General features: G+C 38.7%; 1 protein-coding gene across 6 annotated transcripts; it reads right to left on the reverse strand.

The window, feature by feature from the left end:
• Positions 1-6,842: 6,842 nt before the first annotated feature.
• TAF1B (TATA-box binding protein associated factor, RNA polymerase I subunit B) lies at positions 6,843-56,297 on the reverse strand. Of its 6 annotated transcripts, XM_074861574.1 has the most exons (16): positions 56,190-56,297; positions 55,284-55,382; positions 54,709-54,796; positions 52,754-52,851; positions 52,435-52,530; positions 51,707-51,836; positions 48,147-48,309; positions 41,562-41,661; positions 20,081-20,228; positions 17,791-17,968; positions 17,440-17,486; positions 14,604-14,694; positions 14,086-14,156; positions 11,697-11,922; positions 9,560-9,636; positions 7,425-7,519 (listed from the first exon to the last, which is right to left on the reverse strand). In XM_074861574.1, exons 1-15 carry the CDS (start codon positions 56,208-56,210, stop codon positions 9,594-9,596), a joined length of 1,599 nt encoding a protein of 532 aa, XP_074717675.1. In that variant the 5' UTR covers positions 56,211-56,297; the 3' UTR covers positions 7,425-7,519; positions 9,560-9,593. The 6 variants fall into 6 exon arrangements, with proteins under 6 accessions (XP_074717674.1, XP_074717676.1, XP_074717677.1 ...); XM_074861573.1 differs by lacking the exon at positions 9,560-9,636 and having other exon boundaries at positions 6,843-7,519; XM_074861575.1 differs by lacking the exons at positions 9,560-9,636; positions 41,562-41,661; positions 48,147-48,309; positions 51,707-51,836 and having other exon boundaries at positions 6,843-7,519.
• Positions 56,298-72,089: the final 15,792 nt, after the last annotated feature.

Consider the following 72,089-nt stretch of genomic DNA (forward strand, 5'->3'; position numbering starts at 1 on the left):
CTCTTCCCTATTTGTATATGATAGACTCCAATGCAAAATTATAGAAGGACAATTCAAGCAGCCAACCGAAGGAAATACGAAACTAAAGGGAACAAACTTCCACTGAGGGTCTAATCCTGGAAGTTGCTTAATATCCTCTCACTGGATCACAACTAGTGTTCTAGAAACAAAATGCTTTGTTTGGTTCTGCAAACATTGCCACTAGGATGGCAAAAGATAAATATCATTACTGAAGTAGGATCTTACTCTACAAAGTGAAGTTGTTCTCTATGACATGCACTAAAAGGTATTCTATGTTTTTAACCCATTTTAAGAATCCAATTTGAGATTACATCAAAGAAAATTTCTTATCTGCTCTCACATATGAAAAGACTACTGTCATCCAAGTAAGATGTCAGAAAGTTACATTTTTCCAAACAAGTATAACTCGCTTTGTTTCCGATACAAATTACAAAACAAGCTCAAAATTGCAAGTACTGGGAAGGACTTCCAACTTTCTCAGGTGTTATTCACTCCTCATGCTCCCTGCTTCTGTTCATGCATACTTTTCATGAACAATAAAATATAATGCTACCCTGTAGCTGCAAGTGACCCAGATGCAGTATGTGCTGAAGTTCAGTCACATGTTTACATTGCGCCTGAATTGCTAAAATCTTAGTGATGTGCCGCGCTTGGTACTTCTACTTAACTAGAATTCACCATGATTTTATTCCAAATAAATCAAAGCTGTTGCCTCTGCAAAAGGGACAGCTTTTCTCAACAGCCTGCTCCACCGATGAAAACTTAGTTATCGACACAGCAATCACTTCCACATTCAGGAGACAATGATATAAACACCGGATTGTGACACCGCTGACTAATCTGCCGGTCACAATCTGGACTCTGTAACACCACTTGTAGGTGTATTTCTGTGATGTCACTGAGTGGGTTGCATCATCGCTGAATAAAATCAGGCAAGAAGCACAAAGGGATTTAGCAGAGTTTTGGCTTGGGCATAAGGCCATGATGCGGCAGCGCTCTGGCAGGACTTCCCCTGCCCTGCACTGACTGGCGTTCTCTCCAACTTCTTCCCTCGTTTAGCCCTTTTACCTCGATCTCACTGCTCTCCTTCACCTCTCATGCCCTTCCCTTTACTTTTCCCTCTGCCTTGGTCCTGCCTTCAGTGTTCTCCTTCCCTTCTTCACATACTCGTTTCCTTCTAAATGAATCCCACCGAGCTCACGCGCCATTTACAACCATGAGGCTGAGCACTGTCTCAACGTGCTTGCACCTCTTCCTCGTCTGTCTTTTGACATCACTGTCTAGAGAAACTGGGAATTATTCTGGACAAGGACTAACTACTGTTATGACTTACCTAACAAATAAGGTTTTAAAACCTCACACCTGGTAATTATCATCTACACGCACTGGCCATTCACACCTGTGCAATAAACAAACAAGTTGCATCAAGTTTGTAACAGTACTTTTGATTTCACAAAACACGGCAGGGAGTCAAAACAAGATACTTTCTACTTAATCTGAACCCCTAAAATGCGAGGGCCGTAAAGAGCAGTGAATCTTCTCTACTCTCCATCACACAGCACACCAGGCAAGCTTTTCTTTTCTGCAACAGGCCTGTGGTCACTAACGAGAGAGCTGGAAAAGTAAGTCCGAAGCCAATCACTGACCCCCACAAAATAAGCCCAAAGGCACCAAAGGGCTGGGGGTGGGGGGGGGTGGGGGGGGTGGGGGCAGACAGAGAGAGAAAAGCCCAGGCAGATGTTTGTGAACTCACTAGGAAGAAAAGTGACAGTTTCACTAGGTGAAAGCAGGCACAGTGGAAAGAAACAGAAAGACAAGTGACAGTGGAAGTTGGAAATGCCTTATAGGAAAGAGAAGATAGAAAAAGCTGGGGGGGAAATGGGTGAAGAAATAAATGAAAGCACAGTGTGTGAAATACAGAATAGGGAAATCAAAGAAACAGTTTGCTTTTCACCTCAACCATATCCCTATATGCAATCTTGCAGGCATTCCTTAAAAATTTCCCTTTTCTATATTTAGCCCTAAAGATAATGTAGACACCATGGAGAGCATCAGACTTTTCAGGGGCAGCAGATGCAGCTCCATCAGCCTGACTGAGGACACTCTGAAAGTACTACAACGTAAATTAATCAATTTTGCAGTAGCCTATATATTGAAGTCAGCCTGAAGCTTAGAATTTTATCGACGATAAAATCTTTAGCGTGTTATCCAGTCTCACTGAACATTTATTGTCTCTGCTCAACACTGCATTTCACTTCTGTGTACAGAGGTCCTGCCGCACAGGCCGACAGTGGTGTAGCAAGAGAACAGCGTGTGCAGCTCTGTCACTGCATACTGTTCTCTGCCTAATCCGCTTTGCTCCGCGGCACGGAAACCACCCAGCTGCCCAGTTAGGAGTTACAAACGCCATGGATCTCAGCTCAGTAAACAAAACTGTTTTGTTGCAATTTTACATCAACGCAGCACGACTTACTGTGCAGATGAGATCCAGGGCCAAGTGGATTGCTCCACATCCTAACATCAGAGCAAGCCACAAGTGGCGGTCATGGGGAGCCCGGCTGCACCGTGTCGCGGGACTGTGGTCGGAGCCCTGCTCAGAAGGGCAGGAACCAGCCTGCCTGCAGACGGGGAGCCTGCCTAGCTTGTGAGGAGCTGACAGTGCACCAGGAGCTCCCTACCTCTGCAGTCCGATATCCTGACCTTGAGAGCTGGGCACTTGGATATAGTTTTAGAACACCCTTCTCTTCCCTGGGCCTGTAAAGAGGTGGTGTCTTCACTGTTCTCTCTTGCAACAGCCTCTACTCTGCATCCCTGTCAGAGGCATGCAATGCTCCATCAGCCAGCCATTGCAGGTGTCCTCCACGAAAAGGCAGCACAGAAGCATCCCAGGATCCAGACCAAGCTATCAAATCACAACATAGACACTAAATACACTTGACGGTGTTCTCAGGAGGCAACGGCAGGGTCTGCAGCTGATGTGCAAAGCCACTACCAGGGCAACAGGGTGGTCTATGAGCAGACACAAAATACTTCTCAATACAGAGCCGCCATGTGAGATTATCAGAGGAATGTGCTTGTATTTTCTTTTAAAACTACCTGACGTACTGCCGGAGGCAGAGTGTAGATGCTGAGGATTGGGGAGGAGTGTTCTGGCTCTGGAAATGCTGCCATTAGCAGTTGTACAAGGGCAACTATAACCTCACATAAGGACACAAACATTCATCATCTCCTGTTCTCTTACTCTCTTGTTCACCATTTCAGCACCATCCTAGCACAAGCAGCAGTGAGGAAAGCTCTTTCCTGTTTCCACATCTCGGCATCCCTTTTACACTCTCCCTCACCTAATCTGGCCAGGAACAAAGGAGCTTCACATGTGAGGAGCAACAAGACCAGTAACTGCGGGGGAGATACTGGAAAGCAAGGATTCTGCATTTAGAGAGACACTGCTTTGACCAATCCATATACTAACAATGCTCAGCCAGGAAATACGTATGACCACACATACTGGGAAGCCCATTTAATTTTGGATCAAAAATAGGAGATTCATTAAAGAGAGTTATCCTGACTCTTCTCTGCCTGTGAAGCAGCATAAAACTTACTCAACCTGACATGGAGAAAGGACAGATGAACCAGGAAGCAGACACCTTATTCAGGGTCTTAACATTTTCAGACTTTACCTCTCCCAAAAGCCCTGTGGGTCCTGGCTCTTTTGCTCCCGGCCCTGCAAAAGCAACCTCTTGACAACTTACCATAAATACCCTGAAATCACTTTTCAGGACCATCAGCAAATGTCTTGTTTGTCCATAAAGGGAGAAAAGTAATTCTGAAGAAGGGACTTTTGAGCTTTCCAAGAAGTTATGAGAAAGCGAGTTATTCACTGCATTGCCTGCAGCATTGCACGAAGCTTTCTCAAATCTTCCAAACCCAATTGTTTCAGGGGTCATGCTAAAAATGGGTTAGAAAAGATGTAATTGCAGTGAAGCCCATATAGCACACTATGGCCAATAAATTAGACTAGCACTGCTTGCAGGCATTGGGCTTTGCTGATTCTCATTCTCTGGTTAAATCAGGTTCAGGGCCCTCACTCTGCGTAAGAGGTTAAGGAGAAAGTCAAACATTTCTTCATGTCTGGAAAATGGTAAAAGACTTTAAAAAAAAAAAAAAGTATTTGACTAAGTTGATATTGAGAATGCAGACACACTGAGGTAGTGAAAAACTAGGAAGGTAAAATACCAATTCTGCTGAAGGTTGTACCTTTCAAAAGAAAGTAAGACATCTGTCATATTTCTCCACTGAAACAACAGAAAGGTTGCATTATTTAGGAGAATTCATAAAGCAAGGTTACTTTTGCACTCTTAAAGATAGAAAAAAGTAGTGTGTTAAAATACGACACACAAATTAGGAAAAATAAATTCACTTTGGAAGGCAATCAAGGTCTCAGAATAACTGATCTGCTATTGTCTAAGTTAATAATTATTTAGCTATTCTAAGTCTTCTCAATATACACTGTTTTAAAAGTTTAATCTAAAAAAAACCCACTTGCCTTTATCTATATACTTAAGAACTCTCATTCAACTTTTAGAGTAAGAAACAAACCAAACTGAGTCTCTTTACTTAAAATTTCACACAAAAAAGTAGCTATCAGAAAGCTGAGCTTTACCTGGACATTTTCAGCAAATAGTTACATAGAAAGGAGCTGTAGCTTAAAAGCAGATAGAAGAGGTGGTTGGAACTGCTGGGTTGCGGCAGACACCCTACCCTTCAGCTATCCGCCGGTAGCTGTCTGTTCAACCAGCACAGCTCCACCTCAGGGTTATATTAACTGGACTCAAAGCAGTTGTCCCAAGAGAGCTCAACTACACTTCACTGAAGATAAGGCACTCTTGTGGCTCGTCAGCTTCTTAAACATCATTACTCCAACAGAAGTGTTGATTGATTAAACTGGATAGAACTAACATTAAGTATTTTAGGGGCACACCCTTTACTTTTAAATCTGACTCTTAACCTATGTGTCCAGAAGGCACATGGCTCTTGATGATTAACTGCAAGCTTTATTCCAGTTTATTAAAGTACAGCCTTAATTTATTCTAAGGGAGCTTTGTTATGTTTGTAACAATGTAACAATGAGCACAGTATTTTTAATTTATGAAGCTCAGATTTTACTACTACAGTAGTTTTAAAAGAAAGGTGTACCTATAATTAAGTGCGTAAGTCTTTCAAATAAAGACTTCTGAATTAAATGAATCCTTTATGTGTAACAAGGTATCTTTTAGATAGTTAATTCAAAACTTTAACAGATATAGTAAAAAGAATGAGACATTTTCAGTCACTTGGGCAAGCGCTACTGAAAACAGTGACAATGTGTATTACACTTCTGTAGATTTTTAACTGATACACTCATCTAGAACAAGGAAAATGAATAATTTTACCAAATATTTATAAACTTTAGTAACTCACTCAGGTGAGGTCAAACGTAATAGATTATGGCTTATTTTAAAACACAAACACCAGATGCAAAATGAGATTCAAACTGGCATATTCTGAGTCCATTAATGTAAACATCAGTTCAACACACATCTCATCACAAGTCTGAGGTATCTAGCACAACATGGCAATGGATTTAGACATACTAAACTGTATCCACTTATGAAATCTCTAACACATACAACAAGTAACAGTCTGCTCTTTCCTCTTCCCCATCAAGCGCAGTTTAGCTCTGTATACTAAGCCTTCTCATCTGCATATTACAAGCACTTTATAAGATCATTACTCTAAATCCTTGTTTTACAATAGCTACTTAAATATCTGAAAAAGTAGAAACTTTCACCCAAATTGTCTTTTCTGTCATCTTAAATCAGGACACCATGCTTAATTACCTCCTGCCTCTACCGAGCCAGCCAAGCCTCCTGGTTTGCCAGTATTTCCAAGTAACTATTACAACTTATCTTTAATAGTCCTGTCTGCTCTACCTGTGCTTGAAATACTACTTTATCACTGTGCTCCAGACAGGTAAAGGCAGCACATCTCCTCTCCTATCATTCACCTGTTCCCAGTTTTTAGACAACAGCTTCATGGATTGAACTGTAACAGATTTTACACTCTTCCATCATACTCAGAGTCTACTTGCTAAACTGATTACCTTCCCAGATTACATCTTACTGAAGCCCTTCCTCAGGAAGAAAGCTATTACTTTTTGCAAAGTCTGCACGCACCATTTTTCTTGCCTATAATAAACCTTAGAAACAGCTGTTGATTTTGGTTTTGATCAAATACATTGGGCAACTTCTGTACTCCGTACTGATGGTCGGAGTTGCTGCATTTTATTCATTCAGCTGAAAGCAGCATTATTCACCTGGGTATCTACTCAACATGTATGTATATGTTATGGTGTCTTTAATGTAGTGGCAGCACCCAACTTCATTTACACGTTGTCTGGGACAGTTTGAAAACACAGTGCATAAATAAGACTGAGCATGAGAAACTGGTAGAATGGCTGAGGCACAAAGCTGCTGAAGATGCTGGATTATAAAGCCGTCAGAAGAAATTCAAACGACAGTAGTCTTGCAAAAGAAGAATGACAGGAGGACCTGGCAGTTACCGTTGCACAAGAAATAGGATGGGCAGTTCCAGCTATAAAAGTAACTGCAAAATCTATGAAGCCTGGCGTGGAACATGGACCTGAAAGGTGTTAACTTGACTGACAGGCTCAGGCATAACAAGAGACTGGGACTGGGAGATACACAGAATGCAAGGAAATGTAGAAAACGGTGTCAGAGTTGCTCCAGAACGGCCTGTTTAAAAATAATGACCAAAGAACTCACTGCAGTGAAAACATCAACCAACTGCTCCTTTTATTTGTTAACACACTGTTTCAAAACAAAGTAAACATTACTTTCTAGAAATATATTTGCTGTCATACAACAGTAGGTAAAAAAAAGATAATATTTTTATTGCAAAATCTCACAATGTAATTAGATGGTAACATGCTGTCCAGTACACTCAAAGTATGTACAATTATGCCCCCAAAATGGTGATTTCATAGCTTCCTGTTGGCTCTGATACAAACTGAAGAAATAAATCGTGATAAACAGTTTCCTTGGTAACTTTCCCAGCTGGAAACCAGTGACTTAAATTGTAGATAAAATAACACTACAACTAAAGTACAGTAGTAGATCTCAGCAATATTATCTTAGCAAAAATTTTCCATGCAAGCAAAAGGATCAGTGTAAGTTTAGATGCAATACCATGGTTTAGGATCCAACCAACTAATTTACATGGTTTTAATACTGTTATTTTTAGGCCTTTTTACTTCCTTGGGCCTGTCTTGTATTTTGTTTTTTTACGGAGTTTTTTATTAAAAAGTTTGTGTTCTATCATACACACCTCATCATGGATATAAGAGGGCTCTATCCTCAGAAGAAAGGAGAATAATCTTAGTACAAAATGGTAACTCTGGGGAAAGTCTGCTTCTCCATAATGAGCCAGGTGACCACACAATCTGAAAAGAAAGTTTTTTAAAAAAAAAAGCCCTAAATTACAAATGTATTTAGTTAGTATTTAGTAGCATTTATATATTTAACTGTAATTAGAGGAAAACTCTACATTTTATCTACAGCTTAAATCACAGTTCTGGTCTACAATGTTGATTCTGTGAAGGGATCCACTCCTGCAAAACCCTGAAGTAGAGGACTGGACCAAGACACACACAGTAAAAAGGCAAAGATGTATAGCTTCCTGCACTTTGAATCAGGATCATACTCAGCCAGGCAAAGAATACATTCTTTGCCTTTTGGGACTAAATTGAATGAGCGTCTGTTCTGCCAGCTTTTAGCAAATGCAGCAAAGTGTGAAAATGGCTACCTTACCCTATTTTTAAAATTTCTAAGACTATCCAATGCAGACACCTCAGGCTATTTTCTCTATGTGCCCACACTCTCCATAGGGTCCACTCTCCTCTTTCTGACACTATGCCATGGGATTATAACCCATTCATTTCTTGTCCATTGCCTTTGTGTGCTAAATATAAATTACCTGTCTAGAAACAAGAGAGAAAAGTGAAGTTAAAGTCCATGGAGTAACATAGGAAACACTGGGGCAAACACTGACCAGGTCGACAGAAAGTAGTTAGTCCTATAGCAGCCTTCTGCTTAATTATTTTGTAGCTTGCACAGTGAAAATATTAATGAAAATTACTAGGTGATTTTACTGATGAAATATATAATGAAAATAGCAGACTGGACTTGCTGGTAACAAGTGTCAGACTGAACCAAAGATGACACAGAGGACAGACTGCAGAGATAGCTCTGTAAACATGAAGTTCAGCAACTTGTTGGTTGGAAAAATACCCTGTTCTGGGTTAGACTCAAATCGTTTTTATTAAAAGTGCTAAATTTAAAATAGTATAAAATCCGTCTGTTTCAATTTTTAACAAAATCTTTTACATTGATATGGGGATTCAGGTGCTATTTACCATGTAAATCCTATGCATCTTCTAGCTTACTAGGTATTGCCCTGGGATGCAGAGAAGCAGAGTTTAAATTTTCCCCTCTGTCTGATTCAGAGCAGCGGTCTTAAATATTCACCAGAACAAGGACTGGAATCTGTCTGTCCCAATTTATGGGCAAGCGTGCTAATTACTAGACTATAGAGTCATTTGCTCACTCCCTCTGGCCCAACAAACATTTACATTTTACCTTGAACTGGAGGAACAGACGGACCCGTCCTGGAGTGCCATGCAAGCTGCACTTCAGGGAGCGGAGTTTTTGTTCAAAGCCTCCCGAAGTCTGGCAGATTGGAAACCTGAAACTAGGTCTCTCGCGCCATCCATCCCATCCTCTGCCCTACCTCATGTTCCCCAAAAGCTGCCAGTGATTTCTTACAAAAACTAAACTAAATCAGACATTTCAGCAGCATCAGAACGAACTAGCTGACCCCACCACCCAATGCATTGGCTAAATTCAAGCTTCACTGAGGAATGTTGGTTGAACCAAATCTGCATTTTTTGGCTAATATGAATTAAGACATTTTTCTATGTCCTAGTCAACCCTGAGATCCAGCAATTACAGCTCTTATAACAATTTACATGTCAAATCTCATTTTTCACTGGGGGGGCAAGGGAGTGATATTGTATATTCTGAGGCAAATGCATAATTACATCAATACTGTAAAGCACCTATTTGATTAGTTGGAGTTAACACTTTTCACAAGAGTACCTAAACACATGCACATTTTTGCCCCATTTTGTGCTATTTTTGTGCTATTTATCCTAAGAGCATCTCTGAAGAGCTACAAAAAAAATCCAGGCGATTTTAAATTTAGATGTAATAAGAGAAATCCATTTTTCTCAACATTTTCACACACTGTATACCTCATCGTATATAGAAACATAGAATCATTTAGGTTGAAAAAGACCTTTAAGATCATAGAGTCCAACCGTAAAACTCCTATCACCTGAAGACTTCCACACCAAATCAATTTAGAATCCAGTTTAAAACGGAAAGTTTTAAAAGAAAAGAAAATGTAAAAGCATTTCACCAACCATTTGACTGATCTCAGCTTTGCCCACACTGAAATCATACTTTAGTCCGAGGATTAAAGCATTTCAGTAGTCCCATGCTGATTTTTAGAGAAAGAAAATTTGTAAGTTTGTTTTTAGTTCTATTATACATACACACACTTGCATAGGATAAACCCTCATATCTGAGGGAGTACATGTTGTTTTCCAAAGTTAAGTAAGTGTCAGATGTATAATTAACTACTTGCATTGCAAATGATATAATGGGAAATTTAACCGGTAAGAATTTAAATTCAAATCTTGTTTCATGAAGGCTATGACAGTTTGCCATTAACATTTTAATATATTACATATGAAAATGTAGGCTTAAAAACAGATTTTGCATGGAAGATTATTCACACAAACATACACTGAAATATCTACTCATTCAGTGTGTACATAAGATTTACGCAAATTTGTGGTAAAGGGATTATTACCTCTCCTCCCTTCAAAAAAAAGGTTCTTATTCATACAAAAGAATGAATCCATACAACCAAAGCTCTTGTAATATAACACTGTGTTTACATTATTCCAACCCATTTCTGTCACGGTGGATATGTGAAAGGCAATGTGAAAAGGAAAATAAAGATAAGCAAATAAATCCACTGAAAGACAGAAAAGACTGCACACATGTAAAAGCCAGTTATTTTCAAGGGGAATATTTAATGTTTTTAAAATCAGGAGTGTATTGCCAAGACTCTGCAGGGGCTATTGCTCTCTTAAGCATGCCGTTTAGAACTATATACCAGGTAAAGATTTACGATGTTATTCAATGCACTAATGAAATCTCATTTCACATTAATGTAACCCAACCTCCTTTCCAGAAAACACCCTCCAATTGCACACATGAGAAATTCAGGAGAATCCAAGCCATCTGCAAAGTTCATCTTTTTCACTGATACTCACTGGTACATTCCTCTTCTGGATTAGGGTTTCATGATACCACCAATGGCAGAACCAATATCTGGCGTATGATCCAGAAGCTGTATCTATACTACCCAGGGAGTTTACAAGAAACACTACTTTAGATATTTCCTATTCCTTGGAGTAAATGCTACTGAACTCCTACACTCCCTCAGCAGGGCTTTTGGTCTCTGTCTCTGGCCATGGTCCTCTGCCAGCACTCACCAAGTAGAAAATTCACCAATTTTTGCAGAATTTAATGCAAGAGGAGAAGGTATTAAAGGAAGAGGGAGAAGTTTGACACAAACCAGGCAGATACTTAAATATCCATATAACTTTGTACTAGGCTGGATTAGTTGGGCTATCGTTCTCCTTGCTACTTAGGTCCTTTAAAGAAAATAAGTATACTAATAAATAGCATGACTGTTTTGATATACCCTTAACTGGAAAAAAAAGTTCCTTTTCACTTGTGAAGGCAGGATTCAGGAACAGTTCTCTAGTAAAGACAGACATTAAACTTCCTTGATAGCACAAAATATTTTTTTCCCATATTTCTTCTTTTACTTTTCCAGTAAAAGAAATTTATTTAAAAGAATAGTAAAAGAAAAGTAAAAGCTTTTCTGCTGGCAAAAAATACAACTGTTGATTGCTGACATGCGTAGATGAAATAGTGATAAAGTCCTTCTCACTTGTAATTATTTTTTTAAAAAGTATGTTCTAGAGGCATTAATTACCTGCTTATTTGAACTCCAACTGATAATTTAAACTTTAATTTTGCTTACAGCCACCACAAAAGCAGTATAGTGATTTAGAAAATTAATTTCCCATACTTTTTGGGGGGGCTGAGGGAGAGAAATAGAACTGTTTTACCACTCTTTGGAGAGCTGTGGTGCAAGTCTTTTCTAAAATACTATGAAGAAGGATGTAAAGTGAGTATTTGTATCTAGCTGCTACTCTTGCCATGTGACTCTAGTTGTTGATTTTGTCTCATCTCCTCTCTTCTCAAAAGCTCACTTTGATCACTCTTCATATTACAATTTGTCTACTCCCAATCCAAGACTAACCATTGCGCACACACCCCTTTCTACAAATGATTTTAACTATATGTGAATACATAGCTATGTACACACCCCATATTTGTCATTTGTAAAAATATATATATGGCACTTTACTTTCAGGAGAACTTTCCAAAATGTATTTAACAAATTTGAATACTTACTTCTCATTACATAGTTTAAGTGTACACAGCCAATAGCGAGGGTTCATGGCTGTAAGTAAACCACGTTTTTCTTGCAAAATTCCCTTCAGGCTATGCCCGTGAAAACAACTCCCATCTGTGTTTTCTTCAGACCAACTTAACTGAAAACTTGAAGGATTTGGCTTTTCAGCAGGTTGCACTGAACCAGACAGCCTGCCAAACTGATTTTGTAAGTTCACAACGATTTCTGTACAAATAGAAACAAAAAAAAACCAAGGCAAAAGTGTTAAGTATTAGAATACTGTTTAGAGCTGATTAATACAGGAAGAAATAGGGTATTTGTGCCTTTCTTTCTTTCTCTTCCTTTCTTTCTTTTTCTCTCTTTCTCTCTTTCTTTCTCTTAATTTCTTTCTCTTAATTTCTTTTTTTTTATTTAAACCTCTGTGTGGAATACGGAAAAACCTTGAAGGTCTGCCTGTATGTTCTCTCCACCACTCTATTTAAAATTCAACTGTCATATGTTTTAGGGAAAGATTTTGAAAGATAATTCAAAGTACCATGTCTTTCATACCTAATGATGTTAATAGTGGGGCACTCCAAAAGCATTCCTCCAAGTAAAACCTGTAAAATCCATTTGATACTGCTGGTATTTTTATGTTGTTAGAAAACACATGCGAGGACACCTTTTGCTATATTTACCTGGTCATATGCTACCTCTCAGACTGGCTAAGATTTTTTGGGTAGTTTCCTGTGCATCAGAATTAAGGAAGCCTGGTTTCATACACATATGGATTTAAGGTTAAGCTTTCCATAGTGCAAATTTCAACTGGGAAAAAAGCCAACAGAAAAACCACTCCTCCTTTCCCCACTGCTAGTAAAGGAAGGACAAACTTTCATAAGTAACCGAGGCTGAGAAGGAAAAGAAGGTGTGATGATAGATCAGGGCATACAGTATGACCACCTGGGCGTTGTTTCCATAGGATAAAAAGCAGTTTGAAAACCACTGTTGTTGGAGCTTCAACTTTGCTTTATGACCTGTATCTAAATAAACTCTTTCATAAACTGGAAAAAAAGCAGGAAAAACATCCTAAAGTAATGCAAGGACTGGGAAGCTTACCTTTCAAGAGGACACTAAAATCTACCATCAAAAACAAAGGCTGAGGAATGTTTCTAAAAACCTGTTTCTAGCACATCAATTTTCTAGAGCACTCTTTGTCTCTACTATTTTAAATTTGTTTTAAGATGAATCTTGCTCAGTTACAATGGCATTACATGATATTTCTGCTTGCAAAGGCACTGGTAAAGCTCCATAATCTAAGCAGTCCTCTTCTAGCTCAAAGAGAAGCAGAGCCAAAAGAGGAATCTAGAGCACCACAGAAATTATGAACAATGAATCATTAATCACTTTTTCTTATAAATGCAGGAATTAAAGGGCATCTGAGCAAATAATCAGCTTGAAATAAACCTAAACATGTTTTTCCATGGAACATAACTTGACTGCAGGATCACCCCTAATGAATTCTGAAGAGAATAAGAACATTCAAAAACCCCAATTACATTCCTGAAAGAGAAATCCAACATGAGTTATTAAAACCAAATAGGATTATACAACTTTAGAAGTCCCTGAACCAGCCACTTCCAGAAACTGGAAGAGTATATAAAGGGAAGAATATCACTCACCACACTTAACATCTCTCTCCAAGTATCTGCTGCTTACAAGACACTATAAAATGTAGAATGAAGAACTTCAGATCTAATTTGGTTGAATAAAATTCTGGTTTTCCATAATTCCCCAGATAAGTGGGGGTTTTGTTGTTTTGTCTGTTTGCTTTTATGTCAACATAAAATCCAGTAAATAAGTACTCCTAGAGCTACTAAAATAAAGTAGATGTACCTACATTTTGACCATGTATAGCTAGCTATTCAAGTAAAGTCACCTTCAGGCAAGCCTTCCTCACTTTCTATAGAAGACTGAAAGAAGGAGTGGGAGAGAAGAGGGACACACAAAGTCTACCAAAGGATACCCATACCAAAGGATATGAGAAAGTAAAGGACAAAGAGGGACAGGAAAGCTATGGAAGACCAACAACAATTCACAAAGATCACAGCTCTATAAAGGCAGCTGACAAACCAGTGAAGGTGAGGACAGAGTACTCATTCTGAGATGTGGTTCAGTAGGTCATTAGGAAGACTGGCAAAGGCAGTTTCAGTTAAGCATGAGGAAAATGTCTGTCTGAAGAATTCCAGCCATGGGTTGTAAAACAGTACTACATTAATCGTACCCAGAGATGAAAGAGAAGAGAAAGTATTTTAAGATGTAAATGTTATCACAGTCAGGGCTGCAGATATTCTATGATGGGAAAATTGGAGCAGATTTCTGTGCTGTTGGGAAGAAGCAAAGTTTACTCACGTCTTCTCTTAAGAACTTTAGATTTCTTCTTGGCTGAATAAAACAGTGGTTTTTCACATCTCCACAGATACCTACCAGTAAGAGACATAAGAATTGTTAAGAAAAGGAAAGCTGGAGCAAACAAGAACAGTAATTTCTTACACATACTGCTAGAGATATTAAATTAAAATTGAAATAACCTAATGGTTAGTGCTATTAAAAGCCACTGCCTCCCCAACACATCTAGCAAGTCTTTTTTCAGAGTGGGAAAACTGAGGCACGTAAGCCTAGATTTCCTGTAATCAGTTAATTGTTCAGCTGTATAAGTTACTTGTCACAGAAAGTGAGCATTTAATTAATATGCTGGATAAACATTATGACTGTAAATAGAAAATTAAGAGGGGGATTTAATAACTCTATTCACCCAAGCTTGATGGATAGAAATGTGGAGTAAATTCCTAACCTTTTATTTTCTGTGGGGGTCAGGATGTCATGTAAAACTGTCTACCTTAAAGAAAAAGTACTTTAAAACTTCTTACTTGGCTCTTCTTTCATCCAATTTCTTTTGCTCCACATCCAAGGTACATTTTAGCACCTTGTACCATTTTTTTAACTCAAAATACGGACCATCTGAATAAAACATACACATTTTAGGTTGGGAACAAGTGAAAGAAATGAGTAATACACAGAAGGTGGTCTCTATTCAGTTAGACCCCGAGTCTTCCACCCGTATACAAACCTATCCTGAAATCTTACCATTCTGTAAGAAAGAGAAATGCAGAAATGCAGTGAAAGAACAGCATGTCATAAGAAGTGCAAAAAGGTCCCTTAGCTTAGAATAGATTTCATATATTTAGCACAATTCAAACCTTTTCCCTCCTTTCTGAAAGTTAAGCCTAGAAACTACTTCCTCTCTACAAAGTGAACTAGATCTCGACAGTGTGAAGTAGCCTTCACCTGTCTGAAAGTTGACTTCAAGGCATTAATGAAACTATACATCAAGCTTAGATTTAAACAAATAAGATCTAAACAAGCTCAGATGTAAAATTTCACAGTTTCATCAACTCCCCACTGTCTATCCTACTACCCATGAAACCTTACAGGGCTGGAAAGATAAACTAGACAATTGCATTCACTTTGTATCAGTCTCCCACGTTTTTGAGCACAGGAACTTCACTCATTGATATGTGAACAAATATTTACCAGCACATTAAGGCATATGGCATTCTAGCAGCACATTTATCATTGATGCTCCAAAGAGGCACAGGACTGAAGTAAACCAGCTGGGTACAGTAAGTATAAGAAATCCAAACAGAACTATGGTGCAGATTTATATATTTAAAATATAAGCAACTCTTAGTACCAGTGGGTGGATGATCTGCATTGTGAATTAACCAGGCTTTGCATTTCCCCATCACCCCAGCTGCACCGCATGCGATGCTTGCATCATGCTTAGCTTTGCCAGGTAGCTGTTTGAACTGTTTTGAAGGTGCATATACTGTTCTTATAATCAAGCTTATATACGTTTTGTATTATCTGCATTTTTGCTATTCAGGTTATCCTGACACAGGATGTCTTAGATGCTAGAAATATAGATGGACTCAAAAAGCAACAGACAAATGAAGGGAAGAAAGACCCTTAAAGTTCTTAAAATTCAAAGGTGTGGATACAACTTCTTTTCTGAACTCCTTAAACCCAAAGGTTTAAGCAAGTACTCCTAAACTCCTGGGAAGGCAGTTTGGGGGGGAGAAATTTTTATTAAACTTCCTATGAATTATTAAGCATCTGTCACAAACAAAACCATCGTCAGAGACATGATGCTACACTATAATAACTGTTTACCTGGCCAGTACTGCTAACCTGATGTTCATTCATATAGCCGAGCTGACTGGAAAATACACAGCTCTGTGATACACACATGCTCATATATATATATATCTCAAACACGTTTTATTTGAACATAAATCATATTGTGTATGTATGCAGTTCATAAAACATACATTCACACACTAGGCAACTACAACTATCTACTGTACAGCTTGCAGTCTGTCTTGAAAAACTGTAGGCGCTGAAATACTATTTTTTAATTAAAAAAAAGACTAGAAAAAAGATAGTTAAATTGACAATAGAGTCACCATAAACTGGATCCTTAAAACTCAGTATTAACTATTATTCATTTCAGCACGCTAACTTTGGGAAAATGCCAGAGGCAGTTTTGAGCTCTGGCACTAATCATTGCTCTGACAGAAGTTCTCACATCAGCTCTGCTGCGCAGCTGCTCACCATCACCCCAACATTTTAAGGATAGGGACAACAGAAAAGAGCGTATGGATCATTTTGCACCAGCAGATTTTAAAGTAAAAAAGTGGGCAAAGAATGAGCTGATAATTCCCAAGGGCAACGAGACTTGTTAATAAGAGAGAAACCCCATTAAGACATTAATGACTTTGAGCCTCAGCTTGTAAGCAGTTGCACAACTTCTACTCCTGTCACTATTACGTACCTCAAGTTTTCAAGGGAAATGAAAAGGGGGAAAAAAAAAAGATCCAAAATAAGCTTGTGTACCCACTTGAAAATGAGAATTACCAGTTTTAGTTAACAGCGAGGACTATCTCTAGATACAGCAGTAATTGTGCTCCCGCATGGCTAACATCTATTTTATTATTGACTTAAATTTAAAAAAAAAAGTAACGGAAGGGTCAAAATGGACCCAAAACTGGATGCTTAAAAGATAAACCACTGTAACATATCTTTGATCTTATCTTCAACTGTGATCTGGATCAGGCCATGGAACATTTTCCTGAAGATTTCTAATCTTTGATTTGGTCTTTCTGCCCTCAAAGAACCATGTTCACACCATTATCTTCTCTATCTTAATTGCTGCTAGCTTTTCCACACTCTCTCAGGATTATTTGGACTAAGAAAATAGATTACATCTGAAAAATGTTACACACCAAGACATTTTATTTAACAAGACTAAACAAGTTTGGATTTTATCATAAATGTGGTTTGATGCCCCTAATAAGTATCTGCTACTTACGATCAAAGTGCATTCCCTCTTTACTGCCTATCCATTCATCTTCACCTAGCATGCATAAAATTCTAAAACACGAGGCAAACATGCACAAGGAGAAGCAGAAAGGTGCTTAGCAAAATGTGTACCAAATTCCCCTATCCAGTACAATAACAATCACGCAGGTAAATTGAGACGATTTTACTTGAACAGAATCTACTGTTTTCTTTGAATAAAGAATTGCCCTAAAAGAATAAATGACAAAAACACATTTTAATGATCAATAAGACTTTCTAAGTCTGATTACAAAGTTATTTCATTTACAAAATCATAAGACTGCTTCTATTAGAATATTTATGTACCTTCTTTGTTATTTTTATTTCTTTCTTGAGCAAAGTCTGAAAGTAACCTGAAGAAAAAAAAAAATCAGGCTATTTTATAGATCCAAATACTGCACTTTTCATGTGAAATTCAAATCCAACTGACAAGAATTACACTCTAATTTTATTCCAAGTTTCAGATTCAAACTGATGATTTTTAAAAATAAGTAATATTTAATGTCTAACATGCCTTCAGGTCTATGTTTTATGCTACTGAACTTCATTGAAATTCAAGTACTATAAATTTAATATTACTAAAGAAAGAATGATCCAAGACAATAATCTGCACTATTTGAAATTTGGGCTTTGTTACAGATTTGCCTGTACACTTACCATTCATATTTATCATCTAATAAAAACAATAATTTGAGCACAACTACAATAACTGCTGCAGCAAGAACATCGTATTTCACTTTTCTTGTTGACTTATTTCCAGGCACGAGAGTCAGGAAATCCACTTCTCCAATACAGGTCTTTTTCACCACTCGACAAGTCCAATTATGCATTTCATCTGATTAATGTAAATACAAATATAAAATGAGTATGTTGAGACAAGCTAGAAGTACTTTTACAGTGCAAATATGTTGGTCATTTGAGGAAAACAATGCTTAGGTCTTTTAGGACCATGAGACAGCAATTTTTTTCAGGCTGAGAAGTATTTTTGGGTATTTTTAAAAATACTAGGCAACCTTCACTGTGTGTACATGGAAAACAGTCATGACTCATATATTCGCATGGAGAAAAAAATAAATCACATTATTAATACTGTTTTGATGTTGCTCGAAGGATCTTGTTAGATCACCCTGAACATTGTTGTGGGAAAGCCTATCTTAAATCTACATATAGTTTCAAAAAAACCCAAATGCCAAAAACTTGTCACAAATTTTTTTCCGCACGTTGACTAAACACCCATGCAAGGATGGATTCACTACTGCAGAGAGGACAGGGGCTAGTTTTACAGAAGCTAGTTGGGTATGAACAGCAGCCTAATTATGGCAGGGCAGCGCTTGCTGCTACCCTGACAGAACCTGGCTGAGGTACAGACAATCCCAGCCCAGGTTAAAACTGGCTTTACGCTGTAAAGCCTAATCTCACCCACTAGCGCAAGTTATGTCAAAAAGATACAACTACAGCTCCAAAAGCAGTAGTATGATATCTATATAGTCTATTACTCTATGCTTATTTTTCATGGATACAAATCCCCCAAATTTCTCGCCTTTCCTGTTCAGCAAGAAATACAGGAGTTGATTACATCACCATCAGATTCCACAAAGGTTAGCAACAAATGACTAAGTACAACCTTAATCCAGCTATATTTTATATTCACTTGCTGCTTATGAAGAGTTCAGTAGGAACTAATTTTTAATCCTCTTGTATATAACAGTAAAAGTTAAAACAAAATCTGGAAACCAAATTTTCTTATAAATACTGTCAGTATATTTTCTTTTATTTCAGATACTTAAAATGGCCTTCTCATTAGTATTTAGTGTCCTAAGAAACACTGCCAATTCATTGCTTGCATTATTTTTTTAGGAGTTTAGACAACAACAGTTGTCCTTTTTCAATGTGTAAAAAAATGCTTCTACATGACAAAAAGCTTAGTTGCAAGGAAAAAGTAAAGGACAATACATTCTTCTTCTACAGTAATTTTCAAAAAGTACTTAGCATTGTATTTCTCTAATAAATCTGAAAATGCCACATTTCTAGCTTTTTCTTTGATTCAATTGATACTTCAAAATCTGAAAAATAATATAATCCTCTATAGAATGACAACACAGGTGTAAAACTACAAAATCAGAATTTCTACTCTGAAATTTTAGCCCTAAATCTGTTGGTTATCTTCTCCTCATTCAACTGTGAGTAAACAGAAAAGCCAAGTAGCTGTATTCAATGTCACTAGTTGCAAAATAAGACAATAAACCCCCCAAACTATTAACTGTTGCAATGCTTTGAGGAAAAAAAATAATATTAATGTACAGGCTATTTATCTGCATAACTCATCTTCAGTAACAGTGGTAGTTGATAGAAAGTATGGTAGCCCAACAGACAGTTGACATAGTAGGACTTATTCGTCCTTCTTTGGCAATTCAATATTCAAGACTTAATTTTAAGATAAACAAAAATATTTAATATTTATGCAATATACGATTTCAAAACTAAACTGGAAATGACAGCAGCTGATTTGTCACACAGCATCACCTGTTAATATTAAAATTAATGCTAATATGCAGTATTATAGAATATACCCTCAATATTATATGAGACAATTCCAGTGCTAAGTCATCAGGTCCCAACTTCATGAATCATTTAGCTAAAGTTAATACATCACATGAATTCAACTAGTGCCTCTTAGTTCACATGGATACTGAAAGACTTGAAGTATCCACTCCACAGCCTTAGAGAGCCAACACCAGAGTGCTCCTGCATATCTGGGCCTATAATACATACTCTAAATGTTTAATGAAGCTGCTTTCTATAGAAATTATCTTTTGGTTCAAGCTTAAATGGGTATAAATTAGAAGGAAAAGAGGAGGAACTTTTAAAGTAGTAATTCAAGCCTTTTTGCTAGAGTTTAATAAACCAAAGAAAAATTTTATCAGTTTGGGTTTGGGAAAATATTTACCAGGTAAATTTGCTTCCATCAAGTACTTCATGCACAGCATGTCTGGATGAAGAAAGCAGCTGTCTGTTATATCTGGAAAACGAGGCAGGTCTAAAAACGCTGCAAGCTCATGCATTTTGTTGAACACTTCTTCATATGAAGGCCACGACTGAAACACAGGGTTAGAGGGTGTTACACATTTGCTCTACTACCATATTTGTTAATGATTTTAAATTAGTTATCGATGTTAAATCCTGTATTATTTAATACAAAATTATTTATAGACTCTTTTAGCACTCTCTATGACTAAACACATATGCAAGGATGGAGCCAGACTGTAGTATTTCAAAGAGAAACATGTGCCGGTTGTAAAGCCTGTGACATATGTAAGGAACAAATAGAAAGTTGCTTCAGACCTGCAACCACCCCACTACCTTTTTGGTGAAGTGATCAGTATGTCTCCAGATGCTGCAAAATTGAAAGAGCACTGGAAAAAAAAAAACAGGTTCAACTGAGGGTCAACTCTCTACAGAGCAAAGAGATCACAGAACACAGAAGGGTGGAAGTTGACAGGGACTACTCAAGAACACTGGGTCCAAGCCCCTGCTTGGATCAGCTAGAGCAGGCTGCCCAGGACCACGTCCACTTGGATTTTGAATCCACAGATGGCAGCTCCACAAGGTCTGTGGGAAATCTGTTCCAGTGTTTCACCATTCTTACTGTACAAGTTTTTCCTTATGCTTAAATGGAATTTCTTGTATTTCAGTTTGTGCCATTTCCCCTCATCCCATCACTGGATACCACTAAAAAGGATCCGGTTTTCCTCCTTCGCACCCTTCTTGAAGGTATCACATCATACCCGCCCTGAGTCTGCTCTTCTCCATCGCCAGGTTGAACAGTCCAGCTCTCTCAGCCTCCCCTTGTTTGTCAGATGCTCCACTCCATGATCTTCATGGCCTTTTACTGGACTCACCCCACTACATCCATATCTCCTTTATACTGGGGAGTCCAGAACTGGGCCCAGCACTCCAGGTCTGTCTTGCCAGTGCTGAGAGGAAGGATCACCTCCCTTCATCTGCTGGCAAGCTCTGCCTAATGCAGCCCAGGATGATGTTGGTGGTCTTTGCCCCAAGTGCACGTTGCTGGTTCACATTCACCTTCACAGCATCTTCTCCACCAGAACTCCCAGGGCCTTCTCTGAAAAGCTGCTTTCCAGCCAGTCAGCCTCCCAGCATGTGCTGATGTCTATCGTTATTTTGCAATGCATATTTATGTATTTATTTATCTTATTTATCAACAAGAATGTGATCAATATGAGGCTGACAGGCCTTTAGCTCCCCAGATCCTCCTTCCTGCCCTTCTTGAAGACAAGGGTGATGTTTGCTTCCTTTCAGTCCTCAAGAAACTTCCCCATGACTTTTCAGAAGTTATTGACAGCGACCTTGCGATGACACCAGCCAGCTCCCTCAGCACTTGTGGCAGTATTCCATCATGGACTGTGAACCTCCTTACATCCAGTTTGTTTATGTATTCCCTAACCTGCTCCTTCTCCACCAGGGGTAAGTCTGCCTTCCCCTAGACTTTCCCACTGGTTTCAAGGACCTGGGATTGCTAAAGGCCACTTTTATCAGCAAAGAGTGAGGCAAAAAAGGCATTCATCACACTAGCCTTCTCCTTAGTCCTTGTGATCATGTCCTCATTCCCATTCAGCAGCAGGCCCACATTCTCTGGAACCTTTGCACAGAGTCTTTACTATAATTTCATTTTTTTGAAAAAATTAATTCCATATTTGCACATTTATTCATTAAAATAAATCTGCAATTCTCTTTTCAAAACTATTGACTGCATGAAGAAAGTTCTCCCAATTTCTACTGATGGTTTCCTGCTAGACGAATATAACTTACAGACAGATTTTGACATGCTTATTCATAATGAACTCAGCGGGACCTGAAGTTTGTGTAAGTATAGACTGTAAGATTTGACCCTCATTTCTTAATACCCGAACTGTTTCATTAAACATTCTTAACTTTCTATATTTGAAATTATTACTTGAATTTACCTTTTAAAGCAATAACTTTCAGCTGTTCAGGCTACTTTACCACTTTAAATGTATAAAAAGCAATGCTTTTTCTACTTAGTTCGTGGTTCTAATTCAGCAGAGCACTTTATTATGTACTCATATTTTATCAAGTCAATTTGTGCATAAGGTAACTTTATTAGGAATTTAGCAGGGGTTTACACTTTGTGCACAGGTTCAAAACTTTCCTGAACAAGAGTGAATTCAGGCTTCTGGTTTTTTTTATAGACCAGATTAAAACCAGAGCAATCATGTTTACAACAAGACTGAAAAAATGTGGGTTTATTCAATCACTTGGCTTCATCTATTTTAATGTAAGTTATGTACCCAATGCTCAAATTTTATTGTTTTGAATGATTGCCAACATTTCTTTTCTTTTTTTAAATGATCTCCCCTCAGACTGAAGTTCAGACTTGCGTAACTGCGTGAACACATGCTTAAACAAATGAGCAATTCTGCTGTCATTTACTATTACACATGCAACTTTTTCTAACAGTTAGGAAGTTGTATCATATTAATTATATTTTCTAAACAGTGTTAAAAATTGGCTTAGACTGCTAGGGATCTATCTTGAGAAACAAGAAAAACACGCATTACCAGACTTCTACAGAAGACCAGGCTCACAATACTTTCCATTCCTCTTAAAAAGCAGTGCTAAATTGAATACCAAAACAATCTTGGAACAAAACCTGAATCTCATGTAACTTCTCTTGAGCATATCTGGAGAAAAATTAAAGTCCCAGATAATTCAAATAAACGCATACCATTCCTTATTAGACATAAAGGAAACACATTTTTCCATTTAATGGAAAGCAGTGGAATTAGTAGCTGCTTATTAATCTATCACAGATGAAAATAAATTAAGACACTGGGAATTCAGTCATTTGAAGCATTCCCATTCTCAAACATTAAACTATCACCAGTGAAGTTATCTGAACAGTCTAATTTAACACAAAGGTAGTTTATGGAATATAGCTCTTAATTGGAGGACTCGAGGTAGACACCTCTATCACTTCATACCTGAGCTTCTCTCATTGTATCAGGATAAGCAGTTTTCCTATCCTAGGTACTAGTGAATCATCCCTTCCTTCTTATGTCCAACACTGACTTGTTTCAGAGCTTTTGTTTGCAATTTAGAGAAGGGGATTTGGTTCTTTTTCAAAATGGATAGAAAACACTGCTTTACAATGACAACTGATGCTGTCTTTTTTTTTTTTTTTTGAAGAGCAAACACAAGTGGTGTAAAAACTACAAGTAGAAATTAATACCAAAAGCTATCACTTGGCTTATTTTAAAAAGAGTGTTAACAGACAAAAAGTGTTCTTAGTTGATGTGTGTTCATAAAGAGATATAAACACAACTGGGACGTGCAGATCGAGGAAGGGCATACTAATCCACCATAAAGATCAACCAAATCAATTGCTACTTTCCAGGGCTTAACCCCCTAAACTCAAAAACATTCACTGTAGTACTCATGTTTCTACAACACAGCGCTGAGTCATGACAAAGCAAGTTGAACTGAACACCATGCCTCCAGGAGTACGCAGTAATTTCTTCAACTGTAAACTGCAAGCATAAACTGGATCCAACACAAGATCATGTCTCAGTAGGACACATCATGGCAAAGGGCTGAAGGCTGAAAGATTGAGGACTGAAGAGACTGCAGACTTACTTCAGTAATCAAGCACAGATAATTTTCACCGGTCACTACATACCCTGTTCATACTCTTGTCTAATTCTGAAGGAGCTGTGAGTTCATACAGTAAGTCTCTTATTCTGTGGAGCTCCATACATACTGGGAGGGTTAAAAGAGAAAGAACAACCAAATTCCACACCACCAACGTAGCAAATGTTAGGACAATATTAAGAAAAAGCAAGATACAGCAAACAAGCAGCATCAAAATTAATAAAAGTTATCACCTTCTACCTAGCTATGTATCTCTGCCAGAAGAAAAGAACCTGATAAAACAAGTTGCACTGAAAGTCAACCAGCAAATCCACTAGGAAAGCAAGATCCAGAGCTGGAGCCTCCCTCCTTCGGGTGAAAAAACTCTGCCTCCAGCACCCCATGATTAAACCCCAAGGGAGGAGTACTTGGACAAGAGAGGACAGTGTTAGATCATACTTCACATGCTCTCCAAGTATAACTTTCACTTATCCAATCATAAATTAAAAAATTTGGCGTTACATATTTTCCAGATGTATTTCTGTGTTAAATATTAGGACAACTCCCCTGTCCATCAGCACATGAAGTTACTGAGCTCTCACCTTGTTTCGAGAACCTGGGAAATACTTTACATATAAAATTCACTTACAAACCCTTCAGGGCACTTAATTTCAGGAAGACTGACAGAAAATCCTTTTAAAGTTATGCCACCTGCTAGCCTTTTCAGGTGTTTCGCAAGCTGGGATTTTTTCAAGACTGATCAACAACACTGACAGGGTCTATAACTTGTCTAAATTGGGTACAGAGGTTACTGAGAACTTTTCTTAACAGCTTTGTCTTTAAAATCTTTGTATCTTATGCCCACATGTGACAAATAAGTTAGCTTCAGGTCTTCTCCAGAAAACAGTACAGAAGATGAGTACTACTTGAGGATACTTTTTTCTTTTCTCACCCCCACCCCCCGACTTCAGCTGAGCATAGGAGAACAAAATACACACTGTTGAGTTGGTGAAGAAGTGTCTAGAACAAGATTTCCATGATGATAAATATTCATTAGACTATTTAAATAGGTTGCCTTTATCTTTCAAAGGTACATAGAATTTTTCACCTGTATTAGAAAAGAACAAGCTGGTTTTCAGAAGCAGTGAGCCAAACTATTAGCATGATAATCAGATCACAGTAACAGGTAATTGTTTTGGGTAAGCCAAGATTGCAGCCTCTCCTACTTGTTTGGACAGTATCAGAATGTTGCTGATCAACAAGCACAAAACAGTATGCACTGGCTGGCTTTCTAGATTAATTTACAGGCTCCGTAGCTTCTTGCTTTAAATGTGGTCTGACTGACTCTCTTCTTAGATGACTGTATAGGCCATTTCCTTCTCCTGTAGCAGGACAATATCCCAGCAGACATTACTTATATATTCACAGTTCAGTTTATTTTATTGTGATAATGTTCTATCCTTTCTGAAAATAATTAATTATAGAGTAGTTTTAAATTCTCCCTTTTATATTTTTCCACCTCCATCCTCCTCTCCTGTTCAGTATTTTTTTTGCAGAACAGTTCCCTTCCTTGTCATCCTTCTACCTGTGAATTTCCATCCCAGGGACCCTTTCTTCCCATGGCTGCACGTTCTCTAAGGCTCTACCTTCACCTGTGCTGCTCAAGTTCAGCAGCAGCCATCTTTACCCAGGGATTCTTTTAATGACCATTTAATACTGGAATCTAATAAGATCTGACTTCATTTTTTCATTATCGGCTTTTTTAGGTCTCTGGGAATCTTTGACTTATAGAGTTTGGATACGCTTGCAATTATCTAAAAACCTTCATCATTTTTAAGGTGACAAATTCAGCCTAGACCAAGTGTGAAAAAGAGTATACCAAACTCCTCAGGAAATGAACTAAGCAAGCAATTTAACTTGAAGGTTTGGAAAACATCAGGTTAGCAGAGTTGAAGAAGGGGTTTTTGCAACACAATCCAGAATTTTGGTTCAATCCTTGCATAAAGCAAGGCATATCCATAAAACAAAATATATTTATTCTAAAAATAATAAATCAAATGGATGCCCTCATGTGTGTAAACATCTATGAATGCAGCCTGCACTGAAACACATTTGCAGGAACCCAAGCTAGGTTTAAATGTATGTGATGTAAAATTAGGCACCAACAACGGGCACAGCAGTCAAGTGCTCTATGGAGCCTGATTCACCTTACTTTGCTTCTGCTGCTCAACTGTTCAGGTATATCTGGTCATCTGCAGCATAAGCCTGATGAGGGATGATGCCAGCCACAGTGTATGCAGGTTACATAAAAGAATTGGCAGTAAAGACAATAACTGTATCAGCTGTGAAATTTACACCCAAATTAGTATTTAAAACTTAGTGAAATGACCTTGTGAACCAATTGTTACATACTGGATCCTTAATGTGGTCAGCTAGCCTAAGGTCCTAGATTACTAATAATTTTCTTGTGTGTGTTTTTTGTGTACCCTCACAGAACTACCAATTCTCCCACAGAAACACCAATGAATCTTGCTGATGTGTATGTTTTAAATAACATTTTTTCCCCCTTGTCTAACCTCCATCTACCTCTCAGGGACCATCACCATCCCACCTGGAACAGCAGCAAACTAATGCAACAGCCATCCCACACAAATTAAATGTACTTTAACACTGCATATTATTATGAATACAAACTTTAAAAAATAAGCAACACTCATTAAAACGTTTTTGCCATCTAACCTATCTGGAAAAAAACTAATGTAGTCAACTTTGTTGCACAGTTAGATTCTGTGTAGTCTCTTCATTAACACCTTCTTTGTCAGAGCGTAAGGGTATACAGAAAAGACATGCAACGTTTAAAGGGAATCTTTAAAAGCCCCTTCCAACCCAAACCATTCTATGATTCTATGACATTGTAAGCACTCTTATCAGTGCTGTATAGAAATGTCCCAGACTTGTGAATTGCTGGCAAATGTTAAAGTACACTGGGGAGTACCGCTGCATCCTGCTCCTACATCCTTTCCTAGGTCACAATCAGAAACAGAAGACCAGACCAGATATAATGAGCCTTGAGTCTGACTCGGTGCAGACACTTTTATGTGGACTAAATGAATGGATAAATTTCTTCAAACCCTGACATCCATGAATCACATACAGATGCTGATGTAACAGTGAGAGGGTGTGCCTGGAATTATTAAAAGGGAAGCAAATGACAAGAAGAACAAAGACGGGTGAAACTGCTACAACTCCATTTAGATAACTGCTAAGAAATACACAGTTTGTGAGACTTCTTTCACCAGAAAAGACATAGAGACCAAGCCCATGATTAAAGTTGCTGCTTTACAAGCCTGACATCGAGCAGAAAGGATAACTGAAAGGTTAAGACAGGAAAATTAAATCAATTTGTCCACCTTGAAAACAGGCAAACAGGTTGTCCAAAGTTACCTGCCCGGCAACAAATGGGCAGAGGAAAAAAGAAAAAAAATTCAAGATACCATTTCAAAATCATAGAAATCACACTGGCAGCCTCCCTCTTGCTCCCTCTTTTGATAACTGTTTCAGCTGAAACATCTACTATATCTTAAAATCCCAAATTACTCCTGATTATTGTTGCAGAGGAAGTGAGAAGGATCTCTGTATAGAACAAGAAAATAATTTTAGAAGATGACTCAATAAACAATGTTTGTGCATTTTTGAGACAAAAAATCTAGGTGTGCTAGGATACTAGACTACATTACATTGACACAGGCAGTTTTTACTGAAGAATTCAAGATGGCATGTGGATGAGCCAGCAACCCACACACAAGAGAAAAAGCGAAATGAACATCCAGTACAGATGTACATCCAGTACTCCTTTATTAGGAAAATAAAAAAACTGTTTTAAAAAAATTTTTGTTGGGTGCATGGCAGACCTTTTAACAGGCTACTTTCAGAGGAAGACATCTTTTTCATTATATGATTCCTGGCTAAAGTGGTTTTTGAATAAATGAGTTTCAATATTATTAAACCAAGAGAGACATGTGCTTGAGTGTTAGCCTGTTCATGCTCACAAGCTAACTCTGACAAATATCACTTTTCTAAAAAATTTCATCTTTCTACAAATGGAGACAGTAATCCAATAAGGAGCTGAACTGTCATAATGTATTGAAATGCAAGAGTTTGGGAACAAATTCTATTGAATTTCATAAATATTTTGGTACGTTTGTTTTCTTTCTTCATTAAGTAATGCTTAAAGACAGGTATGGACAAGCTAGAGTTTCTGTTACACAACAGCAAGCTCCCATGATAAACTTGATTACAATAACCCTTTCAGCAGTGAACTTCCTCCTCAGCTGTTGTTTTTTTTTTATTTCAAATAAAAGCCTCACCCTTACTTCTTTTCATTCTGCACTACTTTCTATCCTGAACAAGTACTGCATGCACCTGTTAAAATGTATAAAAAGTAGATAAAATAGAAAGACACCCACCCCCAACAAAACTAAGATTACAAAGTACCTCAAAACACCAGCAGACCAAAGCAGGAATCGCTGCTTGTTCTGGAAAGTAAAAGCGGCATAACTGATTAGCAGAATTTGTATGGCTAGAATTTTATACCTCTTAGAAGATTTTTTTAAAATAAACAAGAATGACCAGCTTCTATCTTAATTTGAATTCTTTAAATAGTTACCACTTAAAAAAAAAAAAAAATCATATGGCAATTAAGCTCATTCAAATTTTAGTCAGGAACCTTGAATGTTTTGAGAAAAGGACCTCAGCAAAAAGAGGAACATGTCTAAAAGCCAGTCTGGTGGATACACTTTCCAGGGAAGCAGAAAGCCATTGTCATTCCAGTCTGAACATTCTGGGAGAAAACAGCAAACGTTTTTACCTGCATTCATGAGTTTATTAATAGATTTAATCAGGAATTGTTTGACTCAGACCCAAACTAAAATATAAATATGCAATCCACCAAAATCTGGAGTGTGATACAACCCAAACAGCAGCAGCTTCCTATGAGCCACGTGATAACTTGAAGACATGGGTATTAGTCAGTAACAGATTATTAAGTGATATGAAATCCTTTTGAAAAGACAGTGTGAAAACAAAACAAAAAAAAAATACAGGGACAACTTTACAAGATTTAGGAAATACTCAGGTTACCTCATGATGGTGCCACAAACCCACCCATTGCCTCAGGCAGGTCTCTTTGTCCCAGTTTTCCACCTTATGATAGAGCATCACAACACCACCCAGAGAGCCCAGCCCTGGAGGAACAGCCAACCGTTGTGTGACAAGGGGGAATGACCAGCATCAAAAGAACAGAAAGAACCAAATATTCTGCAACTGTGCTGGCTTCACATGGTAAGCACTAATGCAGGCTTAAACTCCCACATTAAATGAAGAAAAGGAAGAGATATACAGAGCAGCTCACTACTTTCCGCATGCTAAACTAAGATGCTATCTTGGTTTAGAAACAATATGAGATGACATGATTAATGACTACACCCTAGCGCACTTATACATCTGTCTCAGCTAAAAGCAAATTCATTCCAGTAATTCCTAAATTCCGTATGCTTAACTTTAAAACCTTAATCGCTATTCAAAGACATGAAAAGAAGATAGTATTAACTTAATCTGTTCACAAATCCACGACCTGTGCTTATTTTTAGGGCCAAACCAGAATTGCACAGAACTGAGAGCTGTTTAGAAATATTACAGGTAAACTGCAAAAAGTCTTAAGCTGCCATCTCTGCCATTCCAGGATGGCTCCTCCATGACCTAGAATTTATTTACTCTTACATGGCTTTTCACGTTTCTCCTCTTGCCTCATTTCTAGGCTGGACTTCTTGCAAGCGTTCATTCTTTCTCCTGGCATTGGGATCATCACTACTACTCAACAGTAAGAAATTTTACATTGTGAGTTTTTAAACAAGCCATTTCTTTAGTTCCTCCACCAAAACAAACCAAAGGATCACTGGAAAAATATAAGCATGCAAAATCTTTTTTCAAAAAGCAGTTTTTGCTTAAGAAAACTGTGTAGTTTTCACTGCTTAGGATTCTTTGCTATAAGCTAGAGATACCCCTTCCAAGCTATGATTTTGCATAGTTTTACCATTTAATCATTCCTCAACATTTTTCAAGTTGAATAAGAAACATCCCCAGATCTCTAAATCTGAAATTTTAAAGGACGCTATTTAGTTCACCTAACTTAAAGGCTTGAATTATGACTTTAAAAAGAGTTGTTGTGAGATAACTAGTTAATGAAAAATGAAGTTTTACAATCTTAAAAAAAGTCTTCCCAGAACACCAAAGCCACAAACCGAAACCCTAACTGAAATCCCAGAACAAAAAAAAAAGTGGCTGTACCACATCAATCCAAAGAGATATATTTAGCCTTGCATCCCGCAGCGAGCAAGAGAGATGTGTAAGGAGGAATTTATGAACCAAGCAAGCCACAACAACACTAGTAAATGTCTGTGCAGCTTCATAGCATTTGTGGCCGAGTCAGCAGTGAGATCTCTGCATTTTTTAGTTCCAGATCCCTTTTTCTTCATGGCATTTGTCCTGTCATTATCTGGCCCTTTGAACATCCAGAACATCCTAACACAGGGAGTTTCACCAGTTACCCACAAAACACAGGAAGTCACACTTCCTGCTGTTTGATTCTGAAACTGCGGACCAGCAACCTTTTCTGATACCTCCTAATCTTTGTATTGGAAGAATCATAACAATTTGGGTTGGAAGGGACCTTAAAGATCATCTAGTTCCAACTCCCCTGCCATGGGCAGGGACACCTTCCACTAGATCAGGTTGCTCAAAGCCCCGTCCAACCTGGCCTTGAACACTTCCAGGGAGGGGCCATCCACAGCTTCTCTGTAGTATAGTATATAATATAGTATTTAAGATCTGGGTGCATAACAGATTTATACATTAACATAAAGTTGTTTTGATCTCTATCCCTTTACTAGAAGTCAGGAGTTATTAGAAAATAATTCCAATGTATCTGGGCTACAACAACTCCATGTTCGAAACGGCATCATGAAGGCATTACAGAAACCTGTATAATTAAGATCACAGAGATATTTAAACTAAGGCTGGTACATGAACATAATAGCATTGATAACACCAGCTGCAAAATGTATTCTTTAAAAAATAAAATAATTTCATATTTAACAAATGTAATAGCACGGACAAATCTGTTGATTGACATGTACTTCATGGGTGTGCTTAGACACAAACCAGACATGGGTGCGAAAAAAAGTGTATCTGTGTGTTTTAATAGCAACTCATGGGTCAATGAATTACAATCTTTTTTAGAAGAAAACCAAAAACTAACATGTAATGCTTACCTGCTGTATTGCCACCATACAAAAACCCCAAAACTTATACTGTACTGTCTTTCACTTTTCTTTCAATTTTCTTTACTTACTACTATTTTCTCCAAATAGACTCAAGATATTTTTTTAAGTCAACTATCGGACAGGAAGAAAATCTGAGAAATTTCAAGCTGGTTTTGCTCCATTTGTATTCTCATAACTGTGAAGCTCAGAGATTATATATTTCAGTAGACGCAGCATGGAGGTTTGCCTGCCTTTTATTCTTTTTTTCCTCCCCCAATAAAACCAATCAAGAGGGGAGCATTTTTTTCAAAACTGCTCATTACATAGGATTAAGAATCCTACCAAGAAAGAAGAGAACAAAAGTGAAAAAACAAGACTGAATAGAATGATGAAGACTAAGCAATTTGTAAGTATACTTTGGGATTTTTTGTTTAAAATTATCATTACTTTTTAAAAATCCCTTGTGCAAGTATAGGTAGTCTTTACTTCATCGATGATACGCATTTTACTTTTTCCTACAAGGTTCACTCATTAAAAATGGTCAGCAGACCATTTTATTTTAAACACCATCTTCAGACTAGAAAATGATTTAACATATCAGCATTCAAAGCTGTAATGTCAGTTTAGAGAATGCGTTGTTGTCACCTATCAAATTAGCAATATCAAAGCAGTCACCAAATGGTATAAATCACTTCCACAGCAAGAATTTCAGTACAGTGACCTCATGCAATATACAGAATACAAAAGTATACAGAGGAATTTCACTCCTCCTTAGACAGTGGGACAAAAAAACATAAAGCCCTAGAACAGTGATTCACTTCATGTGCCCCTCCTAGAAGAGTACTATAATTAGGAGACTAAATCCACACCCACAACTAAAGAAACACGGGTACTTAAGAAATACTGTCAAGTTTATAAACTTCTATTCACATACCCAAACTCTGTAATGAATCAAATGCTAATCCTTCTGCTTTTAAATTGATTAAATTATAGTACCATAAATAGCATCTTTGATACAAAACAATCACAAAGAATGAAATAATATTTGCTGTATAAAAGCACTTTGCTACACTGCATCCAATTTAGGGTACAAATCAAGGAACGATACCAGCAAACCTGAGGGAAGCATTAGCCTGAAGAGTGGGACAAATACCTATATTTTTAGTGATACTAAAAACAGTCATCATGAGATTTCTAAGGATCTTCAGTGGTCAATATTACAGCTTCATATAAGCTTATGCCATATAAGCTTAGCATTTGCCCAGAATATCTAGCCCTCGGCTCTACATTCGGAGAAAGGCAGGTATGAGCAGCGTGCTCTGGAGTCATTCCTAAGTCACGTCGTCCTCACAGACATGCTCTTCCCTGAGCACCTCATGGTTTGAGTACAGACCTCACTCCTTCCTGTGCTGCAATAAAGCTCACTGCTCACCTATTTTATTTTGTGAGAAGATATTAATTTTTCTGTATTCGAAAGAATGATGAAAAAGTACTTAGGCTTTGTTCTCAGTGCAAGGTGGGAAGAATTACCACCATGAGTGAAAGCAGCATGCAAACTCTACAAGCTCGCCCAGGCCTCCAGGAAAAGAGCTGAGTGTAGGCAAGAAGAGAGAAGCATCAATACTCTAACAACAATCCCTCTGTTAATATCTATCTATCCTTCAGTATCTACATTTAACTTACCTAATGAAAGTGCTCTCAGTGAGGTGAGAGGTAGCTACTTTTCAAAGCCTCCCAAGGAAGATCTCATCTGTCTAAATTTAGGCACTTCAAACGCAGTTAAAATATTTTATCAATTTGTGATATGCTCCTGACTGCAGGAAACAAAACAAATCAGAAGCAGCCTAAAATACCTAACAAAAAAATGCAAACGAGTGTTTCCAATGTGAATAAGATGAGCAATACACTTAGATACAAAAGTGATAAGATAGTTTCCACATGTTATTCAGTACTGTAAATTTAAAGAACTAGTTTTCAAGAAACCTGTAGTACTGATGCTACTTCTGGTCAGAATATAGCCAAATTATTCAGCCAATCCTAGCAGCATAAACTACATGAACCCCCTCATACTTTGTGACAAGCTGGCAGACATGATTAGAAATTAATGAGGATTGAATGCCAAATTACTTCTAAAATTGAGCCATTAGTCTTGAAAACTGAAGACTACAACCAAGTCTTAGTTTTGGTTGTATACAGCAGGTAATCATTGAAATATTGAGCAATTGTCTTTTCTTAATCCATGAGAAACTCTTCAATTTTATATTTTCCTCCAGGCTACCTGACAGTTCTTCTGCCCCCAACATTCACAAGGAAATCAAAATCAGGAGGCGTCTTAAACTACTTAAACTTGTCAGCTAAATTTACAAAACAAAATGGCTTTTACTATGCTTGAACAATGCTGAATTGATTCAAATACATTTTTGTGGCACATCCCCATTTAATTCAAACCAGTTTTTACCAAGCAACCGAGTTGTTAGATGGTCACAAGGCACAAAATGTTTATACAGCACAAGTGTTAACAACCGTATTCCAATTGTAATGTTGCCTGTAACGAGGAGAATCAGAAAGAGAGGCTAAATCTGAGGTTCAATATCTTTAACCTCCTTCCTGTAGTAAAACTCAGCAACATTTAACCATATTGTAACATAAATGATTAACATTACATCATCATTTTGAACCCAGAAGACAAGTCCCACACTGCATACTACCGCACAAGGATACAAGTCCCGAGTTTAAACTTTGTTCTCAGTAGGATAGTAAATGATACAAAAATGTGTAGCTCCTAGATATGAAAGCACATGCTTTAGCCCTCTCCAAACACAGTCCTGGTAGATCACTTCACTACACTCCCAGACAGGTCTGTCATATCCCTCTTTTTATTGTGGGATAATGGGATAAACAGAAAACCACAAATAAAAGATCCCCCTTTTGAAGCAGAGGAGGGATTTGACTGCATAGTGCTCAGGGACAATCTCCTGGATAAAAAAATGCAAAAACCAGCACTATAGATATTCTGCAATGAAACAAGAGGTAAAGACAACTAAGCCATAAGCAGCAGGGAAACTAAAAAAAAAAAACCCAACAAAACCTTGAATTTCAATGTCACAGGTAAAAGGGTAAGTCATGAAACAAACATGAAGAAAAAATCAAGATTGTTCTGTAACTGGAAAAAGAGTATGAATCCATCTCATTAAAATCATATGTAAGGAAGAGAAAAATTATGCCTGCAAAAAAGCAAACCACTATCTGATAAAATTGAGTATTTTACAAAGGAGAGACCTAGATGATTTACACACAAGAAGCTTCAAGGAAGTAACTGAGGAGCTCTCTGAAACACAAATGTTGTTTTTTAAATAATCTTAAGAAATTCTGAACATCAAAGGACTCTCCACATTAATATGCAGTATTTAAAAAAAAATGTAAAAGGGGAGATTCAGGAACTCCAGAATGATTAGCTTGGCACGGATCCTGAAGAAAATAATACAATGGTAATGGGAAAAATGGAAGCTAAAAATATCCTGTCAGTAAAGCAATCTTCATAAGGTCAGGAGAGGAGAGAGCTGACTGAAGCTCCAGCTCTCACACTCTCACAAGGAGCTGATCTGAAAAACATTTTTCCTCCTTTATGGGATAGCTAAAAAGGACCCAAATCAAAATTACCACAAAGTCTCACTGCAAGACTGTAACGCATAACTGTACTCAAAATTCAAGAGCTGCTCTGCTGGAAAGCAAGGTGTGCAGAACAAAGGAGCAAAACAGAAGCATCCTTGATAGCAGAGGAGTATCTTGGCAAATTCATCTCAGAAACTGGATCTCTCAAATCCTCAGCAGAAGTGAGACTGATTGAAGCTGACACAGAAAGATGGGTGGCAGAAGGATTAGTGACAGAGAAATATGGATATAAAAGTGCTGCCAAGAATAAAATCAAGCAAATTAAAAAAAAAAAAAAAAAGAGTAAAGAAAGAAATGGAGTAGAAGAACAAAAAAAGAAACCAAGCTATAGAATACTGTAAAAGAAGAAACCAAAGAATTGGAAAGTTTCCAGACAGCGTAGAGAAGAATGATCATCTCTCAGTGTTTAAAACAAGCCTTTCATTCCCAAATAAAAGAGGAAAGAAATTTAATAATCCAAGCTAGGGAGGGAGTGTGTGTGAACACATGCATGCAAGGTATATACTCCTCCAACTCAAATAAAATAAAATAAATGTAAAGCATCATACAAAATAAAATGCTAGACACTGAAGTGGCACATTCTCAGAGATCTAAAGTTTTCCAGTCCACTTTTTAAACGCATTATGGTACCTGCTTCAACACCTATCACAGTTTACTTTAAGGAAAAGGAAGACCCCGGATGAATTAGACCTTTTCTTAGGGCAGTAAATATTTCTTTTAAAACTCTTCCTTTTTCCATCAAAGCCAACATCAGTTCATAATGGAGCATGAATTAAAATTCTTATTAAACTGAACACAATGGAGAGCTGCCCAGAGCTACTGGCCTAATCTGATACTGACAAAAATAGACATAATTTTAACATAGAATGATAAGCTATTAAGCCTGAAAGAAAAAAGATATCAGGGAGAAGAAACAAGAAGCCTTTCAGTTAGGTGGGAGAAAGGGGAGAAAATCTTCATGTGCTTTTGTGTTTCATGATTCTTCTCCTCTTGTCCACAACACTGATTTCTGACAAGCACTGTATATTGCTGCCACTTTACCAGGATGCATTCAAGAATTTTCCACAAGCAAAGGTAGGGAAGATGCTAACAACCCTCTCAGCTGGAAGTTTAGAAAGCATTCCTGTGTCATGGAAAAATCTGAAGAGTAACATTAGGAGTTATTTAAGAATCAGGAAATCTAGGGATGGCAAATACATGAATTATATACAGCAGAATTCAAACTAAACATTGCTTCTGTTAATATGTCTAAATCTGAGGTAGGATGTGTAAAAGAAAACAAAAAAAACCCCCAATATATACTAAGACAACCAAGAAGTAACCTGGATATTAATTTTCTTATGTTGCAAGGTCAAACCTGTCTAAATAAGTACATTTCTTGTTATAGGCAGCAATACTCAGTGGATCATAAAAAAACCCACAAAACCAAAATCCAGACAAAAAACCAGAGAAGACGACAGAGAGGAATTGAATTAAACCATAAACCAAAAAAGGAAGCATTTTTAAGATATATGTTCCTAGACAGCAAGGTCTATCAACAACACTGTTAACACTGAAGCTTAGAAACAGACTCAGAACTGTGCAGCTACTTCCACCTAAGATTAAAAAGGAAATTAAAAATTAAAAAAAAGAGAAAGGCTTATATAGAGAAGCCATTCCATGACCACACTCCAGGACAGAAGAAGTAGCAAGGATAATTCAGTAAATACCCATTCTTTTTGTCTTCGAGGGCAGGTTGGTGAACAATTCTGAACAGAATTCATCTAACACCCACCAAGCTCAACTTTCTCCTAGCCCCCCCATCTCTGAGAAAAAGAGAGATTCTTAATAAATTTAGGAGGAAAGGAGTTATTTTAAAGTTGCAGAAGAGACTAAGAGAAGGGACCTGCTCTGAGGTCACACACTGGGCTCCTTGCCAAGTCCAGATACTTGTGCATCTAAAGACAACCATTCCCAAAGCTCTTCAGAACAACAGGATCTGAAAGATATTTATGAGACTACACCTATCCTGTTCCACACAGCACATACTCCAAAGTGACGTGTTTGTTATCTTCAACACTTTAGTAAATCATGTTGCCCAACAGTCATGGGAGTGACCTGTTTACCTATATATACACATACATTTAAGTCTGTGTGTATGTAAGAATGTGAGAATCAAAACCAAAAAATAATCAATCTACAATGCATTAAGGGTAAAATACACCAAAAAGTAATTAGTTTTATAAAAAGTAATGAAAGCTAAAGGTAATCTTGAGACAGCAAAGCAGAAACAACTTTAAAGCACAAGCAAAATAATTACATAAAAGATAATCAGGGATACGGTCCTGAGTCAAAAATGGAAGGAAAAACAGATCTATGACAAGGACAAATTGTTGCTAGCTCAAGAGAAAAAGGATGCTTTAATCAATTTTGTATGAGGATAAAAAATCTCTACACACAAAATAGAGGCTACATATCTTAAGGATGTACCCCTACTTCAAGCAGAAATGGAAGAGGGAGTTTGTGTGTAGCTCCACTGTAGAACAGATACTATCAATAAAAAGAAAACAAGCTGAAAGCAAATTAGCCACGGAACTTTATATATACACTACTACTAATTTACAAATTTGTTTTAACTCTTACACTAGTGGGCTTTTAAAGAAATAGATACCCTGTGCATTAAAAAGGAAGCAAAAATGACTTCCACCTAAAAGTGAAAAGATGACTGCACTCATCAAAGATGTATTAGCTACTGGCACAAGCCTCAAGATCAGCATGGATTTACTGTAGTTAAACAAATTGCAAACATCAAGAAAAAAAACTTGATCTCCCATGTAGAACAAAACCCCAAACTTACGTATCTTATTCTTTCTTCATGCATAAAAGAAGGTTTTAATCAAATGGAATAAGAATACTTGTTTTAGAAAAAGGAAATCTTACAGACTAAGATGAAAACTTGTTTTTCTTCTTGTGTATTGGGAACTTAGAACTAAGAACTAAGCAGGAGCATCCTGCTACTGGTGCTGTTTGCCCTGTGAACCCTCTGACTGTGCATTTAGGTAAAACCCATTTACCAAAGGCTTACTTCTGACATAAACATGATTTTAATAAAGGAACGGATAAATAGGATGACTAATCAAGTAAAGGCTTAGAAAAGAGACTTGAAGCAATGGAAAGATAAACACACATGGAAGATAAACAACTCATTTTACACAAAGACCTTTTATAAAGTACTTTTATCCTTCATAAAATACCTGTGAGGTAGCACTTATCTCCAGCTAGGACCTGACATGTGTCTAACAGTTACGCATCGTGATAAAGATGATACAGAGAGGAGGAGGCTTCTCTTCATTTACGAGGCTGCCACTCCCAGAGCTCCCAGACTTCTGGGCAGAGGTGTCCAGATACAATAACCTTTGTGGCAGGTATTTTAAATAAAGTTCAGTTTGGGCAGAATGAAGAATGATGGCCTTCTTACTAGGTGTTCCATCACTAACATATGAAGGGCTTATCTGCCACCTACACTGAAAATGTGAAATAGAATACAAGGCATACTATACCATTTGAATCATTGCATACTTGAGGTTGGAAGGGACCTCTGGAGATCATTGAGTCCAACGCCTCTGCTTAAAGCAGGGTCAGCTACGGCAACTTCCTCAGGATTGTGTCCAGTCAGGTTTTGTGCATCTCCAAAGATGCAGACTCCACAGTGGTTCAGGGCCACCTGTTCCAGCATTCAATCACCCTTACGGTAAAAAAGTTTTATGTTTAAATGGAATTTCCTGTATTTCAGTTTGCACCTGTTGACTCCTGTCCTTCCACTGCACACCACCAAGAAGAGAGCCTGACTCCATCCCCACTCCTTCCTGTCAGGTATTTATACACATTACTGAAATCCCCCCAGCCTTCTCTTCTCAGTTATAAATATCCCAGCTCTTTCTGCCTCTCCTTGTATGACAGATGCAGCAATCACCTCTAATTGCTAAATTGTACGCAGGACAAGGAAAAATTGTCCATGATACGGACTCATTACACAGCACAGAAGTTCATCAGCTGAAAAGCCTGAGACTAGTCACATTCCTTGCGTATGAAATACTACTACTAAGTGACGGGGCATAAAAAATCCAAACCCTTGTGCATGTACACGTGCACACATCATTACATCGAAAGATAGAAAGTAGATGTGACTCATCTTGTAATAATTGTTGCATTTATTTTTTTAAAGTTGTAACAACTTCAACCTTGTATCTTGGAAATTGTTACTGAAAAGAAACTAAGCCACTGAGAATGTTTTTATACAACATGAGGCTTATCAAGTGAGGCTTCATTTGTACTTAACTAATAAAATGATACTTAGTATGACTTCAAATCCTTCAAGCTACTACAACATAACTACTTCTTGATTCAAATTTGGGCTGCAGGGAATTAGCACAAGACACAATGAAGTGCACTAAAAATCTGTTCAAAATAAAAAGGAGACATTGAATAGTCGTGTCAGTTGTCAACATTTTTGGACGTGGTTGCAGCTTATATTCACCAGACTCAAAGCACAACAAATAATGGCACTAGAGCATCTTACCTGCCTGGTTATTAAGAGTCATAATTCCATAAACGTTTTGAAGATAATAGTCTATAGAATATTATATACAGAACACCAAGGAGAAAAGAATGCAGGCTGTATTTTCAGGATGGAGCATTACACAATCTGATTTCCTGCTCCAGGACAATAACCTCATCTCTTGAATTTCTCAAAACTCAGATGTCAAAACTAGATACAGTAAGCTATTGGTAACCTCAGTGCTGCAATGAGCAGCAAGATCAGTTCTGAAACATAAGATGTAGGAAACAGCTAGTAAGGTTTTTGCAATTATCAACCCAATAATGTAGTAAAAAATATTAAAACTGAATAAACCTGAGATGCATTACTAAAGGAACATTAAAGGTAAAGTAGGGAGCCAATATTCCTAGAAAGAGGAAGCCACAATAATACTGGAGTGGCTGGAAGACAAACTGTAGAGTAAGTTTACAGAACTTTACCTATGTATCACAATGAAAACAAAGTTAAGAGATTACTTGATTAGTATACTATGGAAGAGAGGAGTGCAGGTGTCAGTATCACAGACAAGCAAGACAGAAGTCAAAACTTACACAAATTCAGCTTTTAGAACAGCAATTTCCTGTAAACTAAATAGCAGACCACACTAGATACAGACTCATCATAAGCAGTATTAAGCCAAAAAAATCAGATTTGCTTTTTCTTTTCCTGGTTTGTGAAAAAAGGAAAGTGCATATATGCTGTATAAGTGTTAAAGACAGAGGGTGAAGTGGCTAGACTTCCTCTTTTATATAAAGGTGGAATGAGATTAAATTGATCAGCTTGTGGCTCTCAAGTCATGAAGTCCTGCTCCCACATCAGGGCATGCTACAAATCCACAGTGGAAGTGTGCTTATGGAGGGACAGTAGAATAATCCAAACCTACAGCTCTGGGAGAAAGTAAGCTAGTAGGGAATGATGAAATCACCTTCAGGACTGGCATCAGATCATCCTGCATGCCAGAAACAGCTCTATCCCAAAAGAAAGCAGTAGGATCTCCAAGGGCATTTGTCATCTCCTCTCTGCAAAGCAGATCTCCCACTTTGAGGCATGGTAGAAGTTTTATAGCTGGAATTCATACAAAAATTTTATCTGTGTGATTTGTAGGATCGGGGGTGTGTGCATTTTATTTAGTCAGGCCAGAATACAAGTTCTATGTAACCATTTTTGAGAGACAAAAACACCTGCAAAGGATGGAGGCAAAGAAGGACAGAGAGACTGAGAATTAAAAGAGTTTAAAGAAAAAGTTTACACCCACATTTCAACATAATGTATCTTTTCTATCAAGGAAAAATCTAAGACAGAAAAAGAAATCAAGAAGTTTTAAAAAGTTGAGGCAATAATTATTATTTATCCAGACAGGATAGTAGTGGTATATAAAAAAAAAAAGTGCTACAGATTAGCTTCTGAACAGCTCATGACCTGCTGGATATAAGCTACATATTGGAGAATGGTAACATTACTTGCAATACCATCACTGAGGGCTTGGGCTACAAACATCTTATAGCAGACCAAAAGCTAGCTTTTCCTGCTAGCAGAATTGCTGCTTTCTGCTCTTAAAAGCTAAGATTTTATTTGCACACTTCAAAAATCCATAATAAACTTTTTTTCTGCAACACAAACAGCAGTGGGTAATTGTTACCACTATACATAGTAACCTTAAAAAGGGGAAATTTACATTTTACTCAAGACTGTCCATCACTATTCAGCTTCTAGAAGGGCCATAACCCCTTATGTAGATTTTAGGTTTGATATATTTCTATCAGTACAGCAAGAAACAGAACAAGAGATAGCATCTAAACCATATTTTATGAAAAGAATATGGAATTACAAACAAATCCAAGAGATATTTTAAATAAGCACCTAAAAGGATAATATATTGCCCTTAGATGTGAAGCCAAATCCTATTTCTGAGGGTTCCAAGAGCAGTTCTGAATACCTCTTTCTCCACAAGTACTTATTGATTTTGTTTTAACTGAAGTAATCAGCTTAATAAGACTGGTTAAAGATTAAAGCACTCTGAGTCACAGAGTGCACTGGTTTCTGCACAGGCTCCAATAATGCGAAACGTGAACTCTATAACATAAGAATAGATTTAATCAATTTATTAGTACAGTGACCAAAAAAAATAAAATACCACAAGATAATTAGGTTACGGTCATTGTTTTTTCTTTCCTTTAAGAAAAAAAAATTACCTCTACACAAAAGATCTTAATATCAGGTCCACGTAATTTCATCTTCTCTGGAAAATGCTGGAAAACATTCAAATATGGAATATGACCTTCAAAAACAAACCTGCATTAAAAAAAAAGACCAAATCAAAATAGTATTTAGCATGACAAATGCACATGTTTATTCTAAAATTAATATACAAATCAACTTCTGATTTGAAATAACATGAGTATTATACTGCCTAAGCAATTCTATCTGAAATTACACCCCCCTAAATGCTCCATGGGACAAAAACCAGATCAATCATTTAACAGGCCTTTAAGTTCAAGCTCAAATATGATTGACAAATTATAATGTTATGGCAGTAAGCTGACAATCAACACACACAGAGTTTGTTCTGCACATTCTTTAGCTACTGCATTTCTGAAACTGCTTTAAGCCTCCTTTGAATGGCATGGAATTTTTTGTCAAAATTCTAAAGCTTTAAGTAAATTTTACTTTTAAAATACACACTTTCTGCTAGAGGGGACTCAGTCAGGTAACACAGTAGAGAAGAAAGTCACAGAAAAATGAGCAGATACACAGACCTGAAATCCCATTGGTTACATCTGTATTCTGACTTTTTTTAAAAAAAAAAGTATTATTTGGGTATGAATAGAAATTATTTTGTATACTAATAAACACAAAATAATTATTTTTTATTTGCACCCAAACAATGCATTCTTCTTAAAAACTGGCTTTGATAAGTGGCTGACAGTATTATTTGGGATTTTTCTTGACTTTTCCATATATGCATATATGTATATATATGTAAAGATGGTACTTAGCAACAGATACTAATAAAAAGCCACCACCACACCAAACCCCTGCTCTTAACTGACATTCACGCCGGGCAAAGCAAGCAGTGAACAAGCATGGATCTTCACAATGAAGCAGACTCTACTCCCAGTCCAGATTAAAGCATATTAGTGGTCTCCCATAGGACTAAGCTAGAACTGCTTTAGGGACTCCTCTTCTAAAACAATTTTGTTAAAAAGAGTACATTAAACTTGAATAAATGAACATTTCAAACAGAGAAGACCCTGTTCTTTAAATAATATTAGCGATTTGAAAACAATTTTCTCTCCTGCCTGCTGTGTTATCTGCACAGTATCTCTCTGATCTTGCTACATAGACTAGTAACTTCTTGGTCTACGAACTCTGCAAGTCCCTCCTGGGTTCCTACAGTGGTTGTAAGGCTGGGCTCTGCATCTGCTCCCAATGTGGGGCAGTACCTAAACACTTCAGTCGCTAGCTGGATCCAATCCTACAAGCTGAAAGACCAAGTTCCTCGAAGCACAACAATCTGCCACTTTCATTCAAAATGTGTCTGGAGGGGAAAAAAAAAAAAAACAAAAGCAAGGCAGAACCATGTCTTCACAGACAGAGCTGCCACAGCCGTGGAAGATTCACCTCCCTCCTGAGCCCACACCAATTCACAAACTCACCTTCCCTCTCCCAGTCCAGGGCCCTAATCACCACTTGTTACAGGTTATGTAGTGTATATTTATTGAAGTTGACTAAAATGATATTTAAAGGCTAGTTACTGCAAAGTTTACAGTTACGTCCTAATTTTTTAAAAAAATATACTTAACTGAATTTTCAGTTTAATTAAAAAATTGAATTCAAACCAGGATTAAAACGAAAAGTGCATTTTAAAATCAAAACTCTCTCAGAGTTAACCCACCATTTATAATGATTTCTGAAAAAAAACCAGCAATCTGAAAAATCACATTGCCCAATACTTTTTATTCTGAAACTCTGCATATTAGTCTCTTAAATGAAGAGGTAAAAGTCATTGCATAAGCCTTTCTAATCAAATCGTGTGATGTACATTTTGCTAACGACATTTCAGTAGCTTTCCTCAGCTAGTGTAAAGGGCACCTCCCCACCCCAAGTGGAGATGTGCACTGGTCCACATACTCCATGAGCTTATCACCCAAACCCAGCACCAGTTGCTTGTCCTTGCCATCCCACCTGATCTGCTGAGCAGCTTGCATGTCAGTTCCTTAGCTCATTTTAGTCAAGGTCATCTGCACTAAATTGGAGAACGTAAACGTGAGGTATGGTTTCACAAATTGGATTGAACCAACCTAAAAGCTCAACATAACTAGTAGTACTTCCCTTTTGGTGTGGCTGCGTGCTCCTGTTGCTCATCACCCTTTTCCACAAATATAACTCACAACAGCAGCAAGACTACCTGTTACTCTATTGCCAGAAAGAAGGGTTTCTCTCCTGTCATCTAACAAACTGAGGAGGCTCGCAGATGGCTCCACCAAGTGCAAGAGTTGGGAGAGGGAAGGGGATGCATCACACAGGCAGAACGATAGAAGAAAGAGAAGCAAGACCTTCCTCTTTCAACAACAGTGACCCATTACTGGCTCTGCTGATGATAAGCTTTGGCTGACACATGTTAAGGTGCAATGACATGATTAGCTGTCAGATCTGAAGAGCTGGTACCAAGACACCAAGAGCAGCAACCTCCTGAGCCAGCACAGCAACAGCTGGAAGAAGACAAACAATCAAGAGCTTCCTTCGGGTGTGGTGTAGTGGTGATTGCAGCCAAACCACCCTAACAGCTCCCTGCCTCTGAAATGGGGAATCCCACCCTCCCTTCAGTCCTCTGCCACACACCCTCCCTGCTGACAAAAGCACTTGTATGACTTCTCAGAGGATTAGACTGAAAACTAGTCTTTTGTTTTCCAGGGTTTCTCGACTCAGCTGACTGCAGGAACATTATTGCCAGCACAAGGTGGAAAGGGGCTGCGGTGAAGCAAATTAACCTGTGCTAAGATGTCCAGTGAAACTTTCTTTTGCAAAATTAGTTTTCTGCAGATCTACTTCTTTCAACTAATATGCCATGAACTGGACAAATGCTAGTACCCAGGGCAAGAGCAGGAATGTTTATGCAGGACCACAGCAACAGAAACTCCGATCAGCTTAACTGATGCTGGAACCACATCCTTACACTCCAAGAGACAAACAATCTCCATCAAAATGTTGGGGTTTTTTTTTAAAAAAGAAGTTTTCGCTAACTTGGCTGCACCAAGTCGCAACTGTTTAAAAAATAATGACATCTTTCCTAGCTTGAAATTACTGTCTCCATACGAAAGAACGCTCTTCTCTCTCAGGTTAAGAGTTGGTTTTATGTTCTAAAAATACAAGAAACAGCATAAATACCCTCTTATGAATATAATGTGCTGATGATTCAGGGTTTTAACACTTACTGCAAAAGCCCAAATTTGGAACACCACTTCAGAACAGTTTCTTCTGTCTGCTGTTCTTTCAAACCTTTCATTTAACAGACAGATGATATAAACACTTGTAAGACTATGTTGTAACAGTGAAGTGCTTGAAAACTTGACTGGCAGATACAGTACACAGTCCATGTACTTTTAATTACAGCAGCAGCACACATTAGTGAGGTCCAAGAACTAAAAAAATCCTAAGTCCTCTGCATGCTACGAGGAAATGATGCATCTGTTAAAGCCACACTGTAATGCCACAAACTGATTACAAGTTTGGTCTTGCCAGCACAGCTAGGTATAACCTCATTTGAAAGGCATTACTTCTCAGAATCTCAGAGTCTAACATCTTGAAACTTTTTGCACAAGCCAACAATTTTATTCATTATTTAGATAAATAATATACAGTATATGGAGTATTGTGAGACTATTCACAACGGAAAAGGATTTAATGTGTTGCATAGACTTGAGTAGAAGGTTGTTAAAAAATATTATTTTTAAACCAAAAAGTCCCTGTCAGAGGAGGTAATTGTAGTGTTTTTCTGCTAAGTGTGTCAAGTAGCAAGGAGGAGTGTATTTTTGGTGTTGTAAATCCTTTAAAAGCTGGCAGATTGCCCTACCATGGTGCCTAAGCATGTATCACAAGGGAGGAGTGGTAGTCAGCTGACTTCAGGGTAGGGAGAAAACCAAACTGAGGAAAAAACAAGGCAGAACTTTAAGCACAACTGTAATTCACCTGGTTTAAATAAAACAATTTGACTATAAAGATTTAAAAGGTAATGCTGAATACTTAAACGTTTTCTCTGCATCGTTTTCATCTCTGGTCTGTCGCTATTTTGATCTGTGTATCTTAATGCATGCAAAAATGTGAACATTGTCTGATTTTTTTAAACTTAAATATTCAGACGTTAGAAAACAAGTGTTTTATGGTAGTTCATGCAATCTAAAATTCTTTCCTCTTCTTCATCAAACTTGTGAAAGGCAAAAACCTCAAGGGTAGGGAGGGAAGCATGATAATGTAATTACGTCCTTATATAACTATGGTATCATGGTAAAACTTTGCAATACAAATGACATTCTTTTAAACATAATTTTCTGCATTTAATTGTTCATATGTTCAGTGCATTTAAAGTCACTGAATCATTCCAATTTACCCACTTTTAAAAGTATTACACCCATAAATTGTATCTAATTATATGATTATCTTCTCACTCAAATCATCTTATTTTGGTTTCCAATTATTAGTTTCTGATTATGCCTTTCTGTGCTATATTTGGTACTTAATTTTTTTCCTCTCCTCTTCCAGCTTTTTTTACTGTTTTCATGTTTCTTCTAAATCCTTTCAATCAAATGTGCTCATCTCTTAAGGATCTCAGCACAAAGGATGTTCTCCAGCTTCTGAATCATTTTCCTGGATGTTTTCTGCAGTCCCCAATTTTTAAAGTACCAAATACAACAATATACCATTAATATGCAAACAACACAATCTACCTTTCCTCTTAACAGTTGATTTTGACAGTTGGATTTTTTGTTGTTGTTGTTTTTCAAACTACACCATCATACTAAGAGAGAAACTTGTGAGGAGGTACTTGCCTCACATGACCCCACATGCTTTCCAGAGACAGTTTCCAAGATACAGTAACCAAAGAACAGATATTTTTCTTTTTTCTCTCCAAACAGGATGGGGTAAGCAATAACTCTTTATTGTGAACCATTTGCTCCGTCCCAGTAATTGTAATTTACTACTTGGATTTTTGCCATATACAAACATTATCAGACAGCATTCACATAGTTATTTTCTAATCATTGACAAAAATACAAAGTACATTACAGTAGTTCTGACTCCTACAGAATTTCCTTACGAAGACAGTAGTCAGTAATAAATCTTGTTATTGAAAACTACTTCTGAGTTCTACTATTTCTTAATCTACTCAGTACATACTTCTGTATTGCATGACGCTAGTCTGAATTCTGAATACTCTGACATTTTGCTGAACATTTTACAAGCATCTTCTATGCCACAGCATATCCACTTATGCAAATATGCAACGGTTTGTGCAATTCTGATCGATGAAGGCAACAGCCGCCCCCTAAAGTTAAATTCAAAGGGTTAAACATTGTTTTGCATAGCAATAAATTAGCTAGTACTTTGAGACATACAAACATCCCTTTTTTTAACAGTACTTGCAAAAGAGTGTTCTTCAATACCCTTTCTTCTCAGAAAGCTTGTACAGTCAGAAAAGCACAGGTGGAAGTTCACACTCCAGGGGGAGAGAGGCCATGATGGAAGATCAGGCTCTGGGGTAAACTTTCCTTGCATTCACCACACTTACATGCACCACAGGTGGGGGATGATGTACTCATTGCCTTGCCTTTTAGCTCACAGGTTATATATTTGAAAAATAAAAATTAAAGAACGGAAATCTACCGTATCAACTAAATTTTGAATCAGTTTTTATTTTGTGCGAGTTTTCAATTTGATTTGGCAACATACAGTTACTTGAGTCTTTCTGTTCCTTAAATTTTGGCAAAGTAACATTTTTTCACCATCTTTTTAGAAATACCCAATATTTCAACACTTGTTAAAAAGGAGTATCAGTATACAAAAGGCCTTTCAAGGAAAATCTAAGAAGTCCTGAATTTATTATTTGGGCCTGATTGAAAATATTTACTGCTAACAAGAAAAGTTGATGAATTATTTTTCATTCCTTAAGTAAATCAGTAATGTGTTCATAGCAGAAGGGAACTGCATTGTCAGCAGTAGTTTGACAGTCTCCATTCAGCATCAAACCCTATTATTAGAACATTTCTACTATATTAAAAGCTGTATTATTCTGAACTCTGATAATTACAAAGATATGAAGACAAAAAAGGACTTCCTATATTAATTTCTGTGTCCAACTCCATTGCGTGAAGCTACTTAGCTACCTTTCAGATCCCTATATACTGCTGGTATTGTTTGTATGATGACACTGATGTAAGTCCTGGAGAATGTTTACTCATTTAATTCTGGCATGCTGACTACAGCAAATATAGCAAAAGTGTGACCATACACACCTCCAGTGAATCTTAAGAAATTCTGAAGGAGAAGGATAAAAAGCTTCTTTAGCTCCAAAACCTTGTCCCTTACAGGTCTCTCCGAGATTAATTGCAATCAACAGAGGAGAACATTCTCTCAGGAATTGTTATGTCAAAGAAAAGACACATATAGAGAACTTCTCACTATTACTGAGCAAATTAGTAAGAGGGCAATAGTAAGGTCTAATTTTTAAAAAGTTTATTATTTATAAAAGCAACAAATATTTCACTAGAGACTATCCATACCTTAAGAGCTCAGATAATGTCATTGTTTCTCTCACCCAGAGTAATGCCATGTAACAAAATGAAAGGGTCATTGGCATCGTCATCCTCAGTTTCTCCTTTGGGTTCTTCATTAAATACAAGCTACCATCTACTGATCCAGAGCGAGAGCGCACCGAGGTGCTTTCTTGGGTTTATGTTAAAAACAGAAAAGGGGGAAAAAAAAAGTAATTGTTATGATATTACACACAATCCGTGGTATATAGAAAGCAAGACAAAGGAATATACAAGGACGCTTCTTCAGCAACTAATAACATTTTGAAATCATTACTTTGAGTGGTTTGGTAGTTTGTGTACTTTTCTGCTAAACAGCTTAACTCTAATTTATACACCTACCACAATATGACCACCTGTTTCATAAACTGCTATTTCACTTGACTAAGACACTGGATCATATGAAGAGACAAAACTCCGTTACCCATCAAAACAGACCTTTTGTTGGGAACTACCCTTAAACCTGGAGTTCTAGAAGGACATTGACTGCTAAACAACGTGTAACTAGCAGCACTTATGAGCTGGAAATACTATTTTTCATTTGAGAGATAAGAGAACAGTGTAGAAACAAGGCAAAATGTGATGTACTTAAAGTAATGCCTCAGAGTTGGAGATTAAAACACAGAGTTTTAAACTTCAGCACAGTCAGGACTTTAACGAGAAAATGATTTACATTGCAGAAATTTTACTGGGGTTAAGGTGCGTATCCATCTGCCGTATAATCTCCGACTGTGGAAACACAGGTATTCTTTTAAAAAACTGATCTAAATTCAATGACAAAGAAACACCTTTGGAACAAAAATGTAGGAAATGGTGAAGAGGGTGAAAAAAAACCAAACAACCAACCAGACCTCCCTACTTCCTTACTGAGATGAATCACTAAAAACTAAGAGAAGCAGCAATGAGAAATTTAATTTAGTAGAGTGATTTATGAGTTAGGAACCTTTTCAGCAGTGAAACCTAGGAATTCACAGAAGGAGGCAGAAAAAAGTAAAAGCCTCTCTTCCCTACATCATGACCCAGCCAGGACGGATGAAAATGCATTTAAAGCACACCAGCACAATACATCAGCATCGATTCTGTAGAGATTTTCTCACTCAGTTTCCCCACAGACTGTTCACCTGTTCAGACAGGAACAGCAAGGGTTGGATTCACAGCTCCCCAGCTGGGAGCTGCAGGGCCATGGCAAGCAGCCTGCAAAAAACAGTTTAAAACATCAGAGAGCTTGGCAGCTCCATGGTTACGCTGGCAGGTGACAGCCAAACCTGTAAGGTGACAGCGGTCAGCGGTAGAGGTCCAGCACCCACTGATTCACAGTACGAAGAGACTGTGAATATTGTGTTCCTGAGACAGAACTGGTCTTTGATGCCACCTACCGGCCCCTAAAACAGCGGCCAGTAGCACTAAGGATACAGCAAGGGGTTAAAAGTACCGTCTCAGACATACAGCTGATACAGACTAAGACATGGTCTAGATGAGAGCATCCTGCGAGGTCTATCACGTATAGGTGTGTCAGGGAACAAAAGCAGCAACATCAGTTAATCCTTTTAGTCAACAGTTTCACCTTTTACATGGATACTTGTGCTTAAAGACAGCTTCACAACCGAAGCTTCATTATTAATTTCACATTCAACTCAATTTAAAATAATCCTCATTATATTTGTAGCCTTAATGATGGCACACAATTTCCTTTTATTTCTTCCAGGTTATGCAATGCATGACAACACACAGTTACACACATCTAATAATTTAAGAGTTTAATAGGCTTCTCCAGCAGTATCTCAGTGCTATACTCGGTGGAATTTGCTATTAACCCTATACAAAAATAACAAAAAAGAAAAAAAAAGGCGCTTGCTGGTTGGACAAGCCTCTTAAGAAAAAAAGGGTGTTGAGGTTTCCAGTCTGTAGCAATAACAGCTCAGTAAAAACAGCACAGAAAAGGAAACCTATGAATCTTCACAAGAACTTATAATTAACTAGAACACATTTAGTATTATTTGTGTTAAATTTAAATATACAAAACAATTTCTGTTTGCTTGATTTCACCAAAATTTACTTTACACTGAACTCTTAATTAATTTCAAATGCTTTTAGTGAAATGACTACTTAAACCTGCATTCAATCTCTGAAACAACAGACCAAGAACACATTAAATTATGGCCTATCTTAAGACTATCTAGCTGTTCTAAAACTCTAAGAAACATAACTATAAAAGGCACAAGTACCAAGGAAGAAAGGAGTTCCCCTAGACATCAAAAAGAGGAAGAAAATTCAATGGAATATTTTCACTAGAAATTTTTCACTCAATTCTTTCCTCTTCATATAATATATACTTCTGCAACACCCAAGATCTGCTACATGTACAAACATACAGTGACTCTTTACCTGAAAATGTTGTCATTTTAATATATAAGGATGAAAGGTACTTACGTTATATTCACAAAAATTTGTGTCACCATTTTTCCACCTTTTTCCCCTCTCTAATTCTGTTTGGACTTTTTAAAATTTCTTTTTTCTTTTTTTTAATTGCTGCAGATCAAGTTTCTCATGCTATTACCATTTCTGGATTTTATGAAATAAAGATAAAAACATGAAAGAACAAGACTGCATTCTTCTGAGGGCAGACAGGCAATACCATAGAAGAACAGAAATGGGACATACAAGAGGCTAGTATGTAACAGGGGAAAAAGAAACACTGAAACAGACAAAGAAGGAAAAGGCAAGCAAAGAATAAAGCAAAAAAGAAAAACCATCAGAAGTTTAAAACACAAACATAAGCTTTCAAATGCGCCTTGAAATGCACTTCCAATACCAGATGTTGCAGCACTGTCAAGGCATTACAGTTGCCTAGTAGCACCAAACACTCCAATTTCTATAACATTTTAATTAAAATGTTTAGCATTCTGTAAATATTTTCAAATTGATATTGTGAACAGAAAGGAGAATATGATGCAATGCTAAAAGAAGGATTTGATAGAAGGGGTTATAGGGAAAGTAGTAAAAAGAATGCAGAGACAAAAGATACAGAAATACCAAAGATACTGTAAGGAAAAAATTAGAAAGCTAAATATATCTATGGGATAGGAAAAAAAGTATTCCCCCCTCAGAGAACAAACTCATGTTTTTTAACATCAAAGTCACGACTGACAGCTCTGCTATTAGCTAAACAAGTGCTTATTCTTTACGGCTGCTGTGTTTGTGAACATCTAGCTCTGCAGATACAATAGCACCTTTTTCCCACTCCAAACAGAAGGAATGGAGCAAACTCGCTATAAAATAGAACTCCCTCCTGTGTTTCTCACTGTATTTCCAGGTCCTGTTCAACTTTCATCTCTTTGGGTGGAGGCTGGGGGGAAAGTCTTTTATTTTTGGTAGAATATAAAGTTCTCTAGTGGCAAACAGGATTGAAAACTTTACACTTTCCAACCAGTTCCTCCAATTCATTGTATGTGAATACACTTTACATGTGTTTATTTATATTAAAAAACTATACAAAAATGTTTTCTAGAGAGTTCAGTTCATGCTCCTACCTGAGACCTTGCTAGTTGATGAGACAAAGCTGCAATCAGTCTGTAGATCCCCCTCACTCTCAGAGAGAGACGAGTAAAGAAGGCTAAGTCTCTCTGGGTCACTGTCCACATCGGTACTGCTATCACACACCTGTTTTTTGTAAATAAATCATTGTATTATCTACTGTCAGTTACGGTTCCAATCTGAAGAAACCAAATAAAGCATGATAGATGCAAGATCAACAGTAAACAAAGTTTAAGCTCAAACTGTTCACATTTTTACTCTCTCTGTGAATCACAAGTACATAAAGAAATGCTTAAAAAAAAAGTATTTTTAAAGGATTTCTCAAGATAAAAAGACTTCTAGTTATTACATTACATTTCAACCTGCTACAAGGACCAGAAAATTGAGAATACATAGAATCAAAGCTTGGTGAAATAAGTAACTTCAAGACAGCAAGTAGGAAAGGATGGTAGCTGATGATGCATTTTGTATTTTAAGTTCTGCTCTATCTACTGACTATCTGTGCCGAGACAAAGCATTGTTTTTAAATAAGCAGTTTTCCATATTTGGAAAAATAGGAAAAAAAGGAACAACAAAATGGACATGTGGAACCCTGCTTAGAAGACATCTTTCATGCTGAAGTGACATTAATGCAAGCTAGATATGTGGCTTGAACAAAGAAGGTTTCTGTTGCTGCTTTTTGAAAAGATACCAACATCTCAGGGGATTTGAGCTTTTCACTTACTGATAATGGTCTGACAGTTTCCCCAGCTGGTCTGTCGCAGTACGCCTGTTTGGTCTTCTGAAGGTAACACCTCCAAAAATTCCACAGAACTTCATCCTGATAAATACAAACGGATAGTGATTAGTACAAAGTTTACAAGATCATTAATTGTTGAGAGAGCAGAGAGTAATGTTCCAGCTCTAATTTTATTAACTGTCATTTATAAACTATGTTTTAAAACAGTGAGTTGTTCAATTCACTTTAAAAATTACAATATTTTAAAATAACAACTCCTGTAACTCACACACAGTGTGTACAACTCACACTGACACCTACATACCTTCATTTGTGGACATACTCCTAACGCTTCCAAAGCTTCAGCTTGTTTCCTGAGTACAAACTGAAAGCCTTCACAAACATACCATTCGCAGCCTCCATCTAAGTAAAAAAAAAAAAAGTGTTTTTTTGTACCGTTCTGGGGTTTTTTTTAACCTTATGCACACTTATTTTCACCTAATGTTCTGTTCTCTTGGTATCAGGACAGAGACAGGTGTCTCTATTTAATAATTTCAGATCCTAGAGCATAGACCAGCTACACTGAATACTCCATTAACTTCCATTTATTCTGTCTTAATCAAGAAGAAAAGCTACTGAACAAGCACTGTTCTCCACACATTTCCCCAAGAATAATATATTTCACTATAACTGCTAGTGTGGCATTTGTATTCAAGTGGAGAGTTAAGTGACCAGTTTTAAAATAACTGAAAACCTATCATTAAAAAATGAAATACAATCATTTCTTTCCCATCCCTGGCACAGAAAACTGGAACACATTATGGTGGTGAGTCAGGCAAAAAACAACCAGTATCACCATGTTCTTCACCACTCTCTCCCACAGAATTGTATATATTTAAATGAAAGAAACTTTCTTAGATATTCCAAGCTTCTAGCAAATCTCAGCACCCCACGAATTTCATGAGGAGTGGGCCTGCTCCCATCTATTAACTATTCCCTCAGACTGCATTTCATTTAGTTTTCACCCTTACATCTTTATATTTAAACTCCTTTTCTACAGGCTTTTGGTTTTAGAAATTTTCTCTGCACTTCTCAACTTCCTTTTCATTCCCTCCACACCTGTTCTTCATCATTTTTCCTTCCAATGACACCTTGCATCTCACCATCTTAGAAGTTATCTGCCCAAAGCTTCTGCCCTACTTTAATGATGTTGGCTTTAACTGTTAACCACAGACCCAGCTTACTTCTATAAATGTATGAAAATAAGCTGCCATAATAAGATGTAACTGCACTCACAGAATGGACTGTGTGAAGCTAAGGATTTCTCTCTTAAGAAGTCTGGAGGATGGCTAATGACTCTCCCAACAGGAGAAATAAAAAGCATGAAGAGGTACACAGTTCAGACTTTAGGAACAATACACGACAATGACGAGTGGAGATGTTAAAGTTGTTCCCCTTTTCACTCCTCCCTTCACTTCCACACAATTGTTCTTTCCAAGGGAATGCAGTAATCCACTGCCACCGCAGCAGAGCGAAGATAGGTCAGCATATCAGAGACAAAGGTAACCCCGTGCTTCATTTAGCATTGTAATGCATTTTTGCTTTTTGAAAGTGGCCACAACAGTAAAACATCTATCCAGCCATCACAGTATATATATATGTAGCTCCAGCAGCAGCCTTACCATATCATCCTTATGGCATATATCAACATATGTAATGACTACTATTCTTCTGAATCATTAAATTAAAAGTATAGAACTGACTCCAGGTGACAGATGTAATATTGGTTTAGCTATTGTAACTACATGGAATCTCTTCCATGTAGGTGTGTGTGTGTAAGGTTACAGGTGCAAGTACCTGTAACACAAGCCAGACCGACATTCTAACAGCTGGACCATTGTCACATCTCACTTGCGAAGACAGACAACTTTTCTGGTTTTGTGATAGCCATCACGAGGAAGGAACAAACACCACATCTGAACGTGTGCCACCAGTATCCTCAGTGAGTATTGGCTTCCACAAATCAAAGCAGCAGTAAGTTACATATAGCTCTGTTCAATCCAAGAAAACCCACCACCAGGCTCACAGAGGTCACCTGTGGCTCAGGAAGTCACCAAAAGTGGCTGCTGAAGGTTGTGACAGCATTTGGGAGGTGTATTTTGTTCCCACTTTTACAGTCTTTCCTAGCTATCTGCTTTTGGTCACCATCAAAGACATAATGGGCTAGGTGAACCCTGGCTGAACAGCCACTCATGCGAAATAAGAGAAACTCATACATACCAGTTTTTTCCTGCTTTCTTAAACCTTTGGAGACTGTCTGGATTCTTATATTAGAAGTAAAATCAGTGTTTTCAACTTCTGTAATTTTCTGCAAAACAGAAATATATCTTAGCAATAAAAAAAGCCAGGACTAACTTGCGCAGATTGCCCCATCATAAAACATAATAGAGGAACTTACTCAAATTTCCTAAAGTAAAGGGAGACAACATTCTGAACTTTTCACTGAGAAGCTGCAAAACCAGAAAATTACTATCCTGGACATACAGTGATGTGTATGTATCAGGGTTTCCCCCACTGGTACTGTACTAGCGTGCAGCAATACTCAGGCAATACTTCTAAGGCACCTAGACAGCGTTCCGGCACTACAGCTACAGCAACTCAGCGTCTAAAGATGGGTCATTTTAAATTCTGTGATTTAAAGGAACGTTAGTTTTAAACAATGTCATGAAAAAGTAACAATCACAATACTGCCTTCAATTCCTAATGCCAAGGAGAAAAATCTAACATTTTCTTAATACAAAACCAAAAAGCAAGCAACGTAAATCCTTTCCAAGGCCAGTAACTTAGCTTTTTACCTCAGTAACATTGTGGCAAGATCTGCAATAAAATCTGCCTCCATCAGTGAGACCCCAGTTCACTTCTGAACATTGGGCACAGCGTTCGTTAAAATCTCTCTAAAGGGAAAACAAAACCAACAGAGTTTCACATGTTCAAGTAAAACAAATGGCACTATTACTAGGTTACTACATAGCTTTTGAGATTGTTCACAGAGGAGAGTATTTATGCCCTTTATGTTATCTCTGGTTGATAACAAGCCATCATAGCAGTTGCTATCAGTCATAGACAACTGTGAACAAATCATTTCAGCTGGCAAGCAGCAGCTCTTGAGCATGTGAACATTAGAACAAGGGGAATAATAATCCGCACCTAGCTCACACAAGACATGGCTTGGAAAAAACCACCCATCAGAAATGGAAGCAGAGACAAGAAGTAGAGAGCAGGAGATAAAAGGAAAAATAAATTTCTAGAACTATGAAGAAACACTTGCAGGGGAAGAAAGCCCGCAAAAGTCGGCGAAAAGATGTGCCAGGAGAAAGGGAGACTTCCCGGAGAAACGAGAGGAGGAAGAAGAAAAGAGGAAAACCAACAGATTTTTTTTTAAAGTTTTTCTCAGAAGCAGCCCACACGAGTGTGCCGGGGACGGGCATCTCCCTTCGGGCCCGAGAGGGCGGCCGGCGGCACACCCGCCGCCCCTCGCCAGCCCCCGCCCGGGACAAAGCACCCGCCACCGCCGGCTGCCAAGCACCGGCCCCGCGGCCGCCGCGCCGAGGGGTCCGGGCAGGGCCTCGCCCGCCGCCTCCGGGCCCGGCGGGGAAGCGCCTCCCACGCGGCCGCAGCCGCCGCGCTCTGCCAGCTCCCTCCGGCCCAGCGAAACCAGCCGCCCCCACCGTTCCCTGCGCCGCGGAGCCGCCCGGCCCCACCGTGGCCTCCTTCTCCTCCATGCCGGCGGCCGCACCGGGGCCCACACCGCCGCAACCGCGCCGAGCGCCGGCGCCGCGGGCCGGCCTGGAAACGGCAGCCCCGGCACTTGCGTTCCGGGCCCGCCGCGGGGCTGGGCACTCCGGCCTGGCTGCCTCCGGCGGCCCCGCGGTGCGAGGCTGTCCCCGGCCGGGGCATCGCCGCCCTGCCGCCGGGCGGCCCGGGGTCCCGTCGCGTCCTCCCGTCTCCCCTCGCCGGAGAGCGCTCGGGCGCCGAGGGACCTCTGCTCCCCGGTGCCGCTTGGGGTGGCGATGGGGGCTGCGGGACCCGGCGCTGCTCCCACCGATGGTGGCCGAGGGGTCTACACCGGCCCCTGGGGGACAGCAGGGCACCGAGGGGGCACAGGGCCCTCCCCTGCTGGGGGGACATGGGGCCCTTCCCCGCTGAGGGAACGTGGGCGCGACCCCTCTGAGGGGACATGGCTGCTTCACCTCTGAGGGGATCTGGGTGCTTCCCTGAGGGGACATGGGGCGCTTCCCCACTGCGGTGTCCCGGGGAGCAGCGGGGCCACACGCCCCTCCGGCCCCAGGCCACCGCCATGCCTCTGCGCCGGGCCGCGGCCTCCTCACCCTCGCGTCGCCGCGGCTGGGAGCACATGGCGGGCGATGGCTGAGGCGGTGCAGGAGCTGTGGGGAGCGGGACTGCTACTGCCCCTACAAAAGGAGGCCACAAGAACTCGTTTATGTAAAGTGCTTGGAGGTCCCTGAATGAGGGAAACCATGAATTGAAATTTTAATTTCAATTAAAAAAAAAACCAGCCCAAACCTCCAGATCTTGATGTAGGTCTCTTGATTTCTTCCACACTAATAATAATGTTTAAAGATGTCTAAACACTGAGATCTGTTATTGCGATGAATTTGCCCACAAAATTGGAGAACAGGTTTAGGCCCTTAAAAAAAAAAAAAAAAAAAAAAAAAAAAAAAAAAAAAGTCCACTAAGTGAAAGCATGGGAAAAAATTAAAGCTAAAATATACATAGAAAGAGGTGAGGCTGCCTTGACAGCTGTGGTTACATTGATGTTGGAGGACATGTACAGAGCTAGAGGGGAACTGTTGATGTTCAAGAAAGAAAAGGTTATTACTCATACCAACTGTGATCTTTTTTCAGTGTGGGATGAACATTTGTAATACCCATTAAAGAGAATTACGCATATAATTCCTGACATGTTAAAAAGGTGATTGTCAACCTCACAGAAATGTAGCTAATACTTTGATGAAACAGATCCTACTTGTGATTTTAATTTCCATATTTTTTGTTTGTGGAAATACTGTTCTGGGAAAGCAAGGCTATTTTGTGTGACAGAAAAGGTTTGATCTTTTTATTGAATTTCCAAGATGAAATACTACCTTGAAAAAAATCAGGGTAGCTGTATCTGTGATACTGTGACTGAGCGCAGTGCTTGTGTGGGACTTGACACTGTGAGCAGGCAGTGGGCCTGCTCAGTGGATTTAACTACGTTGAAGAACTTTTTTAAATTAAGCATGGAACTGACTGCTTTGATGAGGCAGGACCTTGGAGTTAGGACTTCTGTTTTCTAATTACACCTAGTCAAAAAAATTGTTAAAGTGTAATCACAGGACTCTGCCAATTTGTCAAAACCAGAATACTTCACATTCAATGGCAGCAGTTGAAGATGAGCAGGACAAGAAGAACAAGCAAGCACTCACTTTCTGCTTTTGGACAACACACAGTGCTTTTCTGAGCTGCATTTTCCATGCAGGTGAAACAGAGATATGAAAAGGTGCCGAACTTTGTAAGGGAAGTTGTACAAAGACTAATACTGATATTACTAGTTACTTATTACTACCCAGGCTCTATATAAATGGAAAGCTTCTATGGGTATTTCTTAAGACCATCAACTAATTAGTGCAGACTAGTAATCTAGTAGCAAAAAATCAAAGCATAATAGGGGTAGCAAGTCTTTTATCTATTTCTTAAATATTTTTTGAAATGACATGTATAAAACCGGTTTTTCAGCATATAAAATTATGTGTAACCTTTGTCCCTAATTACAAGTTACCCAAGCGTACTGATAGGGGTATGATAATTTCAAAGCCAGGAGACAGACTGTCTTCCTGCTTTGGCTCACTTTTCTAATTAAGATCATTATACATAGTAGTCAGATTGATTCGAGACTTAGATAAATAATACGTCCTGTTGTTTCCATTGATTTGAATTTTTAATTAACTGAGTTCCATTGCTGATATCACATTTCTGGCTCTTGACTGCAGACTTTCTACATGTGAAAACGTAAAAACTACATATTGGACTGAAAGACATGTCCCTTGGCCTATCCTTCGGGATATTGCTCATGAAATTGTGCTGGCTCCAGGATACAAACTTCTGTAGCAGAGATTCTCCCCAGAGTCTACCCATTGTCAGACACCTACTACAAAGAGTTAGAGCAGAAGAGCAACCTCAACTGCTCCAAAGATTGTTCAGATGAACGCAGGGCAGATCTACCAGATTCAAGTTTATAGAAAATATACATACTTATTAGCACCCACAATTTCATTTTTGCACCATGGAAGAATTAATGTTTAAAGACAGACAGAAAACGAAAGGGAAATTAGGAAAACAAGAAGCAGATGGCTTCACTCTAACCAATCTTCAGAAGAGACCACACTACTGAAAGTGTCAAGGGGAAAAGCTGTGCCAGGCAGAAGTGCAGTGGAGGCAAAGACTCAGAGACGCGGTTGTGCAAGGAGCCGGCAGGAGAAGGGACAAAGGTGGGAACAGCAGCGAAGCGCAGGGGTTGCAGCAAGCTCGACAGGGGAGGATAACCAGGGAGGGGCTGAGCTCAGCAGAGCTTTGAAGGAAGCGACAAGAAGAATGAATCTAACATTACAGCTTAGACACACCCAGCATTGCTTTGCGATAGTTAGTGTTTATTATACAGCTTCAGCTCTCAAATTTTATTTTTTAAATACATTTGTAGTCCTGCTGTGGAAAACCTGAAAATATGACCTCAAACATCTGAAACAACAGAAAGCAGATAACCTTTTTCCCCAAAGTTTACTCGGGTTTTCTTAAGCTGTTCTTAGGATGTGAGCAGCATGAAGTTGAATTTTTGATTACCAAAAGCAGCAATACTGCACCCAGGAGGAAGGGCAGACTTATCCAGTTGTATGCACCAAGTTTGGGGTTTGCACCATCAACTTCTGCTTTGCACGTGCTGCAGCCCAGCCCATCTCACACAGGTACATTGCAGTGCCACAGTCTTGTTCCAGTTTCACCTGTGACTCTCCGTGCCGCAGATAGCTGGTAATCATCTGTGATAATCACCCAACCAGGGGTGTTTGGAGGCACAGACCACAGTGGAGGACCTCACATTCAGATGAGCTGCTCTAGGAGGTAAAACTCTTTGGGTTCAATCTCCTCATGTGATCTGAAGCCATGCTAACATGTGCTCAGCAACAAAATGATTTGGGAGGTCTGCCTGGGGATGCTGAAGTCCTGGCTGAGTCAAGTAAAGACCTCATTGTGGGTCCTGGCCTCCAAAGGCAAGATCTCTTTCCTGAAGAGCACCAACCTGCTATCTCTCTGTCCATAGTAGCAGAGGTTGTACCTTTCAATACCTGGTGACTATGTTAACCTGATCCTTCAGAGACACAGAGTAGGGGGAGGAAACTTCTAGGAGAGGAGGTGATCTTAGCAGCCACAAAAGAACAGAGCACGCAGTGGGTGTTTGACTGTCCCATTTCACATTCCAGGCATATATAATGCCTTTATTTTCTCCTTTTCCAGATTTTATTGAGCAGCTAACATGAAACATTCCTTCAAATTGTAATACTTTGTGTCAGACTTTGTCTACTTTTCAGCTTTACTTAAAGAAAAATACACAGCGTAATAAAAAGGTGATATTGCATTCCACTATAGCATTGTGCATCTGTAGAGCCCTGAAGATCGTTCCCAAAATCATTCTCGGATGTGTTTAATCCACAAACACAGTGGTGGTATTTTTAAAAGAATCGAGAGCCACCTTGTGGAGCTGGGATTCATGAAGGGGCTCCAGATAATACTGCTGGGAACAGCTACTCACTGCTAGGAATTCAGATCCAACAGGATCCTGGAGGTTGTTAATCAACAGTGCATCACACAGCTCCTCTGCTGACTACAACTGGGCAGAGAAGAAATATGCTTGTGGGTAGTGGCAGGCAGAAATGTAAGACTGTCAGAAAAATGCGGAAAGCAGCAAAATCAGGGAAGCAAAGTAATGTACTCATTATGTCCTACACAGCCTTGGTGGTGGTGGTGTGGGGGGGTGGTTCATGGGCCATTTTTCGCCATATAATTAGTTAAGTCCTCAAAAGTGCTGATAAATTTTGGAATCATTATGTGTAGATTTCTATCACAGGCTTATTTTCTTCTGCAGTCATTCATTAACATTGAGAATTAGGATTGCCAGAGCCCAAATAGTGGCCCATGCTCCATAACCGGAGAAGTAGCAAAAGTGGGATTACTGATGGACATAATCTGTAACTGGACATATTCACCAGTTGTTCCTGCATAGAAGTAAAGAGTAGTCTTGGTTCTGAGGTTGCAACAGGGGCTGTAAAATGGTTCGTTTACCATTTCTCTCCCATCATTTCTCATGATGAACTCTGAGCTGCTTGTCAGTACCAATATGTGGATACCAGCACATGGTCTTACCTAAAAAAGAGGTGTTTGATCTTTCTCAATACCTTTATGCAGCAGCAACTTTATCTTCAGCACATACTGCCATTAGATCATGTCTTACAAATGTATTTTATATAAGCACAAATTTTAAAAAGTCTCTCTAAGTGGTAGACCTTAAATATCTAAAGAAACTCACACAAAAAAGAAGGGACTGTGATGCTGGAGTCATTCTCCAGGTGCTAGACAAGCCGTTGCTGAGGTAAATGGTTGTAATTTGCTGGTAATCAGTCTGGTTATTGAATTGTGACACAACTAAGTCCAGAGCAGAACTTGAACACTGAGCAGTCCTACATGCTTTTACCCATTTCTAGTCAGCTAAGTTTCAGCTCCAGAAGCTTTTTTAATTAGTTACACACTAGCAGAGCTCTAAGTTAAATTAAAATTCAAAAAAGATACCACTTTCAAAATCATTGTTAGCCGAAGTCATTAATATCCCAAAGCATGCTACACAGCAAGTAGCATATGAAAGCAACCTGAGAAGTCATTCTTTTTAGGCCAAGTCTTAACAAACAAGCCCAGCATATCCTTTATTCTTAACAGAGTTTAGTTTTCTTCAAACATTGTTTTGGTAAACAGGAGATATCTATTGTTATTCTTAATGGTTGCTTCAGACTGGTTTAATTTTTTTCCCCAGTAATTTAAATGTAACCACGTATAAGATGACATGTGATAGTAGGAGAAAATTCATAAAAAGACACAACAAGGCTATTGCAAGGAGCCAACAACTTCTGTTCTGCTTTCAAAAATGTGGAAATCTCAAAAAACCCTGCACCTTTTCTTATCATACTTCATTCCGTCATATTTCCAAGAGGCCATGGTGCATGGATCCACAGAGCACTGGGAACAGATTTCCAGTGTTTGTTTCAAAAAAAAACCATGATAGATGATTCCACATTAGAATGCACAGAGGTGAATGAGAGCCAAATCTTGAAGAAACAGAAATGAGCAGAATGCAAACCCCTATTTTCAGAACATTCCCAAGCTTTGGACTCAAGTCTGTACTTCCCAAATGGTCTCTGTCAAGAGGAGAATGCATCAGCATTCAGGAGAATCCAGAAGAACCAGTAGGATCACCCTAGCCAGGATGCTGTACTCTTCAAAACCGATGTGCGTGTTCGAGGTTACAAAGGATGTTTGATAAATGCTGTTCTAAACTAGACGTGGTCCTGGCAAAGTGAATGTTCTGCAAAGAAAGTTAAACCAAAAGTAGTATTTAATATGCGCTTAAAATAAAGAAAAAAATTCTCTTTCTCAATTTCTATTTACCACCTGCAATACACAGCTTTTATGATAGTTTTTATTGTAAATACTTATGCAGTATTGTGGAGTTTAAAAGGACAGTTTAGAAACATATATTTTCTGTTCTACCTACAATTTAAAAAAAAAATTGCAATTAAATTTCTAAGACTCCCTGAAGTTCATGAACTATTTTTTAAAGGGGAGTCTATAAAAAGTATTTGTGACTGCTATTATAATAATAAAAATTAAAATATAGTAAGATAGGGGTATAGGTTTGCTTTGACTTACAATCTCATTTCCCCAATGGCTTTTGCCCTCCCTTTCTCACTATCTATTTTTCTGTCCTTCCTTTCTGAAGAAAGAAAAGGTCATCATCCCTATTCAAAACTTGAGTAAGCCTGTAAGTTACAGCATGCTGTGGGACCTAGATAGCTTCACACCAGCATGAATATATTGTGCGTGAGCAAGGTTCATTGCTGTTTTGAGCTCACCTCTGCACTGGGGCATTTGTGGTGGTGGTGTTAATAAATAGACCGTAATGGCAAGGGGACAGAGCCATGATGGTTCCTTTTTGTCACACCCCTACATAATATCCTTAAAAGAACTTATTTATGTAGATATGCAGAAAGGTCGCAGAGGAAAGCTTTGTTCCTGCAATGCTGAAGACACTGCATGTGTCTTCGTTTCAGGTATCAATTATACGATGGGGATATCAAAAGTGCAGAAAGCCTCTGGCAGGACTGAGATGCACCTGAGACTCTGTGAGGACCTGTTTGAGTATAGCAAACTGAATTGCAGCCCTGTTTTGTCAGAACAGTTCTAGCAGATTTTTGACTTAAGAAGCTGCATTTAGCAGTGACAGAGGGATCAAGCATTATAATCAGGGGAAAAACGCCGAAACCAATTTTTTAAGAGCTTTTGAGCAATGGGGATGAGAAGAGGAAAGCTAGGGATGAGTCACAGTTTTTTCAGCTAATTGATATGTTTTGTCTAAAGACTTTTTAGTTTTTAAACAATGTAGTCTCTACTTGAGGGCAGTGATTTAATTATGATTGAAAATTGTCCATCTGGTGTCCATTAAAAGTACTCGTTGTGTTCCTGCACTAGTTGTTTTCCTGGTTTTAAACATAAAGCTATTTGGTTGTTCATTAAAGTATAAGCTTCAAGATCCCATCCAAAGCCCATTAAAGACAGCAGAAAAATTTTCACTCATTTCAGTGGGTTTTTGATCATGCCCTCTTGGACACTGACTTGGGCTAGGTGCGTGTATGCATTCTGTAGCAATTAGCACAGAAGAATGTAGTTAGCCTTAGCTCACCCTTGGGAAACAGAAGTATCGCTGTCACCACTTGCAGATGGATCTGTAGATCTGCACACCACAAGTTCTCTTAGTCAGATCAGAGCATAATCCTGCAGCATGTAATTCTGGAGCGATAGCTTACTATTGCATCAGGGATTTCTTTCCCTGCCATGTCTTTGTTATTTATTTATTTATATCTTATTTTCTATTCCTGGCACATAAAGAACTTATAAGTAATTAATTTTCTTACAGCCCCCACTTCTTGGGTCAGTCTGCACACAGAAAATGTTTCACGTTGGCTATAGAGGTTTAAAAAAATAGTAATTCTCTTTCCCTATCCCTACTGCCTACTAGAGCACCTCTTCAAAGGAGCTCTCCTCAGAAGAGACTTTGAAACTGGGAAGGTGGGATGCAAATCCCTGACACATGGAGTGCTCTGGGAATCCCACCCTTGCCCCGAGGAAAATCCAGCACATACCTGTGTTATAAAGTCACCTTCACTTAGTAGTCTGATCACACTCTGAAGGTAGAGTGTGAAATCATGTGGCCTCATGGAGTAGGGATTTGGGGCTTGATTTTAACTCAGGGATTTTTTTCGATGGTAGCCAAATAGATGCTTGCTTTCTCACATGAATATAATATGTGGCAAAAAGGCCACGTGCCCAAATTACTGGTGCCTTCATAATCTTTATTCCATTTCTTCTTTTTAGCCACACAAATAAGACACTGTGTGCTAATTCAAGAGTATACCCAAGATAGGGAAGGAATAATTTACTGATTTAAAAATTCTAATATACTCTAAGTATCCTTCACAATCGTTGGAAAGGAAGAAAAAGGAGATCTGAAAGTCAGACCAGCAATCTTATTTTCATTTTACCCCTGTCCATATGACAAGGGCAAGCAAACCCAAACAAAAGCATAAACAGCATACACCCATCCCCAGAATTGCTCACACCATTTAGGCAATTTAGAGCTGTAAACAAAGATAAGCGATCTGCATAGAAGCAGCTTTAGATGACCACAAATGGATACCGCTGTTTAATTCAACCCTCTCTCACCTAAACAAGTTTGTTTTCTCAGCAGTGTTTATTTGTACTAGGGAGTGCTAGGGAAAAAATTCCATCCTCCTCCAGATTTATCTGCTTCAATGTTGTGAAAATTCAGTATTTCCCCAGCCTGAGAATATATTCCTCCTACAGACACACTCTGTATTTTGTGATCTTGCCAACATTTGTTGGTTGGTTGTTTTCTTCCCTGTAACTCACAGCATTTTGCTGGGACTGGCACTGGTCTCCGATATGGGAGAAGCCCTACAAAGCTCAGTCCGGAAGGGAAACCCCATCTGATCAGCATTTCTGTCTCAAGAGACAGGGAAGCGGGGAAAGGAAAGATAAGCCAGAAGTAGATATGTGAAGGTTTGAAAAACTGAATTGGGGGATGGTGGCAGGGGAATGCTTTTCCCCTTTTTCTGATGCTGAAAAATGGAAATGTTGAGGAAAAACTTAAGAAAAACTTTTCTGTGAAATATTTTTTTAAATCCACAATGAAATAATTGCTAGGCTAAAAAGTTGAAGATTACATACACTTCAAGTTGTCAAAACGTTTTTCTGTAGCTCATACACATTTCAATCTTTTTCACTTTCCTGTGAAAACATACAGTATCAGGCAATGGCACATCCCTTGTGATACTGCGGGCCTGGATATTGGAGGCCACGCTTACTCTCAGTCCTTACTGTGCTGTAATTTGGTTAAACTCTCAGGTATGGGAGTTCAGTAGGAAGAGCCCATCCATTCCGGGTTGCCTTCATCTGTCTTCCTTCTTGTCTTCTGTGCAACACCAGACCTTGGAAGGCGGAATAAAGGAGCCTGTGGTGTTTTCCCCTCTGTCTGAAGTTTCATGGACTCCCTGAGTAGGCAGAGGAGAGCACCTGGGGCTGGATGGGTGTGCGGGAGGAGGTCTGGTGTGCGGGCTGGGAATGGAAAGGGGAAACACGTAGGATGAGAACTTCTGCATCAGGGACTATGTTCCAGAAATGTGGGAGATACCACAGTTCTCCCCTATCTACACCCAAGAACAAGAAATATCAAGAGACAGATCAAAATCCACAACTTTTCCTCCAAAGAAATTGGGGCTAGTTGCCTGGCGCATGAGCTTTGAACTTTCAGGGTGATGGTCCTTGAGATATCTCAAGCTTTGGCAAGGTAGTGAGAAATTGTCTATATTTGCCTCTCTACAGCACCCCAGTGCACTCTGCTCTCTGGCAAAAAAAATGGCACATATACAAGGAGAATACATGAAATTGGTGCAGAACTAAACATATGAAGTGAAAATCTGTCCACTTTCTGCCATTATTCATTCACAAACCCATGAGAAAAAACAACACATTGTTTATTAGTTAACTTTGTGATTTCTAAACTTGCAGAAAGGTTCTTTCAACAAGATTATGTAATAAAGTATGTTAAAATAATCCATTCACAAAGCAAGTCTGAAACAACTTTGAAGCACAGGCTGACAACAGAAAGTACTCATATGTGACCCTTAGCTTCAAAAGAGTTAAGAAGGTGCTGGCAAAGACATAGAGATTATCTCCACCCACACAGGAAAACATACATGGCTGAGTAGCTCAGCAGCAGCACACAGGGAAACAAAAGTCTAGCTCAGAATTACCATTGTGAAGGAAAAGTGCACTCTCCTGGGTAGCAAAGAGTTCCCAACCTGGCAAACAGGTCAGAGACCTGCAGTCAGCTCTGAATGCTCCATCCTGGCGTCTCCATCACTCTTTGGGTAGGGTGTAACCATCAAGAGAAAGAACAGCTAAAACCTATACACATTCTGGCTATAAAAATGATGGAAAATATGATCCAGGTTTTTACAGCTTCCCCTGACGTTGGCAGTCTGGGTGTCCCACACAGATGCTGACCAGCTGCTGGAGAACACACAGCAGCGTCTGGGGAGATGCTGCTGGGGTGTGCTGGGCTGGCAGAGCTGTGACGTTGCTTCTCCCTGGCACTTTCCAGACAAATGCTGTTATGCACTTCTTGCTCCAAAGACTTCATCATTAAAGAAGCTAAAGTAATACGTGAGGAGACTGAGGAGAAGCAAAATTAACTATTTATATATATGTATATTTAATATGTAGCTGCAATTCTCACAGCTCTCCACTCAGCCATCACTTTCTGGGAATGTCTTGTATTAAGAAGCAGGGCTTGAGGATGAATTAACACATGTCTTAAATATTCTCCGGGCCTAACTCAGAAAAGTATCATGAAGAACATTCCCACTAGAACCATAAAATACAGAACATTTTTCTAAGTCTTTGTCTGAGGCAGAAAGATATAGAAAAATTCATGTTTGCTATTTCTTTTTGCAACTGTCTATTAATGAATCATGAATCGATTGTCACTGAACCCCAGGGTCTGTCGCTTTCTTTCTGTCTGGGATGCTTATCATCAGGAGAGTGTGAGGTTCATTAGAGATGCGGTCGCTGTGGTCAGTACACAGTGATCGGGTGGGAACCTGTTGTTTGTGGTATGTGTATGCCAAACTGTGTCCTCTTTTCCATTCATCTCCCCTGCCCTCCTCAGAGAAGGGTGTGCACTCCTCCTTTCTCCTGGTCACTCTTACCAGCAGCCTTTTAAGTCCAAAACACAAAGTGAAGCACCTGAAGGAGACAATTTCTTAACTCTCAGGGTTATCTCTATAAAACCCTTTGGGAACAGCTGACAACCCTTTTTAAAGTTTCCTGTTTACTCTTATGTCTTGCCTTATTTTCCTGGGTATTGCTGCATGGAAAAAACATCTGTGGCTAAGTTGCAGTGGTGACAGAAACCGGCAACCAGTGCTGGGGAAGACCTGATGGTGTGCTCTGGTGTGGACGGCAGGAGGCTGCTGAGGCAGGAAACTGGCTGGCTGGCTGCATTCAGGTGTCAGGTGTATTTAGAATCTGACTGATGTGGCTCCATCCAAATTCACTTGTACCTGGGTTTCTGCGGTGTAGGCTCTTGGAGTTGCCAGTAGCACCCTCACTCAGAAAGTGCACCCCAGGCCTTTCATTTCAGCTTATCGGGAATGTCTATAATAAAGTCAAGCTCCTAATTTTGATCATTTGGATTGTATTTGGGTGAGATGCCTAAAGTAGGCAGTGTGATAAACATGCCTTGCTCCCAAAGTGATAGGAGCTGCTGAAACAACATACCCATATTTCCATAATTGCATACGTTCATGCTTATACTGAAGGGCGTATGATAGTTCAAAAAATAATATATTTCTCAGTTCCCTGTCTGAGAAAGTGGAAGAGATTTTCATGTCTGTTCCCATTTCCTTTTCTAAGCACCCTTAATGTCGGCTAGAGCAGACTGGGGTTTTGTGGAGGTTTGCTACAGCACACAGTATTGCTGCTGTAGCTCCCTGTCTGCCTCGCTGCAGTGGCTGCTGTCAAACCTGCGCCAAGGAAACCCCATTCCTCCCTTCCCATCCCCTACACCGAAGGAAACTTAGTTTCTAAAACATTAGTATGGATACACACTGTACAATTTTAAACCACTTTTTAGTGCCTCTCAAGAAGAAATGACTAGGAAGCTTTCTGTGCTGTGACAGAAGTTGGTTTGGCTGCTGTATTGCACCGACTGGTATCATCGTGTTGCCTTGTTTAACACAGATTGCCTTCCAATACAGTTTATACTTCTACACGTTTATATGCTTTATTGCCAAATTAGAAACAAGTAAATATAGGAAAACAAATACAAACAGCACAAAGGAGTTTTCAAGCTTTCAGATGTAGCCCTGGTTTGAACAAGTCGTGCAGCTGTGCCCAGCCCTGGAGCAGAGCTTCAAGGCTGGCTGTTGGCCATCAGCTGCTGCAGAGCCATCAATACAACTGGTGTTTTCTGGGTCCTTTATAAATCATAGCTATGGGAAGTTTGGTGATGACATTCTTGAAGCAAAAGCTTAATAGAGATCAGAGGGCTTGCCTTAAAAAAAAAAAAAAAGAAAAAAGAAAAAGAACTAATTCAGAGAATGGGAAGCAGTAAAGAAGTGTCTATATGTGTGCACCTACTTGTAGTTTCACTCCTACAAGCAAAATAAGATGCATAAATCATTCTCTCCATGCTGGAAAAAAAGGTGCAGCTCCAGGACTAATAGTGGTGGTGGAACCTATGACTTCAGCATTTTAGCACTATGTAGAAACACATATCCTGCTAAAATATTGACAGGAGTGACTAAGCCATGTGCACACAACAGCTCCTACAGTTACTGCTGCTTATGGATCTACATCATCTCATGGGGATGCAGTCTGTAGACAGGCACCTTTGTGTTATGGTGAGACAGTGAATTAGGTAGAAAATCGTGCTGGCTCATTAAGGCAGGATTCCAGCATCTCAGCTGGAGAATATTGGATGGTGGGCAGAAGTAGCGTTCAGAGAAGATAGGTGAGATTTGCGTCAGGAGGAGAGCTTCAGTTCTTCTCTTCACAGCTTCCTTTGGTTGATTCAGGTGGTAAGGGTGGCAAACAAACCAGACTGCTTGGAACAGGGCGCAGTTCCTTTCCAGCTCTTGCCAAAGGCCTTTCCATCATCTAGGCTGACTGGAACGTAAAAGGCCATGTCCTTCTTTCTTCTAGAGAGTCACCTTCTCAGAGAGAGCCCGGGACACTGCCTTCGGGGGTTATTCTCAAAAGTGAACCTCTCCTGGAGATGGGAGCTGCACCTGCAAGAGATGCAAGTTAAGGTCTCCTAACAGACTCCTCAATATAAAACGACACTGTGTTACTTCCAAACCATATAAATAAAGATGTGTATGGCATATTGTTTTCAGAAATATACTTTTTCCATCTCAAATTGTACACCTAAGAGATCATAAAGTACTAATGTGTTCTTCAAAGCTTTTGCATAATAATTCTCTTTTTTAATCTGAGGCAGTTAGATCATCTAATAAACAAATTCTTGTACTTCCAATAAATGTGTATCTGGATGCCTCCCAGTTAAAAATCATGGAATCACATTAATATCATACCCTGCATTATATAGGTTAATTTGTCCTTGAATAGACCATTAAATATATATTGGTTTTAAATAATTTTATTCATACCCACTGAAGTTCTGCTGATAAACCATATATAGCAGAAACAGCTGCATAAATATTTATTAATTGAGCCCCTAAGCAAATGGCTACAGTAATAAATCACTTGTCATGTTTCCAAATAATAAAATTGGGCTGAATTCCTAACTGATGCAATGACGCCATCTTCAAACACCCTGTTTAGCTTGTTGTCCTTAGATAATTTTTTAGCTGCACTTGACAAAACATTTTAAAATTCTCTTGAGGTGTATGTACAACTTTAGATCCCAGCTCTGGAAAATCTTATGGCTTGTCCTTAACAATGACCTTTCTGTAGGAATAAGGGTTTCAAATTATGTGTTTCTAAGGGTTCACTTATTTCAGCTTTGTGGTATATAAATAGCTCAGGGGCCTAGTGGAGTGCAGGTAGCTATCCCAATCATTGATGAATGAAGTATGTAATCCTCTACTATCATCTTGACTCTTTTTCTTTATTTCAATCCCACTTTCACACCAGTGTCCCGTTAAATGTATCATTGATTTATCTGGATTGTACTACAGGGACTGACGGTCGATAATCCATCACACATTTTAAATACTGTGGGCTTGTATCTGCTGCTTCAATGCTGAGCTATAAGCAGCCACTTTTTTAATATATTTGGCTCCCCAGATTTTTTATCAGTCTAGGGTTTCCACTTCTTCTAATTTTATTTATTTGCTTTGCAAGTTTGGAAGTGTTAGTATTTTTGACAGTTTCCAGTTTATAGATAGTTTTCTTGAGGCAATCATCAAGGAGGGGCCACAGTTGTTCTTGTAAGGAAAGAAACCTGTGCCAAACTAGGTAGATTTGGAGGACTTCTATCCAAGCAGGGCTTAGAGAGAGAAACAAAGCGTATTACTTTCATGTCTGACCAGAATTAGAATTACAAACTGTTACTGTTTGAGCATATTTAATAATCCTGTTAACAATCTGGGAGCTTGGTGTGTTTTAGTTGCCAGTGGGCACCGGGACAAGCATGCCCAGCATCCCGACAGCCAGCCCTGGGGAGTCCCAGGGGGAGGTTTGCCAGGCACAGTCCTGAACACGGCTTTTCTCCAGGCCTGTGCCTGTCTCCCGTATATATTCAGCCTCTGCTGATGGCTGGATCCAGACGCAATAAATCCCACAGAGTGGAGAACTGCGCTGGCCGTGAGTCAGATAGTGAGCTATGGGCTACACAGCCTCCACATTTATTTTGTATTTCTGAATTTACTGCTTGTAAAACTGCAAGAGAGGAGCCCAGCCAGAAAACTCTGGTCTACTAGCACTGATCTGGATTAACCCCCAATCAAGCCCTAAAGCTGGGTTTGCAGAGGCTGTTCTTTTGTATGTCTTCCAGGGACATTTTTTTTTCTGGTCAACTTTCCCTGAATCCAGGAGGAGCAGAATTGCCTTAAACGTGTGGTATGATTGACTTCAGGAGCTGCCTCGGTGGCTGTGCTTTATTTTTCAATAATGCCATTCTCAAGGCTTCTTCTGGAATTTGGGTAGTTTATGTATTGATCCCACTAAATGCTGCCTTTGCCAGCTATTTGTCATTTCTCACTACCATTTGAAATATAGGAATACATTTTAGAGAAGGGGCTTGTTTTATTTTTAGTTTTGGCAGCTTGGTGAAGTCTTTTATTCCAGTAGCAACACGGAGCTGTGCTTGATATGTTACAGCTACCTCTAAGTTTTAAGATTGGGGATGTAAAGATGTTCTTGGCTCAGCATGCAGTATCACCACATATGGAAAATATAAATGGTCACAAAAGCTTCTTGATTTAAAAGATGGGATTTATTTTCTTTTTACTAAAGCTCTCTAGTATCCTGAGTGTCATATATTTGCTAAGATGGGCCCTGCTTTGCTTCTTATTGCAATGGAGAAAGCCATGTCTGGGGATTGAAATTCTTAGGTCAATAAAAGGGTTTTCATGGTGAGATTTGTCATAGCAGGTTGAATAGTGCAGCATAAAGCTGAAGATTCACTTATAACTGTGGAAAATGGATCCCTTTCTTTGCTCCAAAGCTTTATGCTTAGAATGACTAAAATTTTCCCTGGCAATCTTAATAACTGTTCTGTCATTAATATTATTTTGGGCAAGTTTTATGTATAGAAATAATTGTTTAATTTTATTTTTGTTCTTGGCTCAGTATGATGGATAGGACTACATCTTCCTCTGTGGATAATTCATGAACTCTGTGGCTTCTGTCCCCTTTTTTGACTGTGAAGCTTCTGAATTTCTTGCCAAGAATTTCAGTGCTTACCTAACAAAACTCATGCCAGGATCCAACAGCTTGTGTAACCTGCAAGATCCTATCAAAAGTCATTAAGGCATGTTGCTGTTAAAGCCAATTAGCAGATATATATGCCCAAACCTATAGCTGCCTGGCTTTTGCTGCAGTACCTTTCCAATATGCTCTCACAATTGGGGAGTGGAAGTGACAAGGAAGGCGCTCCAGTTTTTTTCTGTCCCAGCTGGCAGGATCCACCTGAAACGACATCTCCTGAGACATGGAGGAGCTCTGACCTGGGGAACACA

This window comes from Strix uralensis, chromosome 3 (assembly GCF_047716275.1).
Source record: "Strix uralensis isolate ZFMK-TIS-50842 chromosome 3, bStrUra1, whole genome shotgun sequence".
NCBI classification, from domain to species: Eukaryota; Metazoa; Chordata; class Aves; order Strigiformes; family Strigidae; genus Strix; species Strix uralensis.

Bases quoted from the DNA above. Each gene is read 5' to 3' on its own strand.
- TAF1B (XM_074861573.1), bottom strand. From the start codon at position 56,210: ATGGAGGAGAAGGAGGCCACG. The intron at 54,797-55,283 runs GTAAAAAGCTAA...TCTGTTTTGCAG, and splicing joins CTTGCCACAATGTTACTGAG to AAAATTACAGAAGTTGAAAA. The intron at 17,487-17,790 runs GTAAGTGTACAG...TTTTTTCTTCAG, and splicing joins TTAGATGATAAATATGAATG to GTTACTTTCAGACTTTGCTC.